Raw genomic sequence first — 72,089 nt, 5'->3', positions numbered from 1 at the left:
GGGTAGCCATATGTCCTCATGGAAGATAGGTCTATCACTGGCTACTAGCCCTGGTGACTAAAGGGAATCTCTGCATCTAGAAGCACTCATGCTCTGAAGGCTTCAGCCTCTATCTTGTTGCTGGTCCTACAGAATAACTGGTTGGGCACTATGTGAAACAGGGTTCTGGAATAGATGGACCCCTGGTCCAATCCAGCAGGGTTCTTTTTATGTTTTTATTGAGTGGAGGCGGGGAAGTTGGACTAGGTCTGGGCAGGCCCAGATTCAGATCCTTATACAGTGAGGCCATGAGATGTGACATGCACCTGCGGACTAACACCACACTTCCATCTAGCTAGGACTGGCAATGGAGCAGCATCACTCGGGCCATATTGACTGTCTTGTGTGAAAGAAATGGGAATATTTCCTCCCAGCCTTAACTTGATTCCTTCATGGAAACAAACGGGCACCCATGTGCAGGGAGAAACCAGGATAAAATAAACCCGGATTCTAAAATACTGAACATAACTCATTATTATGCTGTGCGGAAACGACCTTTATCAGTCTAACCAAGGTTGTTGTGGGGATAAGACACAGAGGAGAATCATTTAACCACCTAGAATTCCTTGGATGAAAAGTATCACTCAGTACATAGATCAGTAGAGATCTTGCTCCTAGACAGCCAAGGAAAGGGGTACCCTGTATGTTGCTTCAGCTCCTTGATTGATGACCATGACTACATGTACTAGAGTAGAAAGAAATATGGAAGATTCCTTCGTAGACAGTAGATCAAGTTTGATTCAGCCAAAGGACAGTAAAACAGGTTTGGGCAAGTCACTTATGCCTGAGTAATTCTAATACTCCCCTCCCAATATTGCATTAAACTATTTCATCAAATATGGAATAAAAATAATTTATTTCAAATATTAAATGCAAATACATGTACATAACTCCAAGATCTGTTGCCAAAAAGGAAATGCAAAATACATTAAATTCAGACATGTCTTCTAGCAGCGTATATGTGTAACATTGGCCCCAGGCCTGTAAAATTCTGCTTGGTTGGTATCTATTAGATAAGAAAGTGATCTCAAAGCCATGTATCTACCGTAATTGTAAACTAGGTCATAGAGTGTGAACCACAAAATCTGCATAATGGAGCTGGGGACAGATGCTGGAGTATTTCTGTACAAACGTCCCAGATTTTCAAAAAAATCTGAGATCTTAGACATGCCATCAGTCAATTAAAACCCTGCCAAATAAGAACAATACCTGTAGCTTTAAGAAAAGAACTCCCACTGACCTCTCAGTGGCAACTTTGGAAATTGCTAAGAAACTACAGCAACACTGCTGAGGTTACTAAGCTTTCTATAAAGCAAACTCCAAGAGAGAGCACTTGGAGGCCAAAACAACCCTGCAGAGGTCCTGATACCTCCTGTCATGGACCCTGATGAGCAGCTCTCCTGGGACAGTGACCACTGGAGACTCACTGACCCACACAACTGGGTCAGCAACATGCTACTAGGTGTGGCAAGCACCGAGGTACGTCACTACAACTATTTATCCCTGTTGCTTGCAGGAGCTTCCAAGGCTGGCAGGAGAAAATTGAGGAGAAATAAGGGATTCACTGGTGCATGACATCATTTCAGGTGAAAACGAGAAATTATTTACTTTATTTATTTAAAACATTTTTATGTCACCTTTTAACCCAATCATGGTCTAGATTCACCCAAATTCTATGATTTAACTACAGGACTTAGAGGCAAATCCAAAAGCATCACTCCCAGTGTAACCCTCTAAGTCAGTGGTGGCAAACTTATGGCACGGGTGCCAGAGGTGACACTCAGAGCCCTCTCTGTGGGCACGCGCAAACAGAATGCCCCCCCCCATACATCTAGGCTGGCCTGGGCCACTGGGCTCGATTATTAGCATTAAACCTAATACCTAATAGGTAACCCTGTTAAGCGCTGTTAAACCCCACTGATTTTCATGTGAAGAACTAAAGCGCGATCCTTTACCTGGGAATAAGCTCGGTTGCTGGCAATGGGGCTTGCTTCTGAGTAAACCCTCTTAGGGTCGTGATTCACCCGTTGGAAGAGTTGCACGTTGGAAGAGTTCAAAGCAAAGCAACCGACTACCACCAAGCTTACTCCTGAGTAACGCACGCCTCAGAGCCAACCGTTTTTCTAAGCTAAAACCCCAGTATTCAGGTTAAATTGCTATGTTGGCACTTCACGATAAATAAATGGGTTTTGGGTTGCAATTTGGGCACTCGGTCTCGAAAAGGTTCGCCATCACTGGTCTAGATTCACCCAAATTCTATGATTTAACCACAGGACTTAGAGGCAAATCCAAAAGCATCACCCCCAGTGTAACCCTCTAAGTGAATTGAAGACACTGGGCTTAGAAGGGTGTGGCTCTGTACAGTATAGCCCATTTAAGAATCTCACATGCTAGGCTAGACGAGTCCATGAAATGATGTCTGTTTATTGAAATGCCAGGTTAACAGGGCTTTGTAAAATCATATGGGATGCACAGGCAAGAATCTTCATGTATATGATGGAAAATGAAGGCTCACATTTAAGCTTGACTCATGCGCTAGTCATTATTTCTCTGTCTCTTCTGTCTGACAGGGCAAACTATAGATAAGTGCTCACGCTTTTTTCATTTAGCTCAGATCTGTGCCAGTATACATGGAGCTGGGCCAAAAACAAAGAAGTTACTGGTAACAACAGTATCAAATGATACATGGGAGTAATAGGTAAGGTGTTCGGTTTTTGATGCCCTGCTAAGGAAGTTCTTTCCTAGCGATATTTGTTAGTTTATCTCGTACTGCTTCTCCTCTGACATATAAAGATTTTTTTTTCTGTGTTCAAGAGCCTGCCTCGGCTCTTAATACTGTTTGTATCTTAGCAGCTGTTCTGTTTTTAGCACATGGTTTTATAACATGTTTATACTTTATTGGTTTGGTAATGGATTTTATCCCTGTGATTTTCAGTAGAAAATGGACTATCCAGTGTATAACAGGGCATGCCACATGTGAATACTCTGGAGTTCTTACCCTTTCAAAAAAAATGTTAGACTAGTGCTGGTGGTCTGAATAATAATAATAATAGAAGCGATGAACCAGTCTTCTTGGCATGAAAGTGTGTGGGTGGCAGTATTCAAATTTCCTTTCTTTCCAAAAATCTCATCTCTTATTTGGGCTCCAATTGAAAGGCTCATTTCTTGAAGATCCAAATCAAATGGCTGCCACATGTGGAGTCGGGTATTTTATTGCTCTTGGAAAGCTGAGCAACCATCATTTCATGCCCAACTCAATACAATACACAGATTGAACCCCACCCTTTCCCCTGGTAAAAAATGAAGACCACCAACCCTTTTGCCCCGGTGGAAAATAAAGACCATCCAAATGGCGATTCTGGGTATCATAGGATTTGTGTGGACAAAATATGGCACGGGAACTGCAGTTGGGAGGAGAATTGGGTGAGATCGAGCAAAAAACCCCACAGGATCAAACCACAGAAGCCATATGAGTCGAATGCCGTCTTGCTGCCAGGGGAATATCTCTAAAGCAGAGTACAGCATGCATTCATAAGTCCTCAGAGAGGTGTTCAAATGGTAGAATGGCAAAGGGGACAGAAGTGGGCCTGGAGGATGTGCACCCTGTTGCCATATCTGCTGAGCTTCATTCTTATGACCATCAGTGATATTTCCATCACTTTTTTGCCATCAAGTCACATCTTGACCATCGAATCCAATAAATAAATCTGACTTTTGGTGACCCCTGGTGGAGTTTTCTAAGCAAGAGACATTGAGAGGTAGTTTGCTGTTACCTGCCTTCGCCTCAAGACCCAGGGATTCCCTGGAGGTCTCCCATCCAAATACTTGCTAGGGTCAACCCTGCTTAGCTTCTGAAATCTGGTGAGATCTGGCTAGCCAGGTTAGAGCTTTCATGTACATTTTGGGAGGGGGGGCACTCTTTCAAAATTTTGTAAGCCTTGCCCTACTGCAGTGGTGGTGAACCTTTGGCACTCCAGATGTTATGGACTACAATTCCCATCAGCCCCTGCCAGCATGGCCAATTGTATTAATGAATATGCAAGGAATATTGAGAGTGGTAGTACAGGACACGTATGAATGAATCCAACAGAATTAAACTGTCTTTGTGCGTGCGTGCGTGCATGTGTGTGTGAAGTGCCATCTAGTTGCTTTCGACTTAATGGTGACCCAAAAAATTAATGTCCTTAAAAAACCCCTATAATTCACTGCCTTGCTCAGGTCTTGTAAACTAAGGAGAGCAGCAGTGGCGTAGGAGGTTAAGAGCTCATGTATCTAATCATGGCCAATTGGCCATGCTGGCAGGGACTGATGGGAATTGTAGTCCACAACATCTGGAGTGCCAAAGGTTCGCCACCACGGCCCTATTGCATTGTTTGTTGGGTGTCTCATGCTATTTGATTGTACTGAGCAATCCTCCTCAAGTCTCTGTGAGAAGGGTAGGCGATGCACAAATGAATAAATGAAGAAGTTTTTTGGGGGGGACCCCCCAATACTCTCCCCTCACCCTTTCAGAAGCAAAAGAGCCTTCCTGCCCACTGAATTATCTCTGAACATATACGCTTGTGTGTATGGTTTACTTATGACAAGAGTTGACTTTATAAAGGAAGCCACGACCCTTAGTTTATAAGACCTGAGCAAGGCAGTGAATTATAGGGGTTTTTTAAGGACATTAATTTTTTTGGTCACCGTTAAGAAGAAGAAGGAGAAGAGTTTGGATTTATATCCCTCCTTTCTCTCCTGCAGGAGACTCAAAGGGGCTTACAATCTCCTTGCCCTTCCCCCTCACAACAAACACCCTGTGAGGTAGGTGGGGCTGAGAGAGCTCCGAGAAGCTGTGACTCGTCCAAGGTCACCCAGCTGGCGTGTGTGGGAGTGTACAGGCTAATCTGAATTCCCCAGATAAGCTCCACAGCTCAGGCGGCAGAGCGGGGAATCAAACCCGGTTCCTCCAGATTAGACACACGAGCTCTTAACCTCCTATGCCACTTCACACACACATGCACGCACACACAGAGACAGTTTAATTCTGTTGGATTCATTCATACGTGTCCTGCACTACCACTCTCCATATTCCTTGCATATTCATTAATACACACATTCATGATGCCCTGCAAGCTGGTGACATTTCTTACCCGAGACCTTTTGCTTGAAAGGACCTCATAGCAGGGTAGACACGATAGTGGATGGTTTCATGGGGAATACTTTCAGAATATACGCCGCCTGCCCTGTTTCATCTTCAACTTGTTCATCACAGATTTTTAAAGAAAAGAATCACGTTCACAATGGGATCATGACGGCCGCGATCTGTGTTATGATTTATCTTCAGCCCTTGCCAAATCATTCTTGGTAGGCCTGTCTCCTCTGGATGTGAATAATAGAAGCCGTCTACCATTCATCTTGGGATGAAAGTGTGTGGATGGCTGTATTCAAATTTCCTTTCTCTTCAAAACCTCATCTCTTATTTTGCTTCAAACCCCCAACTGAAATGCTCATTTCTTGAGGATCCAAATAAAATGTCTGCCACACATGGAGTCAGGTATTTTATTGCAGCTGAGAAGCTGAGCAACCATCTTCTTATGCACAGAAGCATTCCTTCTTCATGTTAAGAATACGGGGAACTATTAGCCATGCCGGGACTGAAATAGTTCAGGATATGAGACTTTTTGTTCCAACTTTCTGCTCAGCAATTGTATAAAACCTTTTGGGTTCTATGATGATGAAGGTGAGAAACTAGAAGTCAGGTTATGTCAGGCTTTGTTTCGTTTCATTTTTTTTGGTAAAAATCCATTTTTGATAGGTAATATTAAAATCCCTTTTCCAAAGGGTTTAATCCTTCTACTCCCAGGGGAAGAAAAAGGTTTTGTGCTCTGTACTTATAGCATATGAAGGTGCATTTCCATTGTTTCAGATCATAAGAACATAAGAACAAGCCAGCTGGATCAGACCAGAGTCCATCAAGTCCAACTCTCTGCTACTCGCAGTGGCCCACCAGGTGCCTTTGGGAGCTCACATGCAGGATGTGAGAGCAATGGCCTTCTGTGGCTTTTGCTCCCGATCACCTGGACTGTTAAGGCATTTGCAATCTCAGATCAAGGAGGATCAAGATTGGTAGCCATAGATCGACTTCTCCTCCATAAATCTGTCCAAGCCCCTTTTAAAGCTATCCAGGTGAGTGGCTATCACCACCTCCTGTGGCAGCATATTCCAAACACCAATCACACGTTGTGTGAAGAAGTGTTTCCTTTTATTAGTCCTAATTCTTCCCCCCAGCATTTTCAATGTATGCCCCCTGGTTCTAGTATTGTGGGAAAGAGAGAAAAATTTCTCTCTGTCAACATTTTCTACCCCATGCATAATTTTATAGACTTCAATCATATCCCCTCTCAGTCGTCTCCTCTCCAAACTAAAGAGTCCCAAACGCTGCAGCCTCTCCTCATAAGGAAGGTGCTCATTGGTTTCTCTAGCTCAGTGTTGTCAACTCTGACTGGAAGCAGCTATCTGGAGTTTCTGAGAGAGAAAACACCTGTTAACTGACTTCGTTTAATAGGTGATGCCAGAGATTTCACCTAAGACCTTCTTCATGCAAAACAGGTGCTGTACAACTGCCGGTTGGTGCCTAACAATTTCAGCCAACAATTTCAAGACTCCTCCCCAAGCCAAAAAATCTGAAAAAATAATAATAAGAGAACAGTTTCTACTCAGCCCAACGTAATACTGAAGGACTAGAATGTAGCAAAAAAACAACCAATACCCCAGTGTATTTGGTGTTTGTGGTGTTGCAAGCATTTCACATGTTGCAGGGGATACTGTGGGGGGTTAGGGTTTATTTTGGGTTTATTTTAAACTGTAATTTTATTTTAAACTGTTTATTTTAAACTGTAATTGGTTTTAAATGATTGGTAAGCCACCTTGAGCCAAGAAGAAAGGTGGGATGTAAGTATTTTAAAGAATATATAAATAAAGGTGGGAACCAGCAGATGTGGGAGATGAATGGGAACATGTGGGCGAAGATGGTCCTTCAGATATTCTGACATTGCATTGGTAGTGTTACAGGTGACACAGGGCTTAGTCTGAAAGGTAATTGCCTGAGTAAGTTGTTACTAATTCGTTTAGTTGGTTGTTGGAACAGGTCGTGCTAGAATTGCCAGGCCCGCTGGACAGTGGATTGGGTGGGAGGGTAGGACTGCCAGATCCAGGTTGGGAAACTCCTAGAGCCGTGGTGGCAAACCTTTGGCACTCCAGACGTTATGGACTACAATTCCCATCAGCCCCTGCCAGCATGGCCAACTGGCAGGGGCTGATGGGAATTGTAGTCCGTAACATCTGGATGCCAAAGGTTCGCCACCACTGTCCTAGAGCTTTGGGGATGGAGCCTGGAAAGGACAGAGATCTCAGTAAGGCGCAATGCCATAGAGTCCAATCTCCAAAGAGGGTAAAGTCCATCCATATTCTCCAGGGGAACTTATCTCTGCAGTCTGAAGATGAGTGGTAATTCCCGGGGATTCCCGGGTACCACTTGGAGGCTGGCATCCCTAGGCCATGCTGACATCAGAGACTCCCTGGTTCCCAAAGGGCAGCCCCATCTTAGAGGCCAGGAGGCTGGCCGCAGGGCTGCAGCTGTGGCATCACAGCAGCACTGCCCTGTTGCTCCCATAGGGACTTCCTGGCAGTGTGGGGAGGCTTGCAAAATAAAAAAAAAAGCTTTTCCACCATTGAAAAGCCCCCACAGGGCTTAACAGACTTATGGCACCATTTTTGGTGCCGTAAGGCTAAAGTCCCAACCACCTGTGTAAGATGGTGAATGGCTGGGAGGAAGCCAACTACTGTTCGTGCCTCCACATGCCATGCCCCCACCGTACCCCCACCATGCCAGGGGTGGCAGAGGCACTGGGACACTGGCACTGTGCTCGGTGCAGCATCCCAGAACAGGGGTGCCTGCGGTGGTTGCAATTTGCCCCCCACCCCACCTCGGCACCGTGTTCGGTGCTGCATCTCAGCACTGGGGTGGCCTGTGGTGGTTGCAATTTGCCCCCCTTCCCAACCACTATGCTACACTCTACCCTTTGCAGTTTACTTTCAGCAGTACTGTAACATTCCCCTCTTCCTCTAACTTGTTGTTTCGATCACCTCTTTCATGTGTCCTTTTCTGATGCAACACTTGCCAGGTCAACTTTGTGAATAATGGCCCGATATGGACAGTGCTCCAAGCTAAGTTTGGTCTCCAGCCATTTCAGAAGGGCTTACTAAACTGCAGTGTGCATTCTCACCATTCAATGAAGCATCACTGTGCAATAAATGCTCAACTGAGGCCATAGTATGGCATCGGTCGTGTGCAGAGAAGACACACTTGCCTGGCAGACCTGCACCCCCTGCAGAACTCTTGGTGGTATCTGTCGTGTGTTCCTTGTTTTGAACTAATTGAGTTTTATTTTCAGTACTATTTAAACAATAAAGGAAGCGAACCAGCAGCAAAATGACCACATAATGCTTTCCATCTCCTGGAAAAGAAAAAGCGTTAGTTGACATTTCCATTATATATTCTGGGTGGTGGCGTAAATGGGAGGAAAGTCATTTACCACTCTGACAGCCAAAATGCTTGAAATACAAGGGAGGTTATAGATGGGATAAAAGTTAGCTAGGTCTTTGGGAAAAAAAGCCAGGACTTGTTTTAAGTGAGTGGCAGTAATTATGACGTTCATTTTCATACAAGATTGAAGCTGACCTTCAGTAAGGAAAAGATTTATAACTCAGGCGGTGAGTTATAGGGTATAAATGCAAGTAGGCTGGGAACAGAAGAAGTAAAAAAGATTCCGCTGCTGAATTCGGTGGGCCTAACATGGCAGACAGCTTAGGCAGGTGGAATGATGATGAACACTCAGGAGGTCAGCTGCCAGATGGAGAAAGGTCTCCCCTTGATGTCTTTTGGTCTGTCTCCACCAGAAGCCAAGCTGAAACTCAGGAAAACCTTGTGAAAAAATACAAGGCAAAAAGAAAACATCCCTGAAATTTTGCTAGATTTGCAGTGGGTAGCCTCTCGGTCTGCCCCAAGCAGACCCTCAAGGTAAGTAAGTGTCATCTTTAGTTCCACTAGGTTTAACAACTGGTTGATGACTGTTAGAGATGTCCTTCTATTACAACTGATCTTTAGGTGACAAAGATCAGTTAGCCTGGAGAAAATGTGTAATGAACTTGGACCAGGCAATCAGAATCTCTATAGAAGAATAGGATCTTTATTGAAAGGCTTAGATTCCATTCCAGGATTTGCAAGCAATGAGATAAAAGCTACAGGAAAGTGTCCAAGAGACCTTTTGCCCAACCGCCACAGAAACCTTCACACGCCGGACCAGGCCAGTCTGGGAAAAGCGCCAACACATACCGATAACACAGACAGCACAACTTCACAGCAGGTGTTAATCAGTAATTGAACAACATTCCAATCCCTTCTTCACAAAATGGCTGCTTTGGGAAGTGGACTCTATGGCATTATACCTCACTGAAGTTCCTTCCCTTATCCAAACCCTGCTCTCCTCAGGCTCCACCCCAAAATCTTCAGGTATTTCCAAATCCAGCGTGGAGAACCCCAAGCTTTGCTGCTGTGTATGTGTGTGATTCATGTCTCAACTGACTCATGGTAACCCCAGAATAAAGACATACCTTCATTTTGTATAATTATATATCAGATATATAATTGGTTTGGGCTTCCCCCTGATTCTTCCCTTAATTACATATCAGATAAGGGAAGAATCAGGGGGAAGCCCAAACCAAGCACAAAAGGGGTAGGTGAAATATTTAGGGGAAACCAAGCACAAAAGAGGTAGGTGAAATATTCAGAGAAAATCAATAATAGTACAAGTATAAACAAAGGGTAAGTTAGAATAAGAACATAAGAGTGAAATAAAGGGAATTATACTGGGGGTAAAGGACTGGGGAAATAAGGAAGGGGATTAGTGATAAAAGATTAAGTGTTATAGAAAATAGGCCAAAGAGTTGGTAAGGGTGGAGAGAAGGTATAGATGATAAGGGGGACAGGGTATATTTTAAGAGGGGGTATATTTGTGGGGTAATTTTGAATGTCCATGGTGATTTATTGTCGAATTAGTAGGGTGTAATGTATAATGTGCAATGTGATATGTGATTTGTTTATGTTTGAATGTTTATTATTGGAATGTCTAATATGTAATGTTTAATGCAATAATGTAACAATAAAACTTTTTGTTAAAAAAAAAACTGACTCATGGTAACCCCAGCAAGGGGCTTCAAGGCAAGTGAGAAACAAAACAGGTTTCCCATACCCTTCCTCCACAGAGTTTTCCTTGGTGGTCTCACACCCTCATTAGCTTTTGAGATCTGACAATATCAGGCTACACCACGGCGCCTTCGCTCCCAGCTTCACTGACAGCAATGTAGAAGCTCCTGATGTTCTCATGTGTGAGATAGATAGTTCCCAGGTGTGAGGCAAAGGAGACTTCCAGCCATTTCACTTCTTTAAATGCCTTTGAGTGTTCCAGTCTCCTATGTGACTGGCCTGTCATAAATTAATATCTTTAATGCGATTCAATTACACATCATCTTTCAAAAGCATAAGCGCCAATGCCTTCCTCTACTACATAATGCTTACACGCTTAATAAGACAACCAAATAGGACATGAAATACAGAGCAGCTCTTCGAAAGGGGAAGGCTGGGGAAGGGGGGGATGATAAATGATGGAAGAAAGAAAGGATGGGTTGAGGTATCAAAGAGGTGATGAGCGGGTCTCAAACAGGAAGAGTACGGGAAACAGATTTAACTGCAGGAAGCACCACACAACATTAATCATTCACAATAAATCATGACTGGTTTTTTTTTCCAAATGAGTGCTCTGGGAAAAGCTGTGACACATATGCACTTCAGTCCTTTACCCATGCATTGTGGCCTTCTTGATGTTGGATAACTGGAGTTGCCAACCTCCAGATAGCACCTACAAATCTCCCACTATTACAATTGATCTCCAGATGACCAAGATCAGTTCCCCTGGATAAAATGGCTACTTTGCACGGTGGACTGTATGCAGTGGTGGGATCCAAACATTTTAGTAACAGGTTCCCATGGTGGTGGGATTCAAACTGTGGCATAGTGCCAATGGGGCTGGGCAGGGCACAACGGGGGTGTGGCCTGGCATTCCGGGGGCGGGGCATTCCTGGGCGGGGCTGTGGCAAGGATGCAGTCGCTGCACCGGTCCTTGGGCGGGAAACGAATGCACGCAGGCGCAGGCTGCCACGCACGCCGGTGCACCTCCTGCTAGACTGCTTCAAGTTCTGTGCGCTACTGCTGAGAGGAGGGGCGTAACTAAGGCAAAAATCACATGGCAAAATCACCAATTAGTAACCCCCTCTCGGCACACACAAATAATTAGTAACCTGCTCTCAGGAACCTGTGAGAACCTGCTGGATCCCACCTCTGACTGTATGGCATTATACTCTGCTGTGGTCCCTCCCCTCCCCAAACCATGCCTCCCCTCCCAAAATATACAGGTATTTCCCACCCAGAGCTGGCAACCCTATTGATGAATCTTCAGTATTTTTTAACTTCAAAGTTGGCCTCACAAATTGGAGATTTATTCCTGTTGTGCATGGCTGTATCTCCAAAGGGCGCCTATTGCCCCACCACTGATTTCATAATATTTAAAGGAATGAAATGTCAATCCTGCTGGCTTGCTGGCAGCAAGTTAGCAGCCATGGAGGACCACCTGAGAGAACTGTTTTCCTCTCCGTTTTCTGCAAATTCAGAGGAAACACTTGGAGATTTGTGGGGTGGAGTCTTTTAAGGACAGGGACTGAAGAAAGGAGGGACGTCAGCAGGATGTAATTTAAAGCACTCCACCCTTTTGATCATTTGGAGATAAACTGTAATAGCAGGAGATCTCCTAGTGCACCCTGGAGATTGGCAAACCTAGGGGTAGAAGAATTAGATTTATACCCCACCTTTCTCTCCCGTAAGGAGACTCAAGAGGGCTTATAAGCTCCTTTTCCTTCCTCTCCCCACAAAAGACATCTTGTGAGGTAGGTGGGGCTGAGAGAGTTCTGAAGAACTGTGACTAGCCCAAGGTCACCCAGCAGGAATGTAGGAGTGTGGAAACACATCTTGTCCACCAGATAAGCCTCCGCCACCCAGGTAGAGGAGTGGGGAATTAAACCTGGTTCTCCAGATTAGAATCCACCTGGTCTTAACCGCTACACAACACTGTAGATGTTTCCTCAGTGAGAATTATTGGAAGATGACCACCTGGTAGCTCTTGAAAAGGGTACCTGTTAGAATTTGGGAAGAGGGTATCATCCTGCAGCTGACAGCAAAGATTTGTTATCTGTATGTGAGAAGCACATAGCAGTAACTATATGTCTCATAGGAGCATCACAGCACATTGTGCCTCTGGGCTCTTTAGTAGCCTGACTCTCCCTCTACCAACTATCATAATCATGAATATTTTTCCATTCCTTCCAGCAGTTGGCACTTGTTCGTTCTTACATCAAGCCATGCATTACTACTTCAACCTTCCCTTTGCCTGTCCTGCGCTGCCTTTTGAATGTGCTAGCAAGCCCGGTTTCCTTTTTGGAAAACACAAGCATTTTTAAGAGAATGCCCCACCTCACAGTGATACCTATTGCAATTATAAAATAGCTAGAAATAATGGCCCCAGAATCAACTGGGCCATATTTGCGACAGGGGGGAGGGCAAATGGTGAGCTCCGGAGCAGTGAGCATGCATGCCCTGGGCTGGCTGTGGGGCTGAGCCATACCTGGCCTAATCGTGTGATGCACACGAGTGTTGGGGGTGGAGCATGCTCCCTATATATTAGGCAGCACATGGTTGCTCCAGCCTTCTTCGACGCCTCGAGCAAACTGACCCATCCTCCATCCCTATTTGGGCAGGGGTTTGTGCTGCTCACTTTGTTGCAGCCTTGGCTGTTTGGGCAGAGGAGCGCATCTTTAGGGGAGGCCAAGCTTGCGCGCCGGTCCTCACCATGGTTGGGGGCCTCCATAAGAGGCTTGGGGTAGGGCGGGCTCATGGCGCATGCTGCGGAGGCCTGTGCAATTCGAGCCTGACACCCCAGCAGGAAGGGGGCTACAGCGGGCGGGTGCCCAGGTGGCCCAGTACCTCCTGTCCTCCCCAATATGGATTGGGGTGTGGTGCTGGGGTTAGCCAGGGGTGCTGACCGGCCACAAAACAGATGCACTCCTCTTGCTTACCCAGCTTCTGCTTCAATAAAAAGGGCTGCGGCCCAATTTAATTCCAATACGTGTCCTGTGGTTATTCACCAGAAGGAACCTCTGCACATCTGGGGGCAAATCAGAAATGTTGTCTGCCCAGACAGACGATGGTGGAAAAGAACTGGTTCACAGACATTGGGCCTGCATGAATCTGTCTTTATGTACTTGGGTGCTATGCTGAAGAAAGGATGCATCCTGCCTCCTGCCTCCCCACAGATATTTAATGGCATTTTCTACAGTCCCAAAAGAGGGAGATCAAAACTGAAAACCTACATGCTCCATTAGGTTTGCCAGCCTCCAAGTGGTGGCTGAGGATCTCTTGGGATTACAACTGATGTCCAGCTGACAGAGATCACTTCACTTGGAGAAAATGGCTGCTTTGGAAGGTGGTCTGTATGGCATTTTAACCCATTGAAATCCCTCCCCTCCTCAAACCCCTCCCCTGTCATGCTCCACCCCCACCCCACCCCAAATATCCAGGTATTTCCCAATCTGGAGCTGGCAACCCCAACATATGCATTCCCCCCCCAATGTACAAAAATATCTGTCACTCCCCCTCACCAAGAGGCAAATTATAGACCAGACTGCACAATATGGGGTTTTGGGGGGCAAGTTGTGTTCTCTAGACCCGACTCACTTTTTCCACAGCCACACAACATTGGTGGGGTCGATCATGTTAAAAAAGACAGAGAGCTAGATTCAGTTGGACCTGCATTTTCCTGAGCAGAAATAGCCCCAGCAGGGAGTCAATTTCATTACTCTGAAGATGCCAAGGAACCCAGGCCCAACTCCTCAAACAATGTATGTGTCCTGAGTTTGTCCTGAGGACAGTGTCCTGAGGACAGTGTTTTTTCTGGGCAGAGGTCCCAAAAACCTGGGGGGGGGGGGACAGTTGAAGCTTACATATTACTCTAGTATTGCCACATCAGGTTTTTTGATTAATATTAGAAAACACAGAAGGGGGGTGGTGGTGGAGGACAACGCTCATTTTGTTTGATTTCCTATTACTCCATTACTTTTCATTTTTGTTTTCTACTGATACCTAACAATTGAATTCCCCATTCCATTGGGCTGAAAACATCTCTAGATGTTGCAGAGCAAGCAAAGGGAGGCACGGCAACATTGGCATGTGGGTTTTTCCTCTTTTCCCAGGATATGTGTGTGTGTGTGTGTGTGTGTGTGTGTTTTGGGGGGGAATCTATTTTCAAAATAAAGTAAATCATGCTGCGACCTAAAATCTGCTATCTTGCCACCTTATCTTGCTGTACTGGGTTGATTTGAAATGTTCTCTTAACCCAATTGATTTTGGTCCCCAGAATTGGAAGAGTAAATGACTGGAATTAGCGTCTCTGACTTCCTCACAGTGGGAAAAGAGACCAGTGTAAAAGCCTGGATATGGGGACAGTAAGGCATGAAGGAATTCACAAATAATTTTCTCCAGAGCGGCTCCCAGGAGGTCTAGTGATAGCGAAAACACAAAAGAAATGGACAGTGGATTATATCAGCTGTAGGAACTTGGAAGCAAGAACATTAGCACTGATGTCTTCAGCAAGATGCTATCTGACATCTTTTGGCAGAACGAGCTGTGTATTAGTCAGCCAGTGTCTTGGAGTAGCAGAATATTTATTGAGTATTGCTGTATTAGGGCAGCTTGTGTTTTCACTTTATTCTGTTTTTGTATGCAAGGGTGTGGGGTTTGTTGATCTAAATAAAACTCAGTTGACATTAGAATTTAAGTGTTACCACTTGAGCTCATCATGAAGAGTTTTCCTTCTATTTGCTCCTAATTCCCCCAACCTTCCTGTCCATGGCATGTTCTTCCTGTTCCTCGGAAACCGTAGTCATCTTGCCGAATGAGATTAAAAACAAAACAAAAACACCCTGAACTTCTACCACTTCAGAATTATTGGCATGTCTTGATTGCTCTTTATGATGAAAGGTTCCAATATGAAATATTTTGAAAAATCAGATACCACTTCATATTCTTTATTAAATAGTACTATGTACCATTAAATGTCAAATATCCATTTCCCAGTAACAAATATTAAAATAAAATGGAGCTATCAAAGAATGAAATCAAATATATCCATATTTTACCAACTTCATGTCATCTACAACCTATAACCTTCCCTTGAGTCTTTTAGATGGTCATCCATGCCTGTATACCTTTCTGGATTGGCTAATGCAACGTGTTCTGCATTTGAAAAGTATATGAAAATTTCAACATGTATGGAATGCACCTGCCATCCTCTTGAGAGTAACAGGGAGATATTGGGTTGGACCCAGTGGAAGGAATTTCCATCAAGTGAGTAGAACTTCTTTGTACTCCCATCTTGCTACAGTCAAAAGGTCTCCCAGAAATGGTGTTCCTGGTTGATAGGGGACCTCCAGTAGAAGCATGAATGATAAATTCACAGTGTGGAGGAGGGATGCGACAAAAAATCATGTATTTATTCTGTTGGTGAAAAGCTGCATCCTTGACTGGCCCTTCTGATGCAAAAGTCTACAAAGAGGCCCTGCACCAAAGAGAAGGACCACAGCTGGCAGAGTAGATCTATGGGATCTATATAACTCTCAGTGATTCTGAAGATAATTTGTTTACATATTGACTAGCACTAGATTGTAGTTACAGAGCAAGAAAGAAAATGAAAGACCCTGTTCATAATCTAAAAGAGCTACTGTCTACATGGAGCTTACAGTTTGACAACAGAAGGTGATCTAGAAATCACATTTTTTGTCCTACCAAGTTGCTGAGATTATCACAGTAGGTTCTCTTCTGTGTCCCTACCCCAAGTGAAGCGGCGGCCCACTGGGACCTAACTAAACATGATGGCGACTATGGGCCCATCTTGTAGCCATTGACACAATTTCAGAAATAGTTGTAGTTTTGTGGAATTGTCATGAGATCTAGATTGGGCACATGGTGCAGAGACCCCAAGAGCTCCTGTCTCCCACTATGTCTTTTCAAGTGTCAAAACATCATGAGGGGCTGTTTCAGCAACTGCAAAGGCACGGGGGAGGAACAAGAGCTTGTGGGGCCATCATGATGAGCACCCAATCCTGATAGGGGCCTTGTGGCAATTTTTAAAAGAGTTATCACTGTTTCTAAAATTGCACTGGTGGCCATGGTCATCCCATTTAGTTTGGCTCTTTAGGGAGATATTTCCACGACATTGGTTTTTGATAATGCAATTTGCCTTGAATCTGAGCAGGACTACAGAATACAAAAGAAATAAAATAAATAATGGAAAAATATAGAGCTGTTTAAGGGAGCAGGAAACATTCAATTGGTGGAGAATGGTAGAGTTGATGAACCAAAGGTCACAGGTTGTGATGTACTGGGAAATGAGGAACGAGAGAGCTGGGGACAAGGCCATGAAGGTAGGACAGGGAATAAGATTATGACCATCGATAAAAATAGAAGCTTGGGCTTATATATGTCTTAGCATATATAACCAATGGATTCAAGCAGATGCAGTCTTTATCGTTTCTAACTTCCAGTTCATCTCCCATTGGGAGCTTGCTATAACTAAAGCTTATTAATCCTATAGAACTTCAACTTTGCCTTTCCAAAAGCCAAAGATAAAAAAGTAAATGTTGCTAGTTTAACACAGATATTGTCTTGGGAGCAGCAGTGAATTTTACATTTATGAGATAATCTTATACTAGATTAAAACCCCATAGAGTATCATGTTTCGGCCTAACCACTTTAAGCCACAAGTAGCTCTGAGACCAGATAAATACGTTCTGTTAGAATCAGCAGAAATATAGCAGTAATTTAAAAGCATGTACAGAACGTGCCTGTGAAAGTTTCCTTGCAATACTGTTAGCATTTTCCCCTCTTATTGGTTGCACCTGCACCTGGCCTCTCATCAGCAGAGAGAATACTTGTCCACTCAGTCTCTCAGTCAGGGAAGGGATAGATAGTCCAGGCCAGATTGTTTAATACTACCGGTCCCCGACATCACCATGGCTTTTTCCACACAAACCAAATAAAACATTTTAAGGCAGGAAATAAAATGTTTCCTCAGTGGAGTTCTGCACGGTTTGCAGCCCAAAATGTTTTATTTCCTTCCTCAAAACGTTTTATTTGCATGCTGTTCTCAAGCTATGCTTTTTAAAAAAATGGTTTTCTGGAAGCGTATCCTTCGTGGAGCCGTTTTCATTTGCTGAGCAGATCTCATGCCGCTCCACAGTTCCTGGACTTCCTTGTTGGCGCCATTTTCTGAATTTGCACTGGTAGTCATTGTATTGCTGCTTTTTAAAAAATTGGGAGCGGGGGTTGTCCACATAGACTCTAGACAATCAAAGCACGAGGGCGAGAAGCCTCATAGCATCTGATCTACATATCTGTAAAAAAAAAACAGAATGACAACAAAATGACAGGCAGGAAGCATTTTTGAGGCAGTGACTGTGGACAGGTGCCACTTATCTGTTTCCCTGGCTTTGGAGCTCCACAGCTGGGATGAGCTCTCAGACTGGACTCTTCCTACTGTCCTGGTTCACATGCGGGGGTGGGGATTTGCTGCAACATATTATCAACAGTTTTGGCGCCCTTTCGCCAGAACTGTCTTCTGCTGTCCTTCTCATGTCTTCAGTATAATCCTTGAACCATCAAGTGCGTTATTGTCTGAACAGGGAAATTGACTTCCACTCATACTGAGCATCTAAAAAGAGCATGCATGTATTGGAAAACATGTTTGGCTAGCATCTCTTCCACCACAACAGTTAGCTTATTTGATGGGTGAAAGTAGAGTGTTTGCCTTCACTATTGTGTCTTAGGCTGATTCCGCACGGGCCAAAAACAGCGGTGTGAAAAAGGTGTGAAAACAGCATAAACCCTTTTACACCATTTTAAACCCTTTTACACTATTTTCACATGGTTTTCACACTGCTGTTTTTGGCCCATGCGGAATCAGCCTTAGTGAATAATCCGTAACGTTATAGGAGAAAGAAAGAAAGAGCCAATGAATCCATCTGTTCATGAATAGTGTGGATATTTTTGCTTTTGTGCAGTACCAATTCACAACAATATTTTTTTGTATTAACTACTATGAATCCACTTCACCTGTCAGTGCTATTCAAAACACAAAATGTAGCATGAATAGGGAAGATGTTCTGGGATCTCTCTGATGATTACTGTTGCTAGGAAAACCACTTCCTGATATCTTTGTGCTCAACGTCTGTTTCTCTCTTTGTGTACAGCCTCGGATGACAGGCAAATTCATATCAAGGCACAGGGAAAGGAGAGGAAAAGTTTAGAAATGTTTTAAAAAATGCAGCTTAAAGTTAAAAGGTGGATGTCAGCTCAAATAATAGTTAAGAGTTATGATTTCTCTCCTACGTGGGATTACTGATACCAAATTGGAGAGAAATGCATTGGTGTTTGTACCATGAATGTGTATGCAAGGCAGATTTGTGTTGCCTTAAAGGAGCCAACTTTTTGAGATTTACTAAATTGAACATTTTTATTTTTGGACATTCTAATGAAGTAGGTCTGGATAAACTGGAACTCTTTCCAGCTTCTGATTCATATTTGCAATAAAAAGACAAGTAAAATGAAGAGCTGGTTAGTCAAGAGGACTTATGCATATTTTTCGTCATTCTCTTTGAAAACTTTCATCTATCATGGAACGTGAGGAAAAGAAGGTTCTAATTCAACTCCAAGGAGATGATCCCCCCAGACACACACAAATAGACCTTTGCACTTATGGGAAGGGGTCGGTTGTGCTACTGGGCTGTGTGAAAAAAAGGACAAAAATAAGGCACTTCTCTGCATTAGAGATGTGAAGTTGGATTTTTCTTTTGGCATCAAGTCACAGCTGACTTGTGGCAACCCTGTAGGGTTTTCAAGGCAAGAGATGTTCAGAGGTGGTTTGCCATTGCCTGCCTCTGAATTGTGACCCTTGTATCACTCAGTGGTCTGCCATCAAAATACTGACCAGGGCTACCCTGCTTAGCTTCTGAGAGATGGTGAGATTGAGCTAGCCTGGAATGTCCAGATCAGGATAAGAGTAACCATGTCACAAAACTGTCCTGGGTTTATGTGTTCTTACGTGCATGTTGTTTTATTTGCGTGCATGTAAAAAAATTTTTTTCATTCATTTAGCCTTTATTTGGCATAAACAGTATAAAAAGTATAAAATCACATCTAAATCGCATCAAAATACAAACTTGCAACATATAACAAATTAAGTTGATTCATACATACTGTTGCTTGTGGGATATTTCCAGCAGAAAGTTCGCAGCCATTTCACAGAATGTAGCATCAGAATTATTTAATAAGAACAATAGTCTGCTTAGTTCATCCAGCTCGCTAGGTATCATAGAAAGCAACCTGGAGTATTTGGCTCTAATACTTGCCAATTTAGGACAACGGAATAATTGGTGAGCTAATGTTTCTAATTGATTTGCACCATTACGAACACACCCTTTTGCACATTACTTTCTAGGTTGTTATATCTACCTAGTAGTATGGCAGAAGGGAAAAAACATTGGAAGCGAATAGTGAAAAACTTCTTCTCTGATCTGGATTGGCTGTGATGATACAGGATAGGAGGCCATTCTGTTATGTTGCAAGGGGATCGATAGATGCAAAGGTGAACAAGTCTTCCTCGCTGCCAGAGTTAAATAGTTCCATTCTCTCACCAACAACCTTTGTTTCAATAATCTATACGACTCTGAACAAGTTAAAGTCAGAAGGGAGTCAAGGGGTACACCACCATTGACTCGATCTTTCCTCTCTATCAGTGAGAACCATGAATTACTCTTGTATCTGATAGTATTAGGTGAACCAGAGAAAGTTCATTATGTGTATAATGCAAGTGCAGCTGAAAATTTAAAGGTCTCTCGACCAAGCCCTGTAGACTAACCAATCTTGGCCCAGTTCTAAGCAGAGAGACGCATAACCTACGCAATTTAGAAGGCTCCATGATTTTAATGTAAAAATGTTGATTGAACCATATTCAAAGAGTCATCCACTGCGTTCAACCAAATGGGAACACCATATAGCAACTGAGCTTCTATTTTTGAGTTAAAAACTTTGACTGCTGCTGGAACAAGGGCATGGCCCTTTCCATAATAGAAGTGCACAATGGCATGAAAGCTGTTAGTAGCCGCTGCCATAGCAGCTTTTTTATGGGGTAACCAGGAGTGATTGTAGGAAAAAATTATTCCCAGATATCTATATTGACTGACCTGCTCTACTGGCACCGTGTTAATTGCCCATTTGTGCTTTTTATAGTATTTGGCAAAAACTAAAATCTTGGTTTTTTGGTAGTTGATAACAAGGCCATTGTCTACACAGTATTCTCCACACCTATTCAGCAGTCTATTAAGTCCGACCTTAGAACGGGATAAAAGGACAGTGTCGTCGGCATATAGCAGTATTGAAATATGCCTTGTCCCTAGTTTGGGAGCATGGCCATTGATTCCCGTTAAGGCTGATGGTAAGTCGCTCAGGAAAAGGTTGAAAAGGGTTGGCGCTAGTACACATCCTTGCCTAACACCATTATAAGTTGGAATAGAATCTGTAATTAGACCCTCTCGCGAGTACTTAACTCTACAGTTTGTATCAGTGTAGAGTTGCCTTATCAGATAGAGGAGTTTGTTATCTATTCCCTGTGTAGTCAATTTAGTTATGTAAAAATTTGTTCCCCCTCCATTTGCCACCACCCCAGTTACAAAACTCAGATTGTCATGTAACAGTGCCTTAATAAGGCTGCCTCTGAGCAAGTGCAAAGGGCAGAGCTTTCCAATTACTTTAGTTTCCATGTGCCTGTATATTCTTAACTTCTATGAGTGATCTAGTTTTGGGGGTGTAGTTGAATCACTACCTACTTTCTGAACTTAAGATTAAGGTAGAGCATATACATGGAAAATAGCTACCAAGTCTAATAGTCATAGATCTAATGAAAGTAGCATAATAATATGTTTGACCAAGTTACATTACAACATAGTCGCTCCTTTCAAGCTGCCCTTATAATCTGGTTAAGCAGCAGTTGCTTTCAGATTTTTCATGTCAATTCACACAACCAGTTTGTATGAGTGCTCATCTCTATATTTCTTTACTCAAAAATGGGCCAATAATGGATGACATCCAGTTTAGGATAGTAATCTGAAAGGGGCCATCTGGTGACCCATCTAGTTGTCATTGTACATTGCTGACCCTAAAGGTCATCCAATTTATCCAGTAATGAATCAGGCAAACTATATCAGACAAACCATACTTCTTTTGTCTTGGGAAGACACCTTTCTTCGATTATGCTAGGCCTTGGCTGGACAAATACTGACTGGCCAGTATTGCTTCTTAACTAAATGATGTGATTATTTTATTAATACCACAAGCTAGCCTTTCATCCATCCCCTTCCTGGGGGGGTGGGTTTGTTGGGGGGCATGTTTAGGCATGGAGGGAATTTAGGAGAGATATTATTTTGTTGATATTTTGGGATCTGTACAGCTTAATCCTTGGTTTGTTTTGATCTTCTGCCCTTCCTTTTTGTGTTTGAGGTGTTTGACTCTTGTTTTTCATTAGGGATTTTGCTTTCTCTTGTTGCCTTTTCTTTGCTACTTTTCCAATAATACAGAGAGGATGGGGTCACATTATTCAAGGGGCTGTAAAATTGTTTCCCTTTCTCCAGTTGTCTTAATGTTTGACAAGCCTGTGGAAGAGAAGATGGATTAGGTTCTCTGATATTTTGGTATCTTCTGGTGAAAAATCTTACACTCATGAAAATCTGCCATTTTCTGCACATTGAATACGATATTTGCTAACCAATTTTGGGTCCCATGCATGTAGACAGGTAAATCCACACCACAGGGCTCATCATGAATGTCCTGCAAACCTGGGTCAATCCATTGATATTCCCAGTCTGGACTACCTGCTCTAACTGGCAATATTTCTCCAGGGACTTGGAGAGAGATCCTTCACATCTTATTTTATTTACTTAACTGGAGAGGGCAAGGATTGAACCTGGGACCTTCCGAATGCAAAGAAGATACTATATCCCAGAGCCACAGCTTCAATCTGTGGGTTGCTACCCAACATGGCTCATGTAAAGGAGGTGGGCAATCATCTGAAAGAAGAAACAGGGAAAGGGAGAGACCAGATTCAGCAGAGATGATCTGGAGAAGAGGTGGGATCCAGCAGGTTCTCACAGGTTCCCGAGAGTAGGTTACTAATTATTTGTGTGTGCCAAGAGGGGGTTACTAATTGGTGATTTTGCCACGTGATTTTTGCCTTAGTTACGCCCCTCCTCTCAGCAGTAGCACGCAGAACTTGAAGCAGTCTAGCAGGAGGTGCACCGGTGTGTGTGGCAGCCTGCGCCTGCATGCATTCGTTTCCTGCCCAAGGACCGGCGCAGCGGCTGCGTTCTTGCCACAGCCCCACCCAGGAATGCCCCGCCCCCCGAATGCCCCGCCCTGCCCCTGTCGTGCCCCACCCAGCTCCACTACTACGCCACAGTTTGAATCCCACCACCATGGGAACCTGTTACTAAAATTTTTGGATCCCACCACTGATCTGGAGCCAGCAGACATGGGCTAAGGAGGTGGCAAAAGTAATCCAGGGAGTGAAAACTGAAGTACAGAAAATGAGGCTTCCCTTACCCCATGATATAGTTCTACTCTTGTGGAAGTTAATTTGTAACCATGCCAAGTGGCCTAGAAAGAACAATGGCTCTGCTCACCTCCAATGTTTCCCTTATTTTTTTTCCACTTGCTGATTTCAGTCTAATTTAATATAATTTTACAATGATGATGATGATGATGATGGATATGAAGCTCCATTACATTTTAAATAAAGGAACTAGCTTAACGTTTTTAGTGGTTATCATTACACAAAAGAGTCTCTGTGCATAATGACTGCAGATGAGATATAAATGCTACCTCTGGATGGATTTCCTCCACACTGCCTCCACTTTCCTTTAATATATGTTCTAATATTAATTTATCAGTCGTATTAGAATTAGTACTATTACTATTAATACAGTGTATGCACATAATATGGAAAGTACTTTGTGCCTCTGCTCTTTGTTCTATTCACAGCCTCTTTGTAGAGATATGTAGGCCTGATTTTAAATGTAACTGCAAAGCTGTCGCTTTGTGGGATTCCACATGGCAAACATCTCCACATGCATGTTATATTCTGGGCATGGATTTCAGGGATGCCAATGATCCAGAAGCAGTCTGAATAGTCCAGAAGACCATGCTGGCAGGGGCCGATGGAATTTGTAGTCCATGAACATCTGGAGAGCCGCAGTTTGCAGGCCCCTGGTCCAGACTAACCCAAGAAGCTGAAAAGGTTCCACCATGGTTAGTACTTGCATGGGAGACCACCAAGGAAGGCCAAGATTGCTCTGCAGAGGAAGATAATGGCAAACCATTATCTGCAGAGGAAGATAATGGCAAACCAGAAGAAGATAATGGCAAACCATTATCTGCAGAGGAAGATAATGGCAAACCAGAAGAAGATAATGGCAAACTGTTATGGAGGAGAAGTCGATTTATGGCTACCAATCTTGATCCTCTTTGATCTGAGATTGCAAATGCCTTAACAGACCAAGTGATCGGGAGCAACAGCCACAGAAGGCCATAACTTTCACATCCTGCATGTGAGCTCCCAAAGGCACCTGGTGGGCCACTGTGAGTAGCAGAGAGCTGGACTAGATGAACTCTGGTCTGATCCAGCTGGCTTGTTCTTATGTTCTCATGTTCTTATGCTCAGCACTTGTCTTGAAAACCCCATAATGGGTCACCATGAGTAGACTGTGTCTTGACAGCACTTCATTATTATTAATGCTGAGGATTTAGGACTGAGAAACTAGTTCCAAACTAGCATGATTTTCTAAAAACCTATGAGGTTCATGTTTTAATGGTCATGTGATTGCAAGAATCTTAAGAATGCTCAATCCAGTCCACTGCTAGATTCCTGCTAGTACTTACCAGCAAAATATCAGCTTCAGTTGATTGATAAGGTGTCAGATACCCCTTGCATGCCACCCCTCCCTTCCTCATTGTTCATATACTCCCCTATTTAAACTGGCCCAGTGTTAGTGGGTTAAATGCATCTGACTGTAGAGCAGGAGCTGGCTTTGAACTATTCAGAAAATGGAGTTCTGGGAGAGTAAACAGAGAACATTCAGGCATAATTATTTTTCAGGAAATTCAATGACCGTCGCAATCCAAAAAGTACCTGGAACCATCTGGAAGATGACTTTTTCATCAGATAAAATTTTCATAGGCCTTTTCTGTACAAGTTGTTTGCAATGTATCTTGTGGGCTGACAGAATTAGAAATAACGGACGAATAAAAGGATATAAAATAAATCAAGAAGAAGTAAGAATAAATTTATTTGCAGATGACGTGTTAATGATAACAACTAATCCAGTTGACACAATGCAAGAGTTGAAAATAATTTTGGAAGATTTTAAAAAATATTCATGTCTAACTGTTAATATGGACAAAATGGAAATATTGGGAGTAAATATAGAAAAAAAAACAGTTTGATAAAAAGATATTGAAGAAGATTAAATATTTAGGTATTACACTTACCATAGAATAGAAAAGATGCTTAATTATAATTATGGTGATAGATTGAAAAAAATACAAAAACAAATTAAAGATTGGGAGTCAAAGACCCTATCCATAATGGGAAAAATTAAAGCAGTAAAGATGTGTATAATGCCTAAAATGTTTTACTTATTTAGAACATTACCTATCGAGTACTAAAAAACAATTTGAGATATGGGATAGGAAATTGAAAGCATGGGTGTTTGATAAGAAAAATGCAGGAGTAATGAATAAAGTAGTATATATGACAAACTCTCAGGATGGGGAATACCGAAAATGCAGGAATATTTTGAGGCATTCCAGATAAAATGTCTAATGGAAATTAAAAAAGATAATATAGAAAAATGGATAAAGTTTGAAAATGAAGTAAATGAAGTAATAGGTATATATGGTATTTATACAAACGATGATAAAAAAGTGAAACAAAAAGTTATAGACCAAGAAAAGTGAATATGGAAATATGGGGAAAATGGAGAACTAAATGGATGCCTGGCATCCTGGACAGTGCTCCAGTGGCAAGCATGGTCGGAAAAGAGGGATGGAAAGCTATACAGAATTTAAAGGAAAAAGGAATACAGAAAGTGGCTGATTTAGTTCAAGAAGGGGAAGTTATGTTATTGCAAAGTGTACTAGAACTGGGAGGGAAAGAGAATTGGCTGGTATTAAGAGGGATTTGGGAAAGATTAAAGAAATTCAGAATAAAAGGTAATTGCATAATTGCACATTGGCTGAAAAGCCATGAATTATTGAAAGGAAAGATATTGGGATCAGTTGATAAATACATGATTGAAGATAAGGATTTTATGGTGCGAATGTTGAAGCAAAAATGGGAGAAAGAACAACTCCTTGAGGACGAAAAAATAGGAAGTATTATAGATAGCATGAATAAGATAAAGATCGAAAAATATATGGAACTGGAGAGAAAGGTAATACTTAAATGGTACAGAACCCCAACCTGGCTAGCCTATATGATTAAGGGACTGTCCTCAAGATGTTGGCATTGTGGAGAACAGGGAGCACACATCAAGCTGATGTCTCAGCCCATTCGACTGATGACCCACCATTAAGGTTGATGTCTCTCTCTTGTCCTTCCCAGGAAGGGCAGGAAATCCCTTTTGTCTAGGGAGATTTAGGATCACTATGCATAACCCTGAGGGTCCATTTCTTCCTGTAAAGCATCTCTCTGTCCCAATAGACAGTGTTCAGCATCCCTGGATGCCTCTCACTGTCTGATACTGTTCCACAGAGCTAAGCATGGGAGTGTTCAGTATCTGTCTGTGATATTGTTCCAGAGCTAAGCACAGGTCACTCAATTCTGTTAATCGGACCATTCCACTTCAGGATCAGGTGACTACCTTTTTTGCTCCTCCACATCTATATTCCTTATCCATTCCAGATGTATCTCCTTACAATTGTCTATACATTTGCCTAGGACTGTGTGTGCGTGCTGCTGTTTTATTGTGTGCCTATGTATCCCCATTTTTATCCCTTAATAAAAATTGTTAAACTTTGATCAACTCTCCTGCATGTTTGAATATAAAAGCTGACTCTCGTATAAACAGGCATTCAAGATCCCATGTTGCCCAGCCTTTTGCAATGCCAAGCTAATTTCCCCACACTAAAAGAGAGACTTCCCATCACTTTGGGTAACAGCATGTAAAATGTTTTGAGGCTGGAAATAAAACATTTTGGGCTAAAAACTATGCAAAACTCTTCAGAGGAAACATTTGATTTCCTTCCTCAAAACGTTTTATTGTGGTTGAGTGGAAAGCAACCCAATGTGTCTGCAATTGGAAGCGAGTGACAGTGACAAGGGAGGTTGCTTTTGCAGGAGGAAATTGACAAGGAACTCCCACACTAGTGATTGGTTGGTACCGCAGATCTAACTTAGCCAGAATATGTTCTTTGAAGGAAGGGTGGGCTACATATTTCTGTTTCTTCAGGTAATGGTGCTTGTTCCAGGAGTTATTTTGGCTTCCATTTTGGATTAATAGTCTTCAATAGCAGAAATAGAGGCTGAAACATTTTTGAATTGCTGCTTCAAAATGTAACTGCGCATTCTCTATCATCGTCCTCTGTCTTATTCTTTCTTTTCTTTTCTTTGAATCTGACTCTTTTTCTATTATTAAACTTTTTGCTCTTCTCTTGATGGAAAATGAATGTAATATAATGTTTTCAAATATTTCAATTCTGTTGTTTATTAAACTCACTAAATAAAGATTTATATAAAAATGTAACTGCGCAGTAACACTAGAGCACCTGCATAAAAGAAAAAAAAAGGGAGGGAGGGCTGTTCTTCTGCCTCACAGATGACATCCCCCCACTACCATCAGGCATAATCTGTTTCCAGCAGTAGCATGTAGAATAAATGCAAGTACAAGGGGGAAAACCCAGAATGACAGGAGAAAGGGTGTGTGCAGAATGATTTCCCAGAAAATGTTTCCCAGACACAAGTTTTGACCACTGAGAAAATTTGTGCAAGTGTAACCTCCTTCTGTGGGTTCTGTGGGGCAGTACTTGGAAGGCGTTGCAAAGAACCAAATTTAAACAAAACAGTTTACTTCACTTAACAAATAACACTTTTAAAACATTTAACATTTACACTTTGCAGTCCTGTTAAGTTTGCATTTTCGAGTCCTTATTTACCGTCTACTGATATTGCCAAGTCCAATTCTTCTTTGCTGGTGGTCAGCTTTTGAAGACTTCAGAGGCTTGGTGAATGCGATTCAAGAGGATGAAGGTTCCCAGAAAACTCTCACCATTTACATGCACAAAAACCCTGAAACAATAAATTCTAACATTTACAATATAGCAAAAAAATAAACTCCATTCCCACTAGTTCCCCACAACATTGCAGTTACCTTAAACAAGGTGTTAAGGGCTTAATAAAATCAATCAAGGTCCCAGCCTGGTAGCCTTGCTTCCTCCAACCTCATGAGTTCTGCAGCATTCTGCTTCTTTTCAGACTCCACCCCTTTCTGGGTCATCCCATTCTTACACAGGGGTTACACAAGCAGAAAAGGCCATAGTATCTATCACACCTTATGTAAACAAACACACCTAACCCAGACCTGGATGGCCCAGGCTAGCCTGATCTCATTAGATTTTAGAAGCTAAGCAGGGTCAGCCCTGGCTAGTGCTTGGATGGGAAACCACCACAGAATATCAGGGTTACTACACAGGGGAAGGCACTGACAAACTACTTCTGTTAGTCACCTGCCTTGAAAACCCTACTGTGTCACCCTACGTTGGCAACGACTTGATGGCACTTTACACATAAATACACAAACACACTCAAATATTATAGATACAGTCTTTTGGACTAATTAGTGTTTCCCATGCAATCTCATGATGTATGCGCAACCCCCATCGTAATCCAGAATGGATATGTGCTCTTCCTTTGAATCAGGAGTGGTCAATTAGATTTCACATGATTATTTGTGGCGGCTAACAGGAATGCATTAACTGAAGCTGCATGACAATACAATTTACAGGAGAAGAAGAAAATGAACAAACTAGCAGGCATATCCATCAGGATATCCTTTCCTTCCTCCTATGTTTTGTTCTTCAGCCTTCCTCTTTAAAATATATCCATCATCAGCTTCTTTCTCAATTCCCCGTCTTCTGAACCCAACTTCTCCCCGTCTCTTGCTAATAAATGGAAGGTAATAGTATTTCAATAAATTAATTAAAAATGCAGATTGTGACTGTTGAGAAACTTATGACAGTGAAAGTTACTGTGACCCCTCGGTGCGACAATTTTTGGGAGCAGTTATTTGAGTAGACATTTATAGGGCTACACCCCATTAACATCTAGTAGGCTTAATCGACACTGTATTCATTGAACACCACTGGATTAAAGTGCATTGTGTGTCAGTTTTCAGGAGGTAGAATTATTCTTGATTTAATTCTGCAGCAAAGAGCATTCTGAGAAATGAACAGCTTCTCTGATCATTGAAAAAGCTGCACAAACTGAAGAAACAGAGAAATTGTTCAGATACTCTTTCTCAAGTTACTTGTCAAGCGCCCTCTTCCCAAAAAGCTGGGGGGAGGGATTTAAAAAAACAGGAAGTAATTCATGCTGAACTTTCCCCCACTTTGAATATTTCTGTTTATGGTTTTAAAAATCACCTTTAAACATCCTCTGAGATTGTTATACATGAGTGAATATTCTTAATGTGGGGAAGAAAACACAAATGTGTTTCCCCCAAAGTTATTCCCTAACATGGATCATGTGGGTGCCATGGCACTTGCCAATTGGCTTACTGATGCCTATGTCCCTTCTTCCCTGGTGTCTTAACATCTCTCTATCCAAGCACAATCATGGTTTTCCTCCATCTCACTGGAGCAGGAGATGTTTAGAAAGCTCTGAAGGTACCACTGTGTGGCTGCTTGGAGTACCTATTTGGAAACATTTTAACAGGATACTTGTCTTGGAACGTCCCAACATTTTTGTCTGTGGCAGCCATTTTGTGGTTGGCCATGTCATCTTACAGCATCATTTGGTGGTGGTATAACAAATTCCAAAAGTGCCCATCTATAATAAATGCCTACATGAAGAAAACAACACAACCTCCTTGTGAGAAGTCCTCCTTTAAATCCTTGAGAGATCTTTTGAACCCCTTGGGTACAGCTGTTTCCTTTTTTCCCTCCTCAGAATAATAAAGAAGTCATTAACAAGTGGCCAATGGCTTCCCCTTCTCTCTCTGTTGGACTCACTGATGCTATACTGGCAGATAGAAATTCTTTGTCACTTCAGGAATTTGTTTTTTAAGGGTTGTTTCTACAATTGTGCACTTGACAATAGCAGTCCAACTGCTGAACAAAAGAAATTGTTTGAACAGTAGAGATTTAATAGAGCTGTACTTTTGTGAATAGAAAAGTCAGCTTAGATCTTGGATGACTATTCACGGTATACAAATACTCTGCCACCTGCACTTTACTGTCTGGGAAGCTTCCAGAATTTTCTACTGGATTTCATTGACACTGAAGAAGTTACTGTTTAGAGTAAATGCTAACATAACGATATTTGCATTTCCTGCTTAACCACTGTGTTTCTTTGTAATAGGGATTTGACAAGCTCCATAATCTCTCAAACGTATTTGAAAAATATGCCAAGAGCAGGTAAATCAATATTAAAAGAGCAATTCCCTTCACAATTGTAGCATCTTAACATTCCTTAAAGCTTCACACATTCTAACAATAACTTTTGCATGAGAAACCTTCTGTCAAATATTTTTTATTTTATTTTGGGGTTCAACCCAACTTTCTGCTGGGACCTAATAAGGATTGCCAACAAGTAATAAGGAACATGGTTATTATTATTATTCAGCTGCTCATTCATTTTATGGATTCCAAAGAGCACTTTTAGTTCTGAGATAACCAGGATTTTATTGTCTTGGGATTTTTATTGTCCAGACGCTGAAGAAGTTACTGTTCAGGGTAAAGACTAATATAAAGATATTTGCATTTCCCACTTAACTGTATTTCATTGCTCTGAGCTATTAAAGTCATTTTTAGACAACTGTGTATGAAAGGGAAAACTAAGATCCTGGCAACAAGTTCCCATGCAGTGCGTACCCTGTTGGCTTTGTGCACTGAGCTGATGACTAGATTAACGAGGAAGGCTACAGTATTTAGGATACTGGGCAGGACAAACTGTCAATGTTCTTCCATCCACCTACCTGTAATGCTGGCCCTTTGAACTGGAGGCCTGTTAGCCCAGTCAACATGTACAGATGGGATGTTATGGATCTCCTGGTGTGTAACATTTCTGTAACCATGACATCCAGGGAGGTAACCATGGCAGATGTTGCCATTGAGTTATGCTTCCCCGGGCAACCATCTTGAACAGTCAAGTGGACTTGGCTTCTTATATCCCATTCGGAAGGCCATGATCACTGCAGGGGTCATTGAGGGCATCTGTAGGTGAGAATCACCTTTTTTTCTCCTTGCCACTATTTCTGCCCTATCTTAATATTAACTTGTGGGAGTGAAACTCTGGCAGCCTTAAGTATATAATTTCCTGCCTATTACATTATTCCTTCCAGTACAGGAGGTACCCAGTGTTTGTCATCTAGGAGTGTCATATCATTACATTGCATATTGCAGTGTAATGATGTGAAATGATTAAATGACAAAATGCCAGTTTGCTGCCAAAAATTTAAAGTGCCACACTTTTATTTGCAGATGGGAAAGCTATTATTAATTTCAGTACAGGCTTTGCCAGCTGAAATAATACGAGCTGGCTGAAAATGAAGGTTGTCGCAATTGTAGCTTTGATTTGATATGTAAGAAGCAGAGGGATTTGTGTATGGCTCTTGTCTGGACTGGAGAGCTGGTGACCACTGCCAGAGGCCTTTGTAATTCAGGCCTTCTGACAAATAAGGAATGAAAATGGGGATGGGGAGAAATCCTGACTGGCATTATTGTAACATATACAAAAATATTAATCTGCTAGAAGAGGCTATCTAGGAAGAAAATTACTTATTTTCAATATATATTTAATCTCTTATGATGCTTGTTCTTCAACTATTAGTGTGGTTATTTATATACAAAACAGTTTGAAAAAAAAGAGTCATAATAGATAGTTTTAGAACAGATGCAGAGACATCCTGGAGGCTCGTAAAATAGATAGTTGCCGTTTCATCCCTAGACTCATTGTTAGTCTGGACTCGCACATTAGAACTTGGAAGCTATTTGAAGCACTTTGATATTTGGATTTCCTCCTTGGCTAAAGAATTATATAATAGCTGAAGGTGATCAAAGTAATAACCAAGATGAAATTTTTTGTCATTGGCTTCCACTCTGACAATGCATCCTTTTCCGAGTTTAATCATGGGGAATATGGCTTGGTAAAGTTCACTTGCAATTTCATTTAAATGCCCTTCCTAGGCTGTAGGCTGAAGCCCTCATACAATTTTGCCATGTCTGCACCACTATATCTCTGCTGAATTTGCAACAGAGAATCTGCCTGTTTCTTCCTTGATACCAATAGCTGAAGTCTCAGAAATACATTTGAGGAAATGAGGATGGGGGGCATAGGAAAATAGACTGATTTATACTCACCATGCTGCAGGTGAAATAGGTTTTAAGCAAAACTAGTCTTAGACTGGACACTGGTAACTCTGTTTGCCAAAATTGGGGCGCCATTGAGAGTGTGATATATGCCCTCTGATGTAGGCAGGATGGATTCCAGAGGGCATTACTGAGCCCTCCTCCACTTTACTACCTGGACCAGTCTTGGCTGGGCTGGTACTGTCTTGGGTCACAGGAAGCATTTCTACCTGGGAAGCATGACTTTTTTGCCTCCCCCTACATCTACAGCCCCAAATGTACTCCAAAATGTTGCTTGAGGGGATGGGAAGTGTCCTGCCCCAATGTCAAAATTGTTGGTGGAAATCCATCCATCCTATGGACCCAAGCTATTGTGTGGGACTCATGGCATTGCTTTGAATCCCAAGCAAGCCTCTGTTGATATGCATATAAAACTACCATCAAGTTGCAACCAATTTTATGGAGACCCTAGCAAGGGAATTCCAAGGCAAGTAAGAATCAGAGGCAGTTCGCCAATGCCTTCCCCTGCAAAGTCCTCCTTGTGGGTTCTCCCATCCACATACTAATGAGGCTATAATATGCTTCCTGAGAGCCAGCATGTTGTAGTGGATAAGATTAGAGGACTCTAACTTGGAGAACTGGGTTTATTCCCCACTCCTCTACATGAGTGGCAGCCTCCACATGGTGAATCTGGTTTGTTTCCCCACTCCTTCACATGAAGCCTACTGGGTGACCTTGGGCCAGTCACACTTCTCCACATTCTCTCAGCTATACCTACCTTACAAGGTGTCTGTTGGGGAGGGCCACTTTGAGATTCTTTAAAGGTAGAGAAAAGTGGGGTATAAAACCCAGCTCTTCTTCTCCCCCCTGTGTATGTACAAATGTATAAATTAGCATCTAGAAAGGCAATGCTAGTCTTTAAACCCACATCAGTTTCTCCAAAAGCTAGAAAGGTGGGTAATAAATGAAAATAAATAAACAAATCCCCTATGCATCCTTCCTGTCTACCAACCCACAAAATTCAGAAGGCTTTTTCCTTTGCTGGCTATAGATGACTATTTCTCTTTAGCACACACCAAAGCGTGTGAGGTATATATGATTTTATTATATACCTCACACATATTATATGTACCTCACAAAGATATATGAGATATATATGATTTTATTACGGCCACAAGGCCAGCAAAAAGAAAATGAGAACAGATTCAATTTATACATATATACAGAAATCCATGGTATAATACCCATACCCAAAAGAAACATCAACTTACAACATTATTATAGTCACCATCATCTAGTCTTAACATAGATCTGTGCTTCTTGTATGCTAACATACAAAATTTGGCTACCTGCAGAGATATAAAAGAAACCCGGTCTTCCAATAAGATTCTTGTAAGAGCTAAATCAGAGTCAACTGCGATTGGATTAATATAATGAGTTAACAATGGTTGAATGAACGACTTCCTTTCCGCTTTAAAGGGCTCACAGTGCAGTAGGATATGTGACATAGAGTCCACTTCTGAATTGCAAACACAAACTCTCCTGGACGGTGGAATTTTTTGAAATCTTCCCGCTAAATTGGCTGATGGAAAAGCATCAAAATGGGCCCTGAGGTATATAGTAGATATTAACCACAGACTCCTCTACTGTCATTCAAGAAACTACCTCCTACCCGTCAAAAGGCACTGAGCAACCCCCATGCCCAGAATGGGTTGAACCAGTAAGGGGGTGGAGACTCAGAGCAGCAGAAAGGCTGCAGAGCTCTTTGGAGAAGACAAGGCTACCAGACTCGGACCTTGGTTGTATAAGCCCTTGACACCTTGTTAAGGTAAACTGCAATATTGTTGGGAACTACTGGGAAGGTAGTTTGGTTTTGCTATGTTGTAAATGTTGGAGTTTATTGTTTCAGGGTTTCTTTTTGTGGTTGTAATGGGTGAGAGTTCTCCTGGAAACCTTCATCATGTTGCATCCTGTTCATCAAGCCCTTGGAGTCTTCAGGAGCCAACCCACTTGCAAAGAAGAATTGGACTTGGCAGTATCAGTAGACTGTAACTAGAAGGACTTGAAATGCAACCTGAACAGGACCTTGAATTGTAATGTTAAATGTTGATGTTTAATGTTATTTGTAAAGAGAAGTAAACTGTTTTGTTGTTTAAATTTGGTTCTTTGCAACTCCTTCCAAGTACTGCCCCACAGAACCCACAAGCTGAGGTTACACAAGCATCTACAAATAGCCCTTTAAAAACATCACTTGACCATTGGTACTTATTAGCAAGTGATACAGTTGAACAAAAGGTGGAAGTATTGATATGATGCAATAGGGTTTCTGCTAATATGTTCTTTCTAAAGCTGTAAAATATTGTAGTTGGAGATAAGTCAAAAAGGAAGTCAAAAGAAACAGAAGGTTTGGGAGAAATACAGGCTCAGGTTGCCCTTTCTCCACAGACATAGTTCACCCTAGATGAAACGCCTTTCTAAGGTTCCCTAAAAGCGGCTCTCAACTTAAAGTAATGCATTATATTTTGAAGACTGTATGTTTGACAATGCATTTCATGCCTCATTTCCTGCTAGTTGTGAGCTCAAGTAAACACTCGAACAGCAAATTCACATTTTTCATGTCAAAACGCCCCATAGTTCTTGCCTTCCCTTTCGGATGTCACTTGTTAAATAGAATCATGCAAGGGCACATTTTGTTCATACCATAAGCTGTTGTGACATTAAGCCTTAATCTGTCTGCACAGTTCCATTGTTTCTTCCCACTATAAGATTAGTTCTAAAATATTTTCTTTTCTAGCTCAATTTCTTTGTGAATAATTAATTGTATCAGCAGTGGCAACATGGCTTCAATCGAACCTTTTTGCTTTAAGGAACTAATATGGATTATTCATAACAGGTTGGTTCAGTAAAATTATGGGGCTTTTTCTTAACTTTTTTTTACACCTCAATATCACTTGCCAATGTACAAAATTTAAAGTTTTGGAATGTGAAAGTTGGTTTAGGAGAAGAAGAATTGGTTTTTATAACCTACTTTTCTCTACCATAAGGGAGTGACTACAATCACTTTTCTTTCCTTTGCTTTAGTGATGTAAATTTTGTATCTGTCAAAGCAGTAACAGGACATAACTACAAAACTCTTTGAATGTACACAGTCCCAACGATCTGTAAAGGACATGTAAAAATCTGGGCTTCTGGATTTTCAGCTGTGAATTGGCTAAAATCCATGTTCAAATGGGGCTTATATGGTTTGTTCCTGATCTATAACTGATAATTTTGCCAGCCAACTTTTAAAAAGAGCAACTTGCATTAAAAGCACCAAATGTTTAGTTGACATAGCCATAATGCACTGTCAAATAATTTCTGCTAATTGCATGGTGTAAAAGTGTCCAGTTTGTTTTTTTCATTTATATCCTGCTTTTCTCTCACATGAAGGCTCAAATGGCTTACATTATTCTATTCAGCTCCATTTTCCCCTCAGAACAAACCTGTGAAGTAGGTCTAGGCTGAGAGCATCTGCCTGGTCCAAGGTCTCACAGCAGAGGAAATGGAGCCCGGTGCAAAATCGGAGTTTTGCTGCCCCCCCCCCTCCTCATTTTTGTTTGTGTTTGTTTGTATTTTTTAGTGTTTTTTCAGTTTTTAGCCTGCAGGGGATGTAGTTTTTAGAATAACAGCATCAAAATGTCAGGGTATCTTTAGGAGTCTCTCCTGATGATACCTCCCAGGTTTGGTGAAGTTTGGTTAAGGGGGTCCAAAGTTATGGACGCTCAAAAGGGTAGTCCCATCTACTATTAGCTCCCATTGGAAACAGCAGTATCAGCAGGAAACTATCCTGATGATACCACCTAAGTTTAGTGAAGTTTGGTTCAGAGGGTCCAAAGTTATGGACCCCCCAAAGGGGTGCCCCATCCCCCATTGTTTCCAATGGGAGCTAATAGTAGATGGGGTTACCCCATCTACTATTTGAGGGTCCATCTACCATTTGAGGGTCCATATCTTTGGACCCCCTGAACCAAACTTCACCAAACTTGGCTGGTATCAGCAGGAGTGTCACCGGACAATATCCTGAAATTTTGGTGCCATTGACTGTCCTAAAAACTGCCCCCCTTGCCAGCCAACAAAGTAAAAACACTAAAAATATCAATATATATATTTTGCTGCCCCCCAGGTGTGCCCAGTGCGATGCACACACCCCTGCCCCGTGGTAGCTATGCCACTGTCTCACAGCAAGCTCCTATGGCAGTGGGGATTCAAACCTGTGTCACCTAGATCATTGTCTGACACTTTAACTACTACACCATTGTCAGAAACAATGACATATATTACATTTGAATCCCATTCTTTTTCCAAGGGGCATTTTAACAGGGTAGCTTAAGCATATGGTGCAACTAAATGAGATGGGAGATCCATAGTCAGAACTGCTCAATCTTTACGTTTCTATTAATAACAGCCATATAGAGTGAAAAGGGGGGGCATGGTATTTGTGGGTTAACCCTTTCCCATTCACCATTTTACCCAATGTAAATTTGACATGCTTTCCAAGATATAAAACAACTCTCCCAGTGGCACACTTGTGTATATTAGTGCACATGAAACATATCCAGCAAAGAGTTTTCATCTAGCTACTCCTTCATGCTCCCATTGCCTCCCTATGGTCTTTGCCAGCTGTGTTTTGCGTTACTTAAAACTTTTTTTAAAGCCACCCCTGCCCCTATATGCAGTAACTTTTGCCAGTGCTCTTAGAAATGCTGGGAAATATTAGCAGAATAGCAAAAAGGACAATCCTGCCCCTTCCCCTCTCTTTTTCCTGGTTCAGCCTGGGTGATGGTGAAGTTGAACATGGGAAGGTTGTGTCCAGCTATTCAGGGAGCACCTCTGCTCTAACAGTTTTTGAAAAAGCTAGGATGGTAGCTTTAAATTCTGTGGTGGATGCAGACTTTGGGGCTTTCCCCACTTCACCCTTCAAGGCTGCGCCAGCTACTCTGGGAAACAAGTGTAGTCCAGTGGCGGCCCCCACTTGTGGCATGGCAACCACGTAGCCGGCCTCTCGACGGCTGTCAGCTTGCACCACCTCAGCGCACGTCATTCCTGGCGCTGAAGAAACGGCACCTTTTGATGACCCCGTGGAGAACGCCTAGAGCGCGCCAGGAATGACGCGCGCTGAGGGGGCGCGAGAGCGGCACGCAGCAGAAGGTGAGTGGGGAAAGCCCCATGGACTATGATTAGGGTGGGCAGTTAATCAAGTGAAGAAATGTCCTGCCTCTTTAATTTACGCTTAATTAGGTGTTATTTATTGCTGAGTCATGACCAGCTCCAGCTGCCCATTTCTACCTCTATTTTTCTCCAGGCCTGTTGGCAGCCTTAGTTATGAAGTAGTTGAACAGCATTCCCCTATGAAGGGCTGACATTTCTGTTTCCCAGAGGGATATTCCAAGAAGAAGCACACACCAGACTTCCCCCCACCCCACCCCCCACTGCCACTAAGGGACTTTTGGTTTATTAATCATAAGTGAGAACCCTACAAATAACTTATGGGGGGCATTCCCTCACACTTGCTTCTTTCTTTCTCGCTTTCCTTCATCTTTGTCAAATCCCCCCTTTCTTTGTGCCCCACCCTAATCTAACAATCTTCCTTCACTGCCTTCTTTCTCTATGTCAGCCTGTCAGTCTCCCCCATTCCCTTCTCTATCAAACTTTTCTTACCCATTCCACACCCCTTGTATGTCAACCTCCCCTTCTCACACCCAATCCTTCTCAGACAACGACTTCCCTCAATCTTTCCCCCAGCCCTCTTTTCTCCACTCCTCCTCTGTTTCTTTCTCTCTCTTTCAATCTCCTCATTTTATTTTCTTTCCTCTGTTTTAGACAATCCCCCAAACTTTCTCTTTCTCCTCCATCCGTCAACCCCCATATTTTCTCTTTCCCTCCTCTGCCCTCAGATAATTCCCAAAGGTCTGTTTTGGGGGAGGGGGGATGACCCCCCAATTCTGGGAAGGTTTTTAGATTTTTTTTCCATACCTGGGAGGTGCCTCAGGTTTGCATGAAAATCGTTCTTTTTTTCACCTGGCCCTAATATGCAGTTGGTGCCAGGTTGATAATTAGGTAGATAGATAATACTTGGTGTTACTTTACTCAAAGGTAATTGAATTGAGTTTTAAACAGGACAGCCCAGGCTAGCCAAATCTTGGCTAGCCTGATCTTGGAAGTTAAAATGGGTAATTCTGAGTGTACTGTTTGAGTGGGAGATCACTAAGGAAGACTAAGGTCACTATGCAGAGGCAGGCAATGGCAAACCACCTCTGAAGTTTCTTGTTTTGAAATCCCTATGTGATCACCATATGTTTGCTGTGACTTGGTAACACTTTCTACCATCAATGTTACAGAATGAATGAAGGAAAGACAAGCAGCCTTCTCAGAGTAGACACAAATTTGTGCTCCCACCGTGTCCAATGATCCATTTAGTACATCTTTTAGTTTGAAGCATAGGTCAGATGTGTTCAATATGACTTAACATTCTGTTCAAACTAGAATGGAAATATTTTGGTAATTAAGAGAAGTTTTTTTGCAGCAGAAATGGTGAAAGCAGATTCCCCTGTGTCAAGAGTTAATCTGATTCCCTTCCACAAAAACACACAAAACCAAAAGACACATTGTAAGGACACCAGAAACATCTGAAATTAGAAATACCTTGAGCTGCAGATTTCTAATAAGAGTTTCTGTGGGCCATCTAGTCTAGATTCAAAGCTGGGTATAATTTTGTCCTCCAAAAATGAAAGCTTTCCTTCAAAGTGCTTGTAGGATCTTTGCCTACATTGCACTATATTTCTTCCGTATATTGGGTAACATTTCATCCTTATAAAATATGCTGAATCCAACAAAGGACCAGTGGAAAGATACTTAAGCACTCTCGAGAACTCATATTTCAAGGGTCCTCATGACATTAGAAAGAAGGCACCTGACAAATAAGGTTGAATGAAGGGGCTGTAAAAGGAGAAAGAGAAATTTATATATATATATATATATATATATATATATATATATATATATATATATATATATATATATATATATATATATATATATATTCCAAAACCATTTATTTATTTATTTACCACAAGAGTGGTTTCTTTCTCTTTCTCCTTTTACAGCCCCTTCATTTAGGTGATATATATATATATATATATATATATATATATATATATATGCGCAAGACATGGAAATCCCTGCTTCAAGCACATTGTTGACTTTAGAAGAAATTTAAATGCAAGCTGGGACAAAGTACATAGCTAAGCAGAAAAAGACCTTTTGGAGTCAGATATTTGTGAATAAAGTGTCTGTCGCGGAAAGGTAATACAAATGATATACAGTTGCTTTGTAGTCATTGGGTCTTTAATTGAGCAGACGGATGTGTTGGTAGCATAATGGATCTTGGGAACAGAAGGAAAATGAGGTGCTGTTATTTTGTGTCTCAAAGCCACACATTTGAAGTGTAGGTGAATACAAACCATTTAAGAAATAATTGGTCTGACCCAGCAGCAGAGTAGCCATTTTGGCAGCCGTAAAAGAGGTGTTACTTAGGTGACAGAAAACAATGAGACAGAGATATATAACACAATATTTACTGGTCTCAAAAATGTCAACCTAATGAAAAATAGAAGAGGATGGGTGTGAGGGGGGGACTACAAAAAGGTTTTGCATCCCTTTTGGGTCTAACTTTGGAAAATCTACTGCTTCATTAGGCAAATTTCAGTCTCTTTCCATCTTTCTTGACAGTTTGCTTTCTATACGAGTTTCATTAATCAGTGTCAACCCTGTCCTCAACCGGTTCCTTGTTACTTTTTGTTAGCTCCCATGTGGGTGACGGCTGCATTTCTCTCCAGTGCTTGCATCTCCCTGCTTAGTTCATTCAAAATGTTCCAGCCTGAAATTTCACCTGTACCAAATTCAGTTTTACTAGAAGACACAGGGTTGGATCCAATTGCCTTTGGTGCCAGTGAAAAGATGAGGTGGGGGTTCCCTTAGGCCATTAAAGGTTATGCTGGGGATCATGGAACAGGTGTGGGCAAAAGCCACGTGGGATGGGGCTGCAAGGAAAGAGGGGAATTAAATGAGAAGGAAGGGAAACACTGGCCGTATCCAGTCCTTAGGTTCTGCTTGTTGAAATGAACATGTTTGGTTTTAAGGATTATTTATTTATTTGTTTATTTTGTTAAATTTGTTAAATTTATATCCCGCCCTTTCCCTGCAGGGGAAAATGCCCAAGAGGGTAGGCTAACCAAACAGTATTCTTTGTACTCAAAATAACTGTACTTAATTGTACTTAAAATAACTAGTTGCATGCTATAGAAATTCAAAGGACTTAAATATTCAAGATTATGGGCCCTTCTGCACATGCAGAATAATGCAGAACAATGCACTTTCAATCCACTTCCAGTGCACTTTGCAGCTGGATTTTACTGTGCGGAATAGCAAAATCCACTTGCAAACAATTGTGAAAGTGGATTGAAAGTGCATTATTCTGATGTGCGGAAGGGGCCTATATGTATTTTCAATAAAATTGCTCAACTTGTCTGATTTCCATTGAATTTAACTTTTGAACTGTTTGCAAAATTTAAACATTTTGACATGGGTTGATACACAGCTTGTCATTATTGTCACTATTACTGATTTTTTATTTGTTTTCTTTAGGTGATTTTTAGTTTGCCTTTCTCATTGAAACTCAAGGCTGGTTACACAATATGAGGCATAAGAGTTGCAAATGTAATGTACAAATATAGGCCCAGCTCTTACGAAGCACAACTGCAAAAATGCTCACATCCAGAATTTTTGTATGTGTGGCAAAGTAGCATTCACAGTAGCATTCACAGAGGTGCAGTTGTGGGTGGCAAAGTAGCATTCACAGAGGTGCAGTTTTGCCTAAGGATTTCATGAGACAACAAAACACAATTCTATGCAGATGTTCCCTTGATACCAACCAGAACCAGCCATGCTTAGCTTCTGAGATCTTGTGCATTTGAAGTGCCTTCAAGTCACAACCAACTTAATAGCGACCCCAACAAAGAGCTTTGAAGGCAAGTGAGGAGCAGAGGTGATTTGCTGTTGCCTGCCTCTGTGTAGCAACCTTTGGCCCCTTCTGCACACGCAAAATAATGCGTTTTCAAACCACTTTCACAACTGTTTGCAAGTGGATTTTGCCATTCCGCACAGCTTCAAAGAGCACTGAAAGCAGTTTGAAAGTGCATTATTCTGCATGTGCGGAATGAGCCTTTGACTTCCTTGGTGGTCTTCCATCCCAGTACTACCCAGGACTGGGTAGTACTTAGCTTCTTAGATCATACCATGACATAATTTGCAAATATGTGATCTACAGACTCTCCCGTAGGAACATTGATTTAGAACCCTTTTCGCTCAAATTTTGCAGGCAGCGTATTAAAACAATACTTTATAACCCATTCAAGGTCTATTAAATAAAGGCGCTGAAGGATTCCTGTTCCATTTGAGATGGGCTTGTCAAGTTAATCTAATTTCCATGACTGTGTGCAAGAGGCGTGCTAAAGCTATAGTCTACTCTGGATGATTTTAAGAATTAATTATTTAGGTTTCCGATTTCTATTTAATAATGTCCTCACATTACTGCATTCCATTTCTTCCTTTATGGTTTACAATATTAGTCTAATTATTGCTCTGGGTACATCCATGCATGACACCGTGGAAAACATTCCCATCATCCCTCTACTGAAGGAACTGCTGAACCAGGGGAACCATCAGGCAAAATAAAAGTTTGTTAGGCCCAACGTGCTAATAAATTCTGGCAAGATGCTTGTTGCAAAAATGTCAGCCTGTCAAAGACTTAATCATGGTGGATAATCCTGATATCCTTCTATCATGCTAGGAGAAATTATTGTTTACAACTTCAGAGCATGTGAGCTTATTAATTTCAGGGGTTTTTCCCCCCCTTACAGGGTGTGGAAAGGAAATTCCAGTCTGCTTTTATTCTGTGTTTATCTCAATGTTTGCTTCAAAGGTCGCCACGAGAAGTATGGACAAATTATTATTATATTAAAACTGTCAGTGTGGTGTCACCGATTAATGCAGTGGGCTGGATCCCAGTAGATTTTGGAGTGTGGAAGTGAATTGGTGATGCTGGAAGTCACCAATGAAAGGTCACAGGGGTTGGGGGACTGTGGTGAGGAGGGGGTATGTTCATTTGCAGAGCATCTGCTAGCAGTCTGTTGAGCTAACCGTGTGCCTTCCTCCAAGACAAATAGTGTTCCTTCAACCACAAAGGGGTCATTTGCCTTCTTGTACCTGAGGAATGTACTGATTTTAGCTTAGGAAGGTGTGGGTGGGGGGTGTTACCCCCATGAACTATGTCCGCTTCTGATATTTGTTGTAAACTCATTAGGTATTTGCTCCTGGCCCAAGTGCAGTATGGAAATACTGACAGTGTTGTAACAAATATAGGTGCTTCATTTCAATCATTGATCTATGCCAGTGATGGCGAACCTGTGGTACGGGTGCCAGAGGTGGCACTCAGAGCCCTCTCTGTGGGCACGCGTGTACAGAGTTCGTCATGTTGGGGGGCACAAAAATCGCCCCCCCCCCACACACATCTAGGCTGGCCTGGGCTGCTGGGCACGACATGCAGGTAACCCTGTTCTGTTAAACCCCACTGATTTTCATGGGAAAAACTAAAGCACAATCCTTTACCTGGGAGTATGTTCGGTTGCTGACAATGAGGCTTGCTTCTAAACCCTCCTAGGGTCATGATTCACCCATTCGAAGCGTTGACCAGTTGCTTCAAAGCAAAGCCACCGACTACCACCAAGCTTACTCCCAAGTAATGCGCGCCTTGGAGCCAACCATTTTTTTCTAAACTAAAACCTCAGTATTCAGGTTAAATTGCAGTGTTGGCACTTTGCAATAAATAAGTGGGTTTTGGGTTGCAGTTTGGGCACTTGGTCTCAAAAAGAATTGCCATCACTGATCTATGCACTCCAGTACTGTCTATTCTGATTATTGGTAGTGTCCTCAGGGCAAAGGTCATGTCCCAAACCTGCGCTGGATTTTCTCTGTGGGCATCCTGCTTGCAACAAATATGCAACAAACATATTTTGTTTGACTTACAGCCTTTCCTCTACCTTATAGGGTTATTGTAAGCAGGGCAGGCCCAAAGATTTTGGGCGCCCTAGCCTAGTACACAAAAACCTCTCCCCACAATCCACCAGGAGGCAGGAAAATATTGCCTGCAATCTTTGCCTTCCTCTACTACAGTGAGAAGCCACCAACCTTCTCTGTCTTCCTTACCCTATTAGGTTCTGGGGAGACAGGAAGGTAAAGTGCAGAAGGACCCACCCTCCGCTGTTCCCAATGGGTCACGCAGAGGTGGGAAGATGGTGCCTGGTGCTTGCTCTCTTTCCACACCATATCATGTCAAGAAGCTACTGCTAACTCTCCTGCCCACTCAGTCAGGCGAGGCACAGCAGAGGTAAGGAGAAACAGCACCATGCCTGCCCTGCCTCTGATGATGGATGGAGGGCAGAAGAAAACAAACTTCCTGTTGGTCAACCATTGAGTCACTCTTTGGTTGGTCTGTGCCCCTTCATCACTGGCACCTTGGGTGACTGCTGCTCCATAGACTCACAATATATGTGTTAGACTCACAATATATCTATCTATAAAGTATTTTAAACACCGTAAAGCTCTCTTTAATAACAGCGAGTGTTTTTGTTCTTATAGCCAATCCAGCACTAAGAGTATCCTAGAGTGTCATGAATGACATGATGCCACTTTCAGGAGTTTACCCAGATGTTACACCACCATGTTACCACTGATGTTCCTCCCCACACACTCTCCCCGCACCCTTGCTCCAAGTACAACCCTTGCCCCCACCCCTTCTGGCAAGCCCATATCTTCACAGATTGGCAGGGGCATGTGGAAAGAAAAGGTTACCTCTGTCAAAAAGCGCTGGGGGAAGGCTTACAGTATGTACATTGTGGTGCACACATCTTGAGGTTATTATGACTACAGCTCAATTTGAGCCTCTTTAAATGTTTGAATGGAGAGATTTAGCAGTGTGAAGAGGTACCGAGTTTTCAACATTTTGTTTTTTTAAAAAATCCAATAGATATCTTAAGTGAACAAATTAAATGCATAAATCACAATTACAGAAAGCTTAGCAAAGGGAAATACCAGTTATTAATTTTTGTGAGCAAGTTATTATGATATTTAATTTAAAAAGCTGACCTTACTGCTGTTGCATATTACACCAATGTACACCTTCAGAGAAAATATGCTGTATGTAGTCAACATTTGGAACAAAACCATATTCTTATATTTTTAATTACAAGTCTTCTCTGATGTATGTTACAGTAACAACAACAACAACAATCTTAGGATTTCTGAAAATTATTTGAGAGGGAAAGGGGGGGCGGGGTGGGAGGGAGATGGCCCTAGCTATGTCCTGTGTAATGAAAAGACTCACAAATGCAAACTCCCCTTTAGGATAACAAGAATGACATTTACCAAATTCAGCTCCTGTGATGGAATCAGGATACAGCAGAGCTGCCCTTTGAAAGAACTTCCTTTGAAAAATGCCTCTTCACTTGAATTGCTTGAGCTGAGTGCCATGCATGGGGAGGGAAAGGGGGGGGCACAGAGACGTCATGCTGGTTGAGAATCACAGTTTGAAATTAATGTTATGTTTATTTTGGCCCACCTGGAGTCTCATCCAATTGCAAGTTTGTCAGCGAGCTCTTTCTAGAAAAAACGTATGAAACAACAACAACAACAATTGGGAGGAGGTGAACAAAACAAATCAGTTTATTCCTAGGAAATCTTATCTACACGGACCCTTCCAAGTTCTATGCCATTATGCCTTTTTTGGGGGTGGGGGTGGTGTATGATAAATAATGCAACCCTATGTATGCACATTTAAAGTGAATCACTATGTAAAAATAATCAGAATCTATGCAGGAGTGATAGAATAAATGAGTGAACTGAGTGGATATTTAGGGAATATTAGGGGATATAAATCCTGAAAAAATGGAGTTTTCTAGGGATTAAAGATACCAGATGACTGGTACTTTCCTGGTTTATACTCATAGCAACCCCAAATCAGACAATATGCAAACAACCATGCAATTGTCCTTAAAAATCTTACCAGATTCACCTTGAAAATATTGCTTTGGTCTTTGTAATATTTCCTCAGTTGTTCTTGCAGACTAAAAGGAAACATGCTTCCCTCTTTGGTAACGTTATATAAGGCTGCCAAGATGGTAGATTATGGTGGTATTTTTAACTGAATCAAATAGTTGGGGGAAATACAAAATCAAGCCTGTTTTTTGAGGCTGAAACATGGACTATATTCACAGTTTGGTAGGTGCCAGATCCAAATCAAAATAGCTAAGGGATTGTACAGATATATATTTTTTTCTTTTGTTCTAATTTTCATGCATGGTTGGGAATACCGTTTTCATCTCGGCTGTTTTGTTCAGCAAATTGCTTTTTTCTTTTATGGTATTCTGTATTTTGTACCATTTGTATGCGATTGATGCAAAAACAGGCATCAGTTTTTAACAACAATATTTCTAGTGAATTTTGCTGGCACGGTCAGGAACAATAGTGTTTTTCCCCTGAACATGAAAAAAAAAAATCAAAACATGAACTTTCAAATTGAGTCAGACTTCACAGAAATTTGGTAACATTCCTAGGTATTTTCCTGGTGAGTTATCTGCAGTATATCATTTCAAGCCCTCTGTTCTTAGACCAAAGTTTTAAACAACAAAACCATCAAACCTAAATAAGACTCATATCTAAACACATTTCCCTTCTACTCTTCTCTGCAGCCTCTAAAAAATGAGCAACAACATAAATAACTGACCTTTTTGCTTTAAAGGGCCACTACCCACTTACCTCACTAAACTGCAATGCCGCTGCGACCCCGCAATGAAAAGCCTCCGTGGCTTCTGACCACGGAGACATTTGTTCCCCACACGTTTGCAATTCTTGAAATAACGTGGGCAGCAAAGATGCTGAGTTCCGCTGTAATGAGGGGAAATGGAGCGCTCCGATTGGCCGGGTCGAACGCAAAAGGCGCCATGAGTTACTTATAGAAAGGGCGGCCAGCCGAGGGCTGGTCTCCAGTGTGATTGGCTGGGAAGAGGTTGTTTATGATAGGTTTGCACAAGCGTTGAGTGCGAACGCCATCAGCAAGAGGCGCTTAACAGCCCTCTATTAAGATCGCCGGCACATACGCTGACGCCAGCAGTAAATCGTTGGCTGCGCTTTCTGTGGAGACATCAGCCATCAGCAGTGTTTGTAGAAGTGAAAGCAGAAGCCAGCTCAAGCGACGCGACGCCTCTCTTGTACTTCTCTCATTCGCCGGCGCCGACATTTTCCATTTGCTCCTCGGCACGGGCTTTGAACAAGTTGAGACGCGGAAGACGGACTTCGACTGGATGCTCCATTAATGCACTACGGCTTATCACTACGCCGCGACTTTTAGACGGGACAACCCCCACCTCTAACACAGATGGCGCTTCCCCTGTTCCCTGGATTGGCCGTGGAGCTGCGCCGTCACAGCTTAATCAGCCGCGCGCAAACAGCCGAGGTTCTTCTACAACTCCGCCGGCAATCTTCGCCGGGGTTTTAAAAGTTGCTCTTTTTAGTGGAGCTTAATTTGCCGCTGTTATTGTGGAGTAAGCGGAGAGAGGTAAATCCCTGGCAGCCGCGCAGTGAGCACCGGAGATGTGGGGAGCGTCCAGGACCCCCGTGGCTTTTAAAGAGGTGACCCCGCGGCTTATGGTGAGTGGATAGTGACCCAAAGTTACCCAAGAAAACATGGACCATTTATTAAAAGGTGGCATAATTAATTTTAGTCTAAGTTGAAATAAATAAGAGTAATGCAAAGAGGTATGTACCAAGGAGTCCACTGACTGAAGGGAGCAGGGACACAGCCTGTCTGACCCAGCAGTTGACCCAGCAAAACCACTGAAAAAGGGAAGTGAAATATATCCAACTTGTTTTCTCAGTGTTGCCCTGATTTACAGTTGCACATATAGAACTCTGCCGGAGAGGCCCCTCTCATCTGAAGGTGGTTCCATTCATAACACACAAAAAGGAATATGCACATGAATTGGGATCGCTTTAAATTTGTGGGAATTTGAGACAGGAAAGCTCCACATGCACAAGAAAATATTCTGAACCCACAGTTGTTAGACTGAAACTGAAAGGTTGAAATAATTGCTATTAACTAGATCACTAGACAATTGTGCACTTTGATTGTATTTAGTATTATCTGCCAGTGCCCTGAAATGTGTAGCCCAGGTAGAGGCATAGCTAGGGAAAATGGAGCCCAGTGCAAAATCTGAGTTTTGCACCCCCCTTCTCCCCATGGGCAACTGCTTTGATCGTGGAATCCACCCTGAAACAGCATCACTTTCAATGGTGTTTAAGCTAGGGAGTCCAGATTTTCCTTTTAAATCCACCTTAAAGGGAGAATCTGGGGTCCCCAGTTAAAATAACATTGAAAGTGATGCTGTTTTGGGGTGGATTCTCCCCCACCCTGAAATAGCATCACTTTCAATGTTTAAACTGGGGACCTCACATTCTCCCTCTAAATCCATGCCGGAGGGGGTGGATTTAAAAGGAGAATCTGGGAAAATTTGGGGAGTGCCTGCTGTCAGGTGTGCAATTGTTAAGCTAGCAGCACCAAAATTTCAGGGTATCTTTAGGAGACTCTCCTGACAATACCACCCAGGTTTGGTGAAGTTTGGTTCAAGGGATCAAAAGTTATGGACCCTCAAAGGTGTAGCCCCCATCTCCTATTAGCTCCCATTGGAAACAATGGGGGATGGGGTACCCCCTTTGGGAGTCCATAACTTTGGACCCCCTGAACCAAACCTCACCTAACTTGGGTGGTATCATCAGGAGAGTCTCCCGAAAGCTCTCTGAAATTTGGGTGCTGCTAGCCTAAAAACTGCCCCCCTTGAAGGCCAAAAACTGAAAAAACCACTAAAAATACCAACCCCCCCCCCACAAACGAACCTGCAATTTTGTGTCTCCCCACAAGGTGGTGCCCAGTGCAATGCGCACCCCCTGGTCCCTTGGTGGCTTCACCCCTGAGCCCAGGCTATGCCAATCTTGTCAGATCTTGGAAGCTAAAGACGGTTGATCCTGATTAGTACTTAGATGGGAAACCAAGAAAAATGAAAATTGTTATGAAGAGCCAGATAATGGCAAACTATGTCTGGTTTATGCTTTGAAAACCCAATAGGGTCACCATGAGTTGGCTGTGACTTTCCACCGCCTTGTATTTACCAGAGGTTGCCTCCCCTGCCCATAAATAGTAGTTTTGTTCTCTTTTGCTCGGCAAAGTTGAGAGTGAGGCAAAGGACGCACTATGTGTGTTCACATGAATAAGGAGAAGCTAGTTTTTCCACACAGATACCATTGTGCTTTTTAAGCTTGCATCACACGCAAGCCAGCAGCAAGGATCTTTTTTCTCTTCCCTTTTATTCTGTGTCACCACAGGGGGACAAAATGTATTTGTGTCTGCCAGTGTTTCAGGGCAACTGGGTTTTCAGGAGTAGAACTGGAGACAGGGTTTACTCAGGCCACACTACACATTACACACCCAAAGCTAACCCAATCTAGGGTGGAATAATACAAGACAGTTTCCTACCCTATTGTCAGGCCTGCGCCATTCTAGGCCTGGCAGTTCGCACGTCTACAGCCCAGCTGCAGACGGCTGGACCATTATCATTGCTCAAGGCTGTGGAGGCCTCCCTCTTTTGCTTGTCAGACCTAGTTCAATGGAGCTTAACCGTTTCTCCTTATCTGCATTCTTGGAGGAGTAAACTGTCTGTACCAAACAATGCTGTTATTCTCACTGTCCTTTCACATGCTGATACTATGGGATTGCGAGGGCGGGGGGACACCTGTGGTTGAACTGAACTGTTAAGAATATACCAGGGGTCAGGGAGCCAAACCCCTCAGTTTTGGCTATTTGGACCTGGGATGACACAGTGCCAATAAAGCTCTTGAAATCTTCCTGAGTCTTGTTGATGACTGGAGTAACAGACCCTTACACCTATCTCCAAGGAATAGCATTTTGCAGCTGGATAACATCAAGCACGGGCAAGTGAAGACTGTGGTCAGTAGAGATTACATCCAGAGGGACAGGAACATTTTGAAATCCAAATCAAATGGTGGGAATACCATCGAAGCCATCAACATCTGGACCTTACCTGTCATCAGGTACACCGCTGGAATCATAAACTGGACACAGGCTAATTTGGTGCATTGGATAGAATAACGGAAGCTTATGACAATACACTGTGCATTACACCCACATAGTGATACTGATAGGCTGTACCTTCCCCAGAGATCTGGTGGCAGAGAGTTACTGCAAATAAAGCAAGCAGTGGAGGAGGAGAAACGTGCTGGCTGATTAGGTGAATGAAAATCAAGAACAGGCATTGATTTAAATGAAGAACAGGCATTTACAGAAAGTCCAGAGAACCAAACAGGAGTACAGAAAAAAAGTGATTAAAACGAGAACTGAAAGCTGGTACAACAAAGCAATACACAGCCAATTTCAGGAGAAGATCAAGGACAAGATGGACAATGAAAAGGCCTGGCTGTGGCTAATAGCTGGAACTCTGAAAAAGGAAACTGAATCACTGATTTTGGCCACTCAAGAGCAGGCCATTAGGACAAATATGATCAAGGCCAGAATTGAAATCCTCAGATGATGCAAAGTGAAGACTGCAAGGAAGTCAACAAAACTGTAGATCGCGTACTCAGCTGCTGCAAAAAGGTCACCCAGACTGAGTACAAACAGAGCACAACTCAGTGGTCAAAATGATCCCCTGGAATTTATGAAAGAATCACAACATCAGGCTGGCTAAAAACTGGTGGGAACATCATCCAGAGAAAGTCATGAAAAATGAGAAGGTCAAGATCTTGTGGGGCTTTTGAATCCAAACGGACAAAGTGTTGGCACATAATACACCAGACATCACTGTGATCAAGGACAAGAAAGTGACCATAATTGACACAGCAATGCCTGGAGACAGCAGGGTTAATGAACATGTGAAGGACATTAAATATCATGATTTGAAGATAGAGATTCAGTGACTATGGCACAAACCAGCTGAGGTCATTCCAGTGGTAACTGGCACTCTGGGTGCCATTCTGAAAACATTAGGGCTGCACTTGAAACACCTTCAAATTGACAAAATCATTCTGTCATATTCAAAAGGCAGCCCAGCTGAGATCTGGATGAATACTCCAATACATTACAATATCCTAGACCTCTGGATGGGGCTTGAATTGTAATGAAAGGCCAACAACCAGGAAAAGAACCAGCAGCTGTGATAGTAAATAAAATTAAATAATATTTTATTTAAATTCCACCCTCCCCCACAAGGAAACAAAATGAGTTTACATATGTCAGAATCATAAGTCTTAGCTATTCCCTGTAAGGATTTCTCCCCTTTCTCCCGTTACTCTCTATTTGATGTTTGAATCTTCACAGACCATCTATCAATGGAGATTCCTTAGATATTCCTTTAGATCTCATGGAAACAAATGCAGCTGGACTGGCATGAAAGTGAGCACTCTGGGATGTTATCAGCCACTGAAAAGCCACAGCATATGACACACATGTTGAGCAAAGGTGAATGCAAAAGGAAGGACGGACAGAACACAATGGCAGACATTGGTCAGAGTCATGACGTAAGATTTCAAAAGACCAGTGATCCCCAACATGGTGCCTGTGGTTACCATGGCACCCTCAGGTGTGTTTCCTGGTGACTAATTCCTTCTGCTCTGAAGAGCCAATACTGGCTTTCTTCCACTTTACTGAAACAGGAGGTATGTCAGATTTCCCGTTCAGACAATAAATCGCTTGATTGGTTCAAGGCTTTTATTGAAGACGTGTCAGGAACATAGGCTCATTCCGCACATGCAGAATAATGCACTTTCAAACTGCTTTCAGTGCTCTTTGAAGCTGTGCGGAATGGCAAAATCCACTTGCAAACAGTTGTGAAAGTGGTTTGAAAACGCGTTATTTTGCGTGTGCGGAAGGGGCCCTAGAAAGAGAGTTCTGGCAAAAACCGCACCAAACTCATTTGTGCCTACAGAACACACCGATTTGGAAACAGTATGAGGGTGCTGGGCTTAGAACCTCCTAAAATTTTTTGGAACCTCACAGCGTTTTGTGATTGGAACCATCCCTAAGGTGTTCTGTGATTGGCCCAACCACAACAGCAGCCATTTTGCTTTGGCACCCCCTAAATGTTCTCACAAGTTCAAAAAGCATCTGCAATTTCAACAAGGATGGGGCTCCCACAACTGATGAAGAAGCTGGGAAGATACTACCTACTGAATAACAGTTGCCATGGAGCACTCTCATTATCATTCCCATCCTACTTCCTTTAATATGCCAAGTGGTCCAAACAAACTATGAAACTGTTTATTCTACAGAAACCCTTAAAAAGAAGGGAAGAGGAAATCTAAGACAGAGGCTCCAGCAAGAGAAAAAAAAGTAATATTTCCTTGATCCTATGTTTAGTGGGGATTTAAATCCCAGTTTAATTTAATCTTTTGATTTATCCTGCAGGTAGTACTTGATTATGTTCCAGTGCCACCAGTAATAGGATTGCAGACCTGAATAAAACAATGCTAAAAACAATGTTGCTATTAACACTTGGAAAAACAGAGCCTTTAACAGGGGCTCTTGATGGCCTCACCCTGCGTAACACAGCACAGATGAATGACTGCGTCTTTGAGCCTGTCCCCTGTTGCCTTATTTTAATAACTTCCTGTAAGTGTTACATATAAAAGTTTGAAAACAGCATCAATTCAAAAACCTCCTCAGGCCTTATGGACCTTAGCAACAAATCAGTGCACCAAATCTGGCTGCACGAGAATTCTCCCCATAATGTTGGATGATAGATTTTAGGTTCTCTAAAAAAAAGTTTGGGACAGAACTTTGTTGCCGTAATTTGGGTTCGATGGAAATAAAATGGGGGGGGGGAGCTGATGGTGTGTGGAAAGGCTACATAAGAAGAGGTAAGAGGAAGGGAAGAGGAATGTTTAAAACCTGAATATCATGGCAGACAGAAGTGAGGATCCATGTACAAGGCACCATTATACAATGTACGTGAGATACAGGCTGCAATCCTAATGCCATTTTCCTAGAAGTAAGCCCTAGCGACTAACATTGTGCTTACTTCTGAGCACAATTACAAAATATTGTCAAAGGCTTTCACAGCTGGAATCAACTGGATGTTTCACCCTCAGGCTGGCATTTTCAGAGCCATGTCATGGTAAGATGTCCTTCTCTTTGTGGCACACGGTGGAGTGATGGTGTCGTGGGGCATATGTTTTGTCCACCTGTGCAATTGAATTCTACCCACACACACACATATCCACCTCCAACCATACTTTCCACTTGTGAGGTGGACAAAACCTTACCACATAATCACTCCACAATGGTCCATGGAGAGAAACACATCTTACTGTGACATGGCTCTGAAGATGCCAGCCATAGATGCAGGTGAAACATTGGAAACAAAAACTACCAGGCCATAGCCAAACAGCCCAGAAAAACCAAAACGCACTCTAAGATTGCTCCCACAGGGACCTTGATACTTTCACCCAGCTATAGAATTGCAGAGCAGGAAGTTCTCCAAGGCCCTTTCTGCACGGGCCAAAGTGTGCCCCTGCACTGACAGGAATTCTGCCGGTGGAGGGGTGGGGGCTTTTCGCACGGGAGCGTGCGAGCGGCCCCCGCAGAGGTGTCGGGCGAGGGAGAGGCGGTTCGCGCACGGGAGCCGGGCTTCTCCCTCGGTCTTTTCCCACTTACCACGTCGCCTTGGTCGCCCTGTTGCCTTCCTACATTCCGCTTCACGCTGTCCCTCCAACCTCCAGTGGTCGGAGGACAGTGAGGGAGGGTCCAGGAGGCCAACAGGGCCACAAAGGCTTAATGCAGGTGAGTGGGAGAGGGGATGGGGAAATGAAGGTGGTTCCTCTCGGCCGGTGCCATTCGCATCGCACCGCCAGGAATGCGCTGTCCCCAGGGCGCCGTAAATGGCCCGTGCAGAAAGGGCCCAAGAGAAGTTTACTTGATAACTGAGTTCAGAACTGCTACTTGCTGCACTAAGGGATATTTGCAGATCTTCCAACCCAACTATCAAGGATAACAACAGTAAATGAGAAGAAAGCTCAGACAAATCTCACGAATTCCAGACAGCACTGGAGAGGGACATATCATGGCAATAGGAAAAAGCCCACAGGAGATCTAGTCTTTAGAAAAATGTTGTTCAGTTTAAAAATCTGGATGTATTTACAGTCATCACTATTTCAGTGCATATTTGAGAGAGAAATCAGAGAATTATTTTTGCTCCAGCTTCCATGAAACATCCCTCAGCAGCCCTGATGAGTCAGAAGATCAGGGCAAGCACGGACCAGAGTCTCTGTAACTGTTCTGGTTCATCTGAATAAGAAAGTGGGGGGGGCGGGGGAGAGATAGATATGACAAGTGACAAGGTATGTTTACGGGGACCAACCCATGTCACCGAAGGTATGAAGCCTCCCTTGAGAGGCTGAGTCCATCTGATCACAGCGCTTCTATGCTCTTGCCCTTGTTTCATACTGAACCCAAGCAGTTAAGGCTCTCTGCTGCACTCTGTACATCTCTGCAACTGTTTTCCATTTCTGTCATTCACTTAGCATCTTCCACATCGCCTGTAAAGTATTAAAAACACTTTATTTAATTTTCACTTCACTCTTCCATCAGGAGACAGATTTCCCCACCATTCAAAAAGTCACTTTAAAAAAAATTAATTTTAAGCAATCGCATTACATCCTTCATCTTCTCATGTGGATGATAAGATGTCTACGCAGACAAGGGCAGCACACAAACCTAGTGGCGTGCATAATAAACAAGACACAGTCGGATCAGCTCCCTTATTCAATACAAACTTAAAGACAACCAACTCCATTAAAACCACGCAATTGATATCCACACAGTCATATAATTCCATACCTCATAAGGCTGTAGGGTGGAGACTGACCAAAGCACACCAATTCCAAGGTCTCTAGATATCTATTCTATACTGTTTTCCAGTATATAACATATGTTATAGTACAGGGGAAAAAATCAAAGATTTTTTTAAAATGTTGTATAAGAATCAAACTGGTTAAAATTACAAAAACAATTACAAAAACAAATATAGCAATAATATCAACATGAAATTAAAACAAAAAACCCTACATACAAACATGGACATTGACATGGCTGACCTGACCACTTAGATCTATTCTCTTCTTCTCACAACAGGATTTTTTTTCAGAATTTCAGGTCTCTGTTCCAGTTTCTGCTTGGTTTCAGATTTCTGCAGTCCAGATCCTATTGAGTTGTTTTTTTAGAAGTCTCATCTTATTGACTGTATTGACTTATACTTAATCCACCTTGAGTTTCAGTGATAAAGTAGGATATAAATGATGTAAACAAACAATAAAGTGTCCAAAATAAAGAGGTATATGATTTCAGATTCATTTTGGTTCAGGACTGCACAGAAATGTGGATGACTGCCCATCTATAGGACTGGAAGAGACTATTTACCACAAACTCATTAATAGAATCCAATATATGTAAGTATATAAAATGTTATGACTCTGTCATACTTTGTTATTGTTAGGATAGTGGCTTTCAGATTTCCCACATTTAAGGTTTTGCGTACGTGTGTGTCCTGTTACATGGTTGCATGGTTCCTAATGTTTCACCTGGGGGTGGTTGCTGATTGGGCATTGTGGTTTCCCAAAGTTATTGTCCTGGGGGACTTCAGTGTCCACATGAATGCCACCTCATGTTCAGTGGGTGTGGACCTGATGTCATCCATTGCAACGTTGGGCTTCTCATTAAATTCTGGCCCCACACATGAAGCTGGTCACACTCTGGATTTGGTCTTCAGTTTGGGTGTTGATATGGTCATATCCTCTGTGGACAGAGTGCCATGGTCTGACCATTATGTCCTGAAGGTCTGGATGGATCTGCTGTACCAACCTGTCTTGGAGACGGGCTGATTTTTGTCCACCCGTGGAGACTAATGGAACCCATTGGCTTCCTGAATGCTCTGCGGGACATTGACCCCACTAGCACGCTCGATGACCAAGTGAGAGAATGGAATTCCAGACTCTCCAAAGCCATTGATACAGTTGCTCCCCAGCGTCCTCTGCATCCCCGATCTTGGCTGGCTGCTTCGTATACTGAGGAGCTGCGCCAGATGAAATGGGAACTCAGATGTCTAGAGCAAGTATGGAGGAAGTTTTGAGACGAGGCTACGTGAACATCTTATAGGACTGGTTGTTGTTAGACCTACAACCAGTCCTCTGGATCTGTGCCCTTCCTGGTTAGTTCGAGCTTGCCAGGAGGAGCTACAACCTGATCTGTTGAATATTGTCAACTCTCCCTTGAGCAAGGAGTGTTTCCGGATGGGTGGTCCACCCTTGGTCTGCCGGTGGTCCGCCGGTGGTTCATCCACTCTTAAAAATACCAACTTTAGATCATACAGATCTGGCCAATTACTGCCCCATTTTGAATCTTTCATTTCTGGGGAAGGTAATTGAGAAGGTAGTGTTGGAGCAGCTTCAGGGCTTCCTGGAGGATGCATCAGCTTTGGATCCCTTCTAGTCCGGCTACCAAACTGGGCATGGGACAGAGACTGTCCTAACTGCCGTCACAGATGCACTCCATATGCAGCTTGATCGGGGTGGATCGGCACTGCTGGTATTGCTAGATCCTTCTGGATGAGCCTGTAACCTGGGATAACAGGATCCCACTGGTTCTCCTCATTCCACCATGTCTCTGTGATGCCCACTATATAAATGTCCTCCTTCAAATCCCTGTACTCCAGCTCACCCATTTCAGGTAGAAGGCTTCTACTATTAGCATAGAGACACCTGTATACCCTGTCTCTGTCCCTAACCTGGGATTTATGTGCTTTGCCCTCTAGCCCTTTGTAGACACTATCACTTATCACATGCACATTGCTATGTTCCAAGCTTGTATGTGGTTGATTTAGAAAAACCTCCCTCTCTGTCTGCATCCCCATAGAAACTGAACCGAAGTCACGTCAGTTCCTGTTGGCTTTAGCCCAGGGATCAGTTTAAAAGCTGTTCTGCCACCTTTTTAATGTTGAGTACCAGCAGCTTGGTTCCTTTTTGGTTAAGATAAACCTGTCTCTTTTGTACAGAACCACCTTGTCCCAAAAGGTTCCCCAGTTCCTGACAAATCTGAAACCCTCTGCCTTACCACCTTCTCATCCATGCATTGAGACCCTGTATCTCCTCTTGCCTAGCTGGCCCTGCGTGTGGAACAGGTAGCATTTCTGAGAATGCCACCTTGGGGTCGTGTACTTCAATCTGTTACCTAGTAGCCTAAATTTAGTCTCCAGAACCTCTCGGCTACATTTCCCAATGTTGTTAGTGCCAATGTGGGCCACAACTGCTGATTCCACCACAGCACTCTGTAACAGACAAAGCGTGACATCCACAACCTTCGCACCAGGCAGGCAAGTTGCCATGCGGTCATCACGCCTCCCACAAACCCAACTCTCTACATTCCTAATGATCGAATCGCCAACTATGAGGAGCCCCCATCTCCCCAAGGGGTATCCTCAGGGTGAAAGGATAGCTGATCACCAGCTAAGGAAGGAGTCCCATCTAAGGGAGCATCTTTCACCACCTCAGATTGGCACCCTCCATCCCCCAGACCCTCATTCTCCATGACATCTGAAGAGATGTCACCCTGGGAGTGGGACCCAGTTGTTAGGACCCTGAAAGCCTCATCTGTCTCCCTGCCTGCCTCTCTCCCGCCTGTCATCTTGGCTTCAAGAGAACGCACACGTTTCCTGAGTGCCACGAGCTCATTGCAGTGAGGGCACACCCATGACTTCTGCACTAGTGGTAGATAGTCATACATGTGACACTCAGTGCAAAACACTGGAAAGCCCCCACATCCCTGCTGGCTCCCTGCCTTCATATCTAACTCTGTTTAGATATTCAAATATTAAACTTTTAATGAGTGCCTCCCCCTTGAGCTTTCAGTACCTTCTACTATCCCTCAAGGTAAACCCTTTCCAAAACACCCTCGTTCCCTGCCAGTGGTTCCCTACTTGGAAGTAAACTAAGTCCAGTAGTCTTGTTCCCAAATCACATTACAGTCCTCAGCTTTTTATTTCAAAATAAGACCATTATGTTTAGAAAAGAAAATAAGGTCAAAATTTGAAAGAGAAGCCTAACTAAGTGGTGTGACCCAGTCACTGGTCTGGGCATGGGTAGAGGTGATTGAAAAGGGTGGTGGAGACATCTTTCCCATAAGTAAATCAAGTGTAACAGCACACAAGCTTACATCTTTTTTTAAAAAAAATGTAAGCTTGTGTGCTGTTTACTGTCCTTGCGTGTTCTTAGTATTGTCCAGGGCAAGAAAAGGAGTCAAAATAAGAGTTAGTTTGCTCTAGCTCCACCCACTATTTGCTGCCCTGCCCCACACCCTACAAGGCCCACTAGGCATCAACTGCCACTGTCTTCAGCAAATGCCTAGCAAACTCAATTGCCTGGCAAGGAGTAGCAGTGGTGGAAGGAGGCCCCAATGTATGGCATACTCTAGGCATGACCAGCCTCCATGGTTCTCTTTTGAAGCTATCCTCTTGCATAGGGGAGACTGTAATCACATGACTTGGCCCTGAACAGGTGATGCAAATTCAGTCTCAGACCTGAGGAAGGACAGTGAAAACTAAGCTTCCAAATGACCTTAGAAGTCACCCCAAGTAGATTGTGCTCACAATGCCAGTTAGCTCTCTTCTGACACTTTACAGTATTTGTGGCCTTAATTGAGGGACCTAAACAAACAAATTAATCACAGAGGCCCATAAAAATGACAGAATTCATATGGCAGCATTCTTCATTCCCTCCAATTTGTTTCCCAGAAATCCCCACAGCGATTTATTTGCTGAATATGCGAGTTTTTTCCCCCTTATGAAAATTACAAATTGTTGTCAAGGTTAACGAGTTAATATTCTCATTCAATATTTATTTTATCGGGGAGGTGGTGGGATGGGAGGCGAGGGCGGGGGAAGAAAGAAAGGGAAGAAGAAGCACAGCTAGTTCTCGTACTTTTTTTTCCCCCTGCAAAAGTCTAGTTTCTTAATCAATATGACAAGGACACTGTCCTTTGGATAATACCCTGAATCATCGGGATGAAAAAAAATGAGCTTTATTAATCAACAGCTCCTGATTAATTATTATAAAGTGAGGCTCATACATTTCTGTACATTTTAATAATTCCTGAAGAAGGCTAACAACGTCCCTGGTGATTTGAAGGCTTTGGGAGTTTGAATATATTTAAGCAATGTCACAATAAATAGTCCAAGGGTACTAGTATTCACTCACTAATCCAGTCCCTTTCAATCCAGTAAATGAGTTAAAACCTTCTTTTTTTCCTGTTTCCCCATCTATAATTCATCATTTGCATACAAAGTAAGAAGCGAGAATCGGCAGCCTCATCAGTTTTCAAAATATCAAGGGACAACCCGCGTGATTTATAGCAGACTGCATTATCTAGTTTATATAACTAGGATTTTGCTGTTAAAAAAGGGAGAGAGAAACTCAGAGACCTGAAATATCTTGATAACAATAGCCGTGTGCTACAGCAATATGCTGAAGGTCACGGTTTTTCCAGGATGTTTAGAATCCAATTTGGGATTGGAGGGGACCTGACGAATATCCGTTCCAGAAGTGCTTATAGCTGAGTCCTGAAATAATCATAATAGGCAGTGTTCCTGAACATATGCAGAGCCGATTTCCATTCACACCTATGAGGAATTAGGGGACAAGATTCCCTAATTAGACGGGGTTTGAGGCTTGGGTTAAAACTTTTATTAAAAACAAATGACCCTCCCCCCCCCCCGAAACTGTAGGTACTTGATTTGGAATTCATTCATGTTCTGCAGGGGTAGCAGAGTTGTTTTGCTGCAGAAAAAGCAAAAAGGCAAAGTAAAGAAAAAAAAAACGTGGGGCACTTTAAAGATTAAGCAATTCATTGTAGCAAAACCTTCATTGGCATGAACCCACTTCATCGAATGCTAGAGAGTGAATCCTCAGTCAGCATGTTGTTGTTGTTTTTAAATATGTAGAGGCAAAATTGAAAAAAAGTCACCATTGGTTTTAAAAATAATTAATTAATTTTGTTTTAGAATAACAAGGCATACAGAAACATTTTAGTGTTTCTCTGGGTGATTCAAAGAGTACGTCTAGGTTTTTAAAAATCTTTTGGTGAAAAGGATTTTTTTTTTAAAAAAAAATCTGGTTCGGCTTCTTAGGATGCCCTTTAGAAGGCTGTATGGATAATAACCTTGGCCCTTTCCCCGCTTACCTTAAGCCCCGCGCTACTCTCCTCAAGTAGCACGGGGTCCCCCGGCACTCCCTACTACAGGGGTGGTGACAACGCAGCCGCCCTGACGCTGCCGCTCTCGCGCCCCCTCAGCCACAGCATCCCTGGCGCTCCTCGAAACGGTGCCTTTTGATGACCCTGCGCAGAGCACGGGATGCCGCGCGCTGAGAGTAGCGCACAGCAAAGGGCAGCAAAGGTAAGTGGGGAAACGCCCCTTGTTGAAAAGAACAGAGATATTTATTCCACCATGCAATGTCTATTGAGGTCAACTGCTAAACATAGAACTGTTTGGCCCAAGTTTCAGGGATGTATAAAAACACTGATAAATAGAGGGAAGACCTGATGGCCCCCAAATACTTGGTTTAGGGATGCCTTCCTCAAGATGGGACCTGCCCTCCCCCCAAAAAAACTATCACTCATCTCCACATGAGATCAGTTTCCCTGGAGAAAATGGACGCTTTGGAGGGTAGACTCTATGGCATTATACCAACGAAGTCCCCGTCCTCCCTAAACTCCATCCCTAGTTTTCCAGGAGTTTCCCATCCTGCATCTGATAAACCTATCCACCTGCCCCCATTCCCAACAGTGGCTGGGGGACCCTGGCAACCCTAATTTGCTCCTCCACATTTTTTCTGAAGTGACTGGTGAATTAACTATTCAGAGTTATTAAAGAGAAAGCCCTCTGGGAGGGAGGAGTAGAATAACTTAGGCCCCTTCCACACAGACCAATAAACATGGGTGTAGGATGCTTAAAAAAATTGCTTGGGGGGACTTCGCACAGATCTGACCCCCAAATGAGTCTGCCCTGCATTATTTTCCCCAACCCAGGTTTTTTGAAAATCATTAAACAAATGAGTCTTTTTAAAAAATCCTGGGTTGCAGCCGCTCACTCACGAGCAGCCAGGCAGGAGGCGCTTTATTTGACTCCCTTTTCCTTTTAAAAAAAAGATTTTCAGCTTGCATCTGCGTAGCTATGCAGGTGCAGATGGTCGTAATGTGGGACATCACCATGGCTGTAGGGGGTTCATTTGTGCATGCCTGCGTAGCTGAGCATTGGTGGGAAGCATTTTTTTAAAAAAAATAGTTGCCTCTCTATGTGAAGGTGCAACATTAACTTGGATTGTTTCCATAGACTCCAATTACTGCCTGCATAGATGCATGCGGATATGAAAAAAGGAAAATGGGTTCCTTTATCCCAACTGCAACCCATTATACATTTGCTATGTGGAAGGGGTCATAGAGGTTTGAGTGGATCCATTTCGGCCTTCTGGCAACTCTGGTAGAAAACAATATGGTGACATAGGCTCATTCCGCACATGCAGAGTAATGCACTTTCAAACTGCTTTCAGTGTTCTTTGAAGCTGTGCGGAATAGCAAAATCCACTTGCAAACAGTTGTGAAAGTGGTTTGAAAACACATTATTTTGCCTGTGCGGAAGGGGCCTTAGACTTCAGAAACTATCTGCACTGCATCTTCATCTAACACTCCTTAGTGGAGTACAGTGCCACAGAATCTACCCTCCAAAGCATCTCTGTAGTCCGGGGATGAGCTGTAGTTTCGGAGGGATCCCTGTAAATTGGCATCCCTAATCTCATCACTTCTTATCTGGGGCCATTCTGAAATCTGAGCACTCATACTAATAGGTATTTCATTGCACTAAGTTGGTACCGCAGGCCAAGCTTCCTGAGGTAAGTTACAAGATGTAACTAATAGTGTATGAAAGCACAACTTTATGCAATGAAAACATCCGCACACATTTTCCATAGCCTTCCCTTTCCCAAACCATTTTAATGTATTTAATACATTTTATGCTGCTCTATGCATTTCAAAACCTCTCCAGGCAATTTTGTATTACTTACAAGTGAATTTGGAGTGTAAGACTCCCCTCACACTATGTTCTCTTTGCTAATCAAGAGGTTGCATGGGCCAAAGTTGCTTGGTATCCACTTATCATCCAGGAGTATGTTAATAATGTTCTCCCTACCCCACAAGTGATGGAATAATATGGCATTGCTTTAGAATGCCATGTGACAAGCAAAGTGTCTACATTTTGCCCTCTAGAAATATGGGTTCTGATCACAGATAACTGAAATGAGATTAGGATGTTTGCTTTCTCCAGAGATAACAGCAGTCTCGGTCATAAAACTACCATATGGCAGATTTGGCAGTCTTTACAGAGGTCCGTGGTTTAATTATCGCAAAGACAGATTCAGTTCCCTACTTGCAAAATGCCCGGGTTCTCCAGACAGCAAAGGCTGGCAGTGCAATTAAGGGGAAAGCTGTGTTGTACTTGGCTCAAACGTGAAGTGACCTTACCACGACCAGTCCTGTCACTTCCTAACATTTCACTCATGATTAAGTTTATCATTTCAAACAAACAACATCAAATGTCAGGTCTCTGGTCTGCTTAGCGAGGAGGGGAATACCACATTGCAAACGAGTGTGTCTGCCTATTCCACCAAGCCTACCCTATTTTATTTTGCGTGCGTTTTAATGAGGGGATGAGACGGACAGAAATAACAAAGATAATTTTTTCCCCCCTGTAACCAACTGTGACCGAAATGAAAGAGCAGAAGTGAAGTCTGTTTGATAAAGCCAAACTGAAATTCTTTCCATTCTTCCACAACACAAACATTTATTATTATCAATTGTTTTCTCCTAGGGCTACATTAATTTGCAGGGCTTTTTGCAAAGCACTCTGGGGGAGAAAAAAAACAAAGCAAGACGGGTTTTTGTCCCAAGGAATTCACTATCAGAATGCCAATTGTGAGCATGTATGTGGGTGGGGAACAAAACAGGAGGCAGGGATGGGAGACAAAGATAGGCCCGTGGTGGCGAACCTACGGCACTCCAGATGTTCATGGACTACAATTCCCATCAGCCCCTGCCAGCATGGCTAGTTTTGTAGTTTTGTAGGAACCAATATCGTCCATTCTCCATCTCCATCTTCATTTATTAATGAAGTCCATGTAATTTATATAGACCACAGCAGCACCACTATTGGACAGGGTCCACCCACCCTAGTGGAGAGAGGGGGAGGGGAAGGAGTGGTGGCATACAAAGGTAAGGTAAGGGGAGGGGAGGGAGTGTGGGGTGACATGCAAGGGAGGGGAGGAAAGGGGAGGGGCCCCGGCATCTGGACATGGCACACCCACCCTAGTAGAGGGAGGGGAAAGGGAGGGGTGGCATTCAAGGGGAGGGGAGGGAGTGATGGGTAGCATGCAAGGGAGGAGAGGGAGGGGAGGGGTTCATGAACATCTGTATTTCATGAACATCTGGAGTGCCATAGGTTCACCACCACTGATGTAGGCAAATGCTCAGCTCTGACTTCACGGGATAGGGGAGAACAATGCACTCTGGAGTTCCTCAGGACAGAACAAAAATATAATAAATCTGGACCCTGTTGATTCTGTACAGGCTAATGATAAAGCATTTTTAAACAGATGTTTCCTTCTGCAAAACATATTTTCTGCCACACACCAAAATCCTCCGTTTGGGAAATGAAATCACATTAACAGCCACTCCATATTTTTTTGCTGAAATATTTTTTACACTCTTGGAAATATGGCATGTTCTACTCGAAAAAGGTCACATCCCCAGAAAAGCCAAATTCTCTTGGGTAAAGATACCAGTTGGCAAAAGATAACGAGAACCCATAAAACCATTTTCGCTTATAGAACAAGGTTAATGTATCCCTACCAAATCATTCAAATTAAATAGCCACATTTATAGGGGTATCATGTGAATTAAAAGCAAATGCTTTTTGCACTATATGTCATTGGAACCTTACCCAAAGCTTTAAAAAATGCATTAGAAACTAACATATGTTCTTAGATGGAATTGTGAGAGCAGCAAAATGGGCATCAAAAAATGTTCCGTCATCTTATGCTGTCACCCTCTGGCGGTAGTGGTCACTGTGAGAGAGAGGGAAAGTGAGCCAGAATAGCTTCTGTAAAGCCCCCTTCAACTCCTCTGGTGGTCTTTACTGCCACTAGGTGAAAGTCTGTATTTCTTTTGGATGCCTCCACTCAACAGCCTTTTAAAAATAACTATAGTTTCCTTAAACTAATAGCTATCAGATAGAGGGGGCTGGTTTTACACCTGTTTTTGAAAAGAAAGCTTCAGGCCCTTTCCGCACGGGCCATTAACAGTGGCTTGGGGACGGCAAAAATGCCGTCCCCAGGCCGCCGTTCGCACAGGGGCCGCAGCTGCGTCGCAGAGACTTACAATCCTAACCAGAGTTACACCCTTCTAGGTCCACTGAAGTCATGTTTAGGATTGTAGTTTCAGGTTGAACACTCCCTAGAAACAAAAATGACTAAACTGAACCTGGTGTACTTTTTGGCCCATTTTAAGAAGATAAGACAAGACTCACTGGAGAAGATGATAATCCCAGGAAAGGTAGAAAACAGCCAGGAAAGAGAAAGACCCCACATGAGATGGACTGACTCTATAAAAGGAAGTAATTGTCCTCAGTTTGCAAGAGCTGAGGAAGGCTGTCAACAATAGGACACTTCAGAGGACATTGATTCATAGGGTCACCATGAATTGGAAACGACTTGATGGCACTGAACACACACGTGCACACGTGCACACAGCATCAGATTTTTACCTAATTGTTTGAAATCATTAGTAATGCAGGCTAAACAAAGTTAAGCAGCACAGACTAAAGGTCACAAGAGCAATTTAGGGTATGAAAATTCACCTATGTTCAGAGGTGGGATCCAGCAGGTTTTCACAGGTTCCTGAGAGTAGGTTACTAATTATTTGTGTGTGCCGAGAGGGGGTTACTAATTGGTGATTTTGCCACGTGATTTTTGCCTTAGTTACGCCCTCCTCTCAGCAGTAGGATGCAGAACTTGAAGCAGTCTAGCAGGAGGTGCACCGGCGTGCGTGGCAGCCTGTGCCTGCGTGCATTCGTTTCCTGCCCAAGGACCGGCGCAGCAGCTGCGTCCTTGCCACAGCCACGCCCCAGGAATGCCCTGCCCCCGTAATGCCTGGCCACGCCCCCATCATGCCCCACCATGCCCCCGTCATGCCCCGCCCAGCCCCATTGGCACTATGCCACAGTTTGAATCCCACCACCATGGGAACCTGTTACTAAATTTTTTGGATCCCACCACTGCCTATGTTCCTTATCCTGAAAAATTCTGGGCCAGAAGAATTTCTTCTGGCTCAACCTTGTTCCTTGCCTCTCTTGCTCTAGTCAAATTCTCTAACAAAGATTGTTTCTAAGCTTCCTTATGTAGTTTTTATTTCAGTTTTCTCTTTTTGTTAATTGACCCCACTTATTTGTATAGATGCACTCTAGCACCTCCCCTAGATGTTGACCAATCAGTGAGGATATCACTATATTTCAGTTCTCAGAAACTATATTTTAAAGTTTCATTTCTCCACATTTTCTGAAGAGATCCTCTCCATAGGTATGTGTTTCTTCGGGTGACCTGGCTTATGAGCACTGCCTGAAACGGATCAAAACCATTTTAAACATTAACATATTAAGAACCAAATACAAAATGGTGGGGGAATATTGAATTCCTTCACGCTAAGCCATTAGCTCGCCAAGCCTAGCAACATCTACTCTGACTCCATGAAACCTAGCTGAGATTTTCTACCTCTTTTTAGCATTGCTATCTGAAAACCTTGACCTCATGATGCTAGAGACTGATTCTCATGCCATATGTTAAAAAACAAACAAATAAAAAAATGCTCTACCATGGCAGTAACAGTGTAACCAATCGATGCCTTACTAGATCCCCTCCCTTCCCAGCATGAATTATTTAATTATTCTAGTCCTTTTCTGATGTTCATTTGGGTGTTCCAGTCGCATGTAATGTATCATCCACGATCCTTCCAATAAATACATGAAACATATCCAGTTGCCATATACTGAATCAGAACATCAGTCTGTCCAGGTCAGTATTGTCTACTATGACTGGCAGCAGATTTCCAGAATCTTAGGTAGAGATCTTTTCACAACCCCTACAACCTGATGTATTTATTTATGTTTTAACTGGAGATGCTGGGGATTGAACTTGGGACCTTCTGCAAGCCAACCAGATGCTCTGCCACTGAGCTACAACCAGCAGTGGGTAGCTTCCTCTTCACACTGGCTCTCCTCACTTCAATTAGCTCTCACAGCAGGTTAAATTATGGGGAGGGGGAATGACATCACAGATGTAGCAATATTAATTCTGACCTTCATATCCACTCTAGGAATTTCCCCAGTCTCTATGGTCTTTACCACAGACATTCCTAAAGCATTGCATGACATGGTTGCATCACTCCCAGGTCTTCATACAGAAGTGATGCTGCAACATCATTCAATGTTTCCCCTCCCCATGGCTCAGTCCCAAAGTGTTACACAGGATTTCAAAAACAGGGCTAATACACACAGTCACCATTTGGAGTGAACAGGGCAACAGACATATTTTTCCATGTGCACACATCTGCAATACATGCTCTCAAAAATCTAAGGTTCTAATTGTGAGTACTGAAGATGAAAAAAAATATGTGTTGTCCTGTTCACATATAGTGGTGAGCATATGTATCGGAAAGATCTCAAGAGGCATATGTGATCAGTCAGACAAAATAGAACATCTGAAAAGGGCCACCTAATACTGACAATGAGATTATATTCATGCCCCTAATATGTACACAGAGCTCTATATGAGTGGTTTTTCTATTAACTGTTGGGAAGTGGAGTTTTGAATCCCACATCTCTTGGTCTGCCTTCCATTCAGTTGAATGAAGATGCGCTTGTACACACAGAAACTGCTAAAGAGGTTAGGAATGGCTAGTTCTGATTATAAGTACCCAGGTATCTTGGGGGGACCCTAGGCACACAAGCAGTTTTCCAGGTTTCTTTATGTATTTATTTATCAAGACACTTTTAACCTGCTTTTCTCTAATTAGTGTGGATGCAAAGTGGTTATTCGTTCCTATCCCAAGAGTAGCTGTTGTAGCATTTACTTGAATTTCATAGTTTGCTTAAGGTCATAGCAGTTTATTTCAAAAATGTTTGGATACTAACATATCCAGTTTTGCCTTCTTTAACTGGTCCAAAGAATGCACAACTGAGAACAGAGAGAGAGAGAGAGAGAGAGAGAGAGAGAGAGAGAGCGAGAGAGCACATCGTTAATTGGGGAGAAAAAAGACAAAAAAATCAGATGCATTCATGGAAGGTTTTCTATTCTTATGTGTCAGAATAGACTAATTCAAATCCAAGTGGGAACCCGCCATTCGGAGGGATTCATAGAGCTCCAGGTAAACAACTAATGAACAGTCTGCCAGTTTCATTTTTATCAAGAGCCCTCAGAGATTCAACTGTGCCATTTCATAAAATATGCAGATGATAGTGGAGGGAGAATAGCAAAAAGAAAAAGAAAGGCTTTGAAAATGATTCACACAACCTAAAAATGATGTTGAAAAGGGAGGAATTAAATATTCACAAAGTGAGAGAAATTAAGGCATATTAACTGTTAGACTGTGGAAATGAAGTGACTAACATCCACAGAGCTGAGGAGCAAGAGCTGATTACGGATCTGTCAAAAGTTTTAATTGTGACACAGCGTGATGTTGAGGTGCTAGTTGGGTGATAAGGGCAAAAAAATTAAGGGTGGGACAAGTAACCCAGACCTGACAGATCAGAGTCAAAGGCAGCATAACACTGCAATGAGTAACATTAGATTCGGCCCTGGATCAAAAGCGAGCGTTAAACCTGAGCCATGAATACTAATTTCGGTTTACATATCAGGGCCCAAGGGGTTCAATTCATCGGCAGTGATGTGCTCTTTTAGATGCAAGGGAAGTAGGAACTTGGGGCCAGAGACGTAGACAGTGATTCTACCAAGTTTTATCAGTTTACACCAACATAAGAGTATTGCTGGATCAGCCCATCAAGTCCAGCAGTCTGTTCACACAGTGGCCAATCAGGTGCCTTCTGTCCAGTTTTTCTCTCCAATGAGAACCCTAAATGACCAACAACACAGAAAAAAAAATATGCAACAGAAGCAAAGCAGAAAAGGGATAAGGCTTCTCAGTGCTAGCTGATCTACCCAACTTTTTGTTACAACCTCAGACTGAAGGGCAAGAGTCCTTTGGCTCTTTTCCTTTGGCTTGTGCCTTGTTTGTTTAAACACTTTCAGCTACTCTTTCTGTTCGGTAAACATTCAGGGCAACTAGTATAAAAACTATAAACCAATTTGACATCACCCTAGACGTGAAAAGTGCCATGTCAATACAATTCAGACAAGCAATTCAATACGCTTCAGAATTGCAGCTGTTTGAATGGGGAAGTCCTCTAATTAAAACTTATCAAAATCTTCAGTGAATAAAGCATTCTCACTGTGCCTTAGTAATATTATAGAAGGTGCCAAGTTTGGAAAGGGAATTTTGCAGGTGAGGTGCCACAACTGGGGGTATACCTGAAGCAGGAACTCAGATGGTGTAGCCTGTGAATAGATCCCCATGGAAGTGAAACAGATCAGAGCGCATACTGAGCCCGGCTGCATCAGATTCCTTAATAGATGTGACAGGTAAGGACTACTGGAAATCATATATTAAAGATATCTATTCTTTAAGCTATTAAGCGCCACAAAGAGCTCGGAGGCTAGGAACCAGTCATTGGCTGAGGGATACATTGTAAAGAAAATTGTCTTTGTGGGAGCTATATTTTCAGCACCTACTTTCTTTGTTTGTATAGCAATTACTGAGTTTATATGAAGTTACCCACTAACAGCATATTTTATAATAAATCGATACATGACTCAGCACCTCTGACCACATTCTCAGCATCCTCTCTGTTTATAATCATCTTCTCAAATGGTGTCAAAAAGTGTCATTTAGTTTGTTTACTAAAATATTTGTTCCAAACATAATACACTAACATCAATAGTCTTATCTTTAAAGGTGTAAGTCCAGTGGTTTACAGAAACAAATGAAATAAAATAAAATTGCCTGCAATAAATCATTAACTTATTCAAATGTTAAGGCATTAGGTGAACAGATAAAGGAAAGAAATGCCATAAATTAAGTACCATGTGAAAAGGCCCCAGTTATTTATCTTGTTTATACCCTGCCTTTCTTTCCATTGAGGACCCAAAGGACTTTATATTCTCCTTTCTTCCATTTTATCTTCCCAAATACTTTTTGTTGATAGTAAGTGAGAGGAGGGGCTGTGGCTCAGTGGAAGAGCCTTTGCTTTGCATGCAGAAGGTCCCCAGTTCGATAGTATGTGATTGTGACTAGTCCAAAATCATCCCGCAAGCTTACATGGCAAAGTACATAGTCAAACCTGGGTCTCCTAGATCCTGGTCTGGTTACTAAAACATTCTGGCTATCTAGTAGCCACTCATATTACCCAAGGGAACTTAGCTAACAAATGTTGATATCAGATTCTTCCCTGGGTAAAGCAGTTGAGAGAGCAGCCAGAGTAGCTCTAGACCTTCCTAGAGGATACGTCTGCCTTGGACCCTTTCCAGTCCAGTTTCTGAGCTAGCCATGGGATAGAAACAACTATGACTGCCCCCCTGGTTGACCTCTAGACTGAGGCAAGTCAGCACTGCAGTTATTGTTTGACTTGACAGCAATGTTTGACTTAGTCTTAATATCTTGGCCAACCACTGTGCTAATGCTGGAGTTCATGGATCAGTCTTAAAGTGAATGCATTCGTTGCTCCAGGATCAGGGACAGAGGGTTGAACTCAGTGAGAGGATATCTACATGCCATTCTTTGGTCTGTGGAGTCCCTCAACAGGCAATTCCCTCACTGACATTGCTTAAATCAGCATGTGGTCTCTTGCTGTGTTGATCTGGAGGTATGGGCTGGATTGTCATCAATATGCTGATGATACCCGCTATATATGCAGATGGATGGTCATCATAATGCTACCCTTGAGGTACTGGCCAGTTGCTTGGGAGATATGATAGAATGGTTGAAAGACAGTTTGTTGTTGCTAAATCCAGAGGTCTTGTAGTTGGATCCAAAAGGGTCAGGAGTGGGCTACCAGTTGCTGGCTCTTGATAGCATGTGCATGAGTCCTGCACCAACCATCAAGAGTCTGAAAGTGTTCCCTGATGCCTCCTTGACCATGGAGGCTCAGGGTATACACATAGAGGTTCAGGTTACATACAATGAAGGCTCGGTTTATACTTATGGATTTTTACCACCTTCATCAAGCAAGACAATTGGTCCCCTATCTGTCCCAGGCCAATCTAGGTGCAGTGTTCCATGCAATTGACACTTCTAGATTGGATTACTGCAACTCACTCTATGCAGGGCTACCCTTTGGTCTGCTCTGGAAAGTCCAACTGGTGCAGAATGCAGCAGTGTGGATCCTTACTGGGACCTAGTGGCAGGCACATATTCAACTGGTGCTCCAGCAGCTGCATTGGCTCCAGATGGAGAACTGGATCAGGTTCAAGGTCTTGGTACTCACTTTCAGAGCCCTAAATGGTCTAAGACCTGCCTTATGTCTGTCCCAGTATGCCCCCCAAAGATTGCTGCACTCAGCAAATGAAAACCTAATGATGGTCCCTGGTACGAAAGATGTCTGGCTATACCCTTTTCCACCAAAAGATCTAAGCAGAAATTGTAAATTAATCTGCCACTTCTTCCTGGATCTTATTTGTAGTAGAATATTCCACGAGGTTCCTAGTGTCTGTTCCTAGCACTCCACCATTTTATGTCAGCTTCAGGAGTTGACACTGTCAGGCCTCATTCCGCGACTTTATGCAGAATAATGCACTTTTAAACTGCTTTCAGTGCTCTTTGAAGCTGTGCAGAATGGCAAAATCCACTTGCAAACAGTTGTGAAAGTGGCTTGAAAACGCATTATTTTGTGTGTGCGGAAGGAGCCTCAGTTATGCTGTCATGGAAGTGAAAGTATTGGGTTTATTAAGGTGAAAGTAGTTCTGAATGTATATGAGCATTAAAGAATCAATTTTTAAGTGCATCCTTGGTCAAAACCATCATTTTGTGCACTATTAAACGTGGTAGTTTGATACAAGAGCATTTATATTGCCTGAAACGACTATCAGTGAATCTTGCTCCCCCCTCCCCCAGCTCTTATTTTCCTTCTTCTATAGTTGAAACAGCTATGGCTTTCCATCATTGGCCTCCTCCCCTCTTCCTTTCCTTTGGTCTGAACCTTAAAGTTATTTATCTGTTGCCATCAGGTTTTTAGATTAGGTTTTAATACTGAATTGTATTTTGGTTTTATTTTTTTGTGTTATAAAAGTTTGGAACCTGTCTTGAGCCCATGAGGGAAAGGGTGACATATAAGACTATTAAATAAATAAAGACCATTCAGCAGTAGCATCAACTAAGGGAACAAAAGGGACACTGAAGAGCAACAAACTTGTTGGAGCAAACTTAATATTTTTTTGATAATGTGTTTATTGCAATAAGAGCCCCATCCAAAGGGGTGTGTGAATCTGCTCGTGGGAGCAGTGTCTCGATGTGATTCACCCTCCCCAGGGCACTTACCCCAGCAGAGGGGCAATTCTGCTGGCACGCAGTTGCCTCTTCCCCCCCTTCGTGTGCAGAAATGTGGTCCAAGACACCTCATGAGTATTATAGGACCCCCATCGGCATAGCAGCAGCAGCTGTGGGAAGAGGATGCGGGCTGGGGAGGAGTTAAGTTTAGTTGGCTTCCTTCAGGCCTTTGCCAGTGTTATGCCAGCAGCCCGTACTGCGAACTTAAGCCACCCTTTTGGGCAGCATAAGTCCATTGAGACCCTTAGGCCCCTTCCGCACACGCAAAATAATGCATTTTCAAACCACTTTCACAACTGTTTGCAAGTGGATTTTGCTATTCCGCACAGCTCTAAAGAGCACTGAAAGCAGTTTGAAAGTGCATTATTCTGCATGTGCGGAATGAGCCTTAGAGATTTCCCAGCAGCAGGGAAACTTTTTCACTTTTTGAGCCTGCCCATGCTGCTGGGAAGCCTCTTTGGGGAGGGCAGCTGTGGCAGTGTGACCAGGCACCCAGTTCTTGGATGGGGCTGTAAATATGCAAATTTCAAGGCAATAATAAAATCTGTGAATATTCACACATTTGAATATTTGCTGACTTAGTGGAACTATGTTAGGCTCATTCCGCACATGCAGAATAATGCACTTTCAAAATGCTTTCAGTGCTCTTTGAAGCTGTGCAGAATGGCAAAATTCACTTGCAAACAGTTGTGAAAGTGATTTGAAAACGCATTATTTTGTGTGTGTGGAAGGGGCCTTAGCTAAAATACATGAATATCAGCAGGCTACAGCCACAAGAAAAGTCTTCTTGGCCTCAATGAACTTGCATTAAATAATATATTCAAACATATCATTGTATTTATGTACTTCTATGGTTGAAAATATTATTTTGAAACCTTGGCCCACACCCATGAGCAAGTGGCAACTCTAAAATTAAAAGTCAGAAAAGAATGATTTGGAAAAGTAGATGTACTGAATACATTTGGTGGGTTAAGCAATATGGAGGCCCAGCCAAAGTAGAAATTAGTTGTAATTACTATATAATATGTAATGATGGGATTTAAATGGCTAACACATTTTCTCTGCCGAGATCATTTAAAATTGATTCATAGAAATTATTAAATTAATAGATCTTCTTCCTTAAGACGGCTAGCAGCTTAAACTAGACTCCTCAGCAGAGTTTGATCTCAGAGAAAGGAGTGTGAATAGAGATTTAATAGAAATTGAAAGAGGAATTTCTTGGGTGGT

The sequence above is a fragment of the Sphaerodactylus townsendi genome, linkage group LG05 (assembly GCF_021028975.2).
Source record: "Sphaerodactylus townsendi isolate TG3544 linkage group LG05, MPM_Stown_v2.3, whole genome shotgun sequence".
In the NCBI taxonomy this organism is placed as follows: Eukaryota; Metazoa; Chordata; class Lepidosauria; order Squamata; family Sphaerodactylidae; genus Sphaerodactylus; species Sphaerodactylus townsendi.
This window is presented reverse-complemented; position numbering follows the sequence as displayed.